Genomic DNA, 72,089 nt, shown 5'->3' with positions numbered 1-72,089 from the left:
TGTGGCTAAGTGTTGGGAATCAATTTAAGTCGCCGGCATGTGTGTTTTGTAGGAATGTTTCGATAAATGTATAAAATGCGCTATCGACGATTTAGCGACGATATATTGATTATGATAACATCTTGAGGAAAATACGAATCTCGTATTTAATTTCTGTTATCTCGTTGCGTCAGATGCTGATGCTTGGCAGATCTTGTTTTTGTCACAACAACAAAGCATGGGCAAAAGCTCCTAGAGATCTTTCATCGTGTATGGATGGTAAATTGCAGACTGACTAGAGGGAGAGCATGTATGACACAATGTAGTAAAAAATGCGACCATCTTCGTTCCTTTACTTGCATGCATACTGATACATTATAAAAAAATCGTTCTGAAGCCCTTGTCCTGAAGCAATGTTGTTGTTTCCTAAATTTGTACAAGCTAAACAATACAAGATGATAACATCGGATTGTATGTTTTTCATCGTTCTGGTACGTGGCAAAACATATTGTAAGATCAGTGGGTGGGGAGCCAATTTTATCAAATTCAGAAGGTTTCACAAATATTTTTAATGGCGAGCCAGTGGACTCGATGGATAGCTAAGGAACAGTTGTGATATTTTACAATGTACAAGGCCGCATCTCGGGTTATGCGCTAACGACGCACAGTCTCCTGCGGCTGCTGGTTCAAACCGACGTCTTCAGAAATCCACGGGATCAGGGTGCAGTAGAATGAAAGGAAGGTCGATCTCGGTAACACTAATGAGCAGCGGTGGTCCATGTGTCGTTCGTAGTCGTTGCTCTGCGGTATCGGGCTAGGGTTAACAAATTGAATTCGTACCATGGCGGAAACATAATATTACCATGATTACCAACTCTATCTAGATTTAGTCATAATTCTAGACAGTAAACTACATATGTAGATGTTTATCATCTTTGATAAAATCCGCTAGAATGGTTTATGGTGACGTACTTTACAGCCTTGAGCAAACTATTCATCGACGATTTTGCGACGTTTGGGGTTTTTGGTAAACAGTAAGATGATTGACGATACGACTAGTTCTCGGGACAAGTTCAATTTAAATCTAACTGTACACTATATATATAATACATTTTTGAACAAACAGTACTGCTCTGGTCAAGTGGCTATGTCAGGTCCTGCGTGTCGTGGAATTAGGCACAACAGTGTGTGCCTTGTGTTTTATCTAGGATTGAACGCTCAAAGGAAGTTTTGAGCAAATATATTCTGCAGAATATAAGAATGCAATTGAATGATCGAAAGGAATTGAAGGATTACTTCTGTGCAGACATTTGGTCATCTCACAAAATATCGATACGGACCCAGTCTGGCGTGATATGTTCCTTGAAATATTAATATACAGTTAGACGTTAAGACTGCCCGCACGACTGTGGAAATATCGTTCCGCACGGGTTATTCGGTCGAAGCAAGGTAAGGCGAACGAGTATAGAATGTGAATGAGAAGCAACGAAAGCTTTCGCGCGTACCCTTATTCGCGAAGCTTATCATTTTTGATGCGTATCGACATCGATCTTAATACACCCTAGAAAATGGCCCAAATCCAATCATTACCAAGTTTCTTGCAAGAGACATGCATGGCATAACCTAACTGTATTGTTATACAATGATAAGTTAGTATACGCAGGCTGTTGTATACGGAGTTAGATTGTGAGCCACGTTACAGTCCCTGTGTTTCTAAGTTGCTCAGTAATTCATTCATCCGGGAATAGGCTATTTTTATTGCCGGTGTGAGCGGTGATCTTCGACTGTGTAACATATCTGCTCTTATAACTTTTTGCTATTTCTTTCAAATACCAAAACTTGGAACTGTTCTCCGCTAAGTTGGCATTAACGCAAATGTATTTATGGGCTAGCATTTTCTAGCCTACGATCATGTCATGAACAGAGAACCTCTATATATACAATATTTTTTTTACATAGTAGATTTAGCAGTTTATGCGACAAACAACTGCTCGGATATCTTTCCACCGAGGATTCAACGTGGGTAAACATTTTTTAACAAATTAATGAACAGGGTCTCATAAGTGTCAGCATCAAACCAAAGCAGTAACACCTACTTAAGTTATTTTTGTATATAAGCTCATAAAAAACAAACGAATTACAAACGATTTCTTTCTCGAAGGATAGTGCGTGGAGATCGAATCTGGATGCCTTTTCTGAGAATGTGTTAAAACAACTAAAAAAACTTGGCTAGGAAATACATATAGCATACGTAGATAAGTGGAACACGTGGGCCCCGACCTTTATTAAAAATAAAACTGGTTTGCCATTTCGACGGCACATTAACCGTCCTGTTTTTCTTGGCAAGGGCTATTGTTTTTCTTATACTTTACACTTCACTGTCGAATATACACAAATACGAAACTTGCTATATGTGAGCCCGCGTCATGGTGTGGCCTTTTTTTGACTGCATCGCTATGGGGCTAGCGACGCAACGTGACATTCCAGTCAGTTTCTATCGCTATCGCATCAATTTATTTCACATGTAAGCTATGACGACCGTTTAAATTGTCTTATAAATGTTCGTGCAGGTTTGTTGACGTCTTCACAGTGTCGGTGGCAAACTACACTATACTCAACAAACTTAACGTTACTACCTGCCACCACTCTGCATATCCATCCACATATATGATAGCCTTTCCCACATGCAAAAGGATGACCTCCATTGGCTGTTCGCTGCATGACGGCCTTAACAACACGACGACGACGACGATGATGACGACGCCGCCGCCGCCGCCGCTGGACATATAGAAAAAATGGCGCAGCATGTCTGCGCACTCTGATTCGTTCTCACTATCGGTCGGTCGGGCGAACAAAAGAGTGCTTCTCCTAGAGCTGCCAGAGCAGTCACTGCGGTATCGTCTACGCCAACAAAGTTGGATGGCTCACCATTGCAATATTTTAGCCCGGCGAGAACAGGTGCTTCGTTCTCGATGGAACACCTCTCCAGGGGATTTCACCAAATAGCTTTGTCTGCGACTGCATTATAATGAGGCTATTTACGACCAACCAACAGTGCCTAAACCCTATTCACGAGTTCTCTACCGAAAGCCCTACTCTCATTCTATACTACCGTCAAGACTACTAACAGGTTAGGATTAACGCGAGCAAACAATCCTTCCTTAACCTGGCCGCCGCTTGGGTATACGCTGTGGCTGACCACTGGCCTGAAGAAATATAAAGCCTGTGTGAGGGTTGTGCGTTATTTCGTACAGTGGCTTGTACTCATTGACCTCCCTTCTGCCCTGTGCTTCATTTTATCAGCTCTAGCTCGCGCCATAACTGGAATGTATTGTAAATAACACGCGAGAAACCTCTAATGTACCAAATAAGATCGCTGCTTACTCTTTTGGGGCTAAACCCCGATTCCCCCCCCCCCCCCACAATTCGTTATTCAACATAGACGTTTTGGTAACATCAGTGCGCCTTGTTACCAGATTGATAGCCGTACGTGGCGTGTCCGTATGGCAGTTTGTGTACTTATGCTACCGAGTGCTATCCGCGTATTGATATATATTAATATTGCCAACCGACAAGCATAGCAACAACAATATATTCACGTGTCCGCCTTGCGTAGACACGAGAAACTGTGATGTTTTTTTTTTATATGTAAGGAAGTTTTTAAATGAAAGTTAGTGCTAAAAGTTACGTTTAAGCAGAATCTGGCAGCCCCCCCTGTCTATGTAGCTTCTGCGGTATTAGCATGAATTGTTGTGCATCTGATGTTTTTGCGGCCAACTTTTCAAGTGTCCATATCACGAACTTTTCGAGGTTTGTCGGTAGTAGTTCAATCCTATACTCGCTACGAGGTTATGCGTTATGTCCTTTCGACTGCGTATGCGTATGCGTATATTTACCGACAGTTAGATAGATTTATCGCAATACAAAATGGATATGCAGAGAGTAGGTTGTTATTATATCGAGCGGAGTTCGACAACTGCAAAGGAAAGAGACTTGACTAATGGCAATCCCGAGCAAAGCTTGTCCAAAGCTCATATTGTCGACGAGTTTATAGGGTGGTCATTGTAGAAAACACGCCTGCAGCTAAACTGTAATGATCCCGTTGTCTGGACCTCGTCTAGCAAACCGCCGCTCTGCTATTTATCAACAATGACAACAACAACAACAAAGAGGATACGTAGCAAAAATGTAGATAGCGCTTTTTTCAACGACACTATTGTTACACGTACGTGGGTCTGCCGCTGACGAAATGCTCTTTCTCTCACTGCGTTTTAATTTATATTGAGTTACAGAGCCAAATATGGGGGCCTGTAGTAAGAATCATTCTCAAGGTAACAACAAACAGCGACGACGATATAAGAGCGACCATATATTTTTTGTTACCGATAGTTGATCCGACACGGATGAACGGGACGAGCAACGTTTCTTGTGATCACATTAATTGTCAGTTTGTAAAAAAAAATTCTACTTTACAAATCGGTTGTTTGAGTGAACGAAAAAAATGTTTTTTTCATCATAGCTATCGCTACCGTTAGTAAGGAATGTTATCGAACGGTAGGTTTGTAAGAGGCAGCTCATTGTGTTTCGATTAACTAGCTATTATTATTATCAGTAAAAGTATAGATCGTATTGTAAAAATGATATACAATGTATCTGTACAGATTGAGTGTTTATAGAAAAGCTGTCCCACATCAATTCCCACGTCTTTTTCTTTTTTCTTTTTTTTTTTTTCAAAACGTGATTTATTAGGAGTAATATTAAAAGTAAGGAGGGCATTCTTGAATAGATAAAAACTATTCTGATAATTGCTCATATAAGTGTGAAACTATGTAGCAACACAGTGTCGCGAGGGCCAGCTACAATTAATGAAATATAAGATAAGTTATAGACCGTCTTAGGATATTCATAAACAACTTTACAAAAGATCAAAAAACATCAACAAGCTTTTCCAGCCAAAAAAGTCTAGTGGACTCCCTCACAATAAAACGCCCCAAAAATTAGTAAAATATTTTAGTCATCAAGTAAGAAGTTGTGAATGGAAAAGTTATATTCTAACAATGATATATTCTGTCAACGAAGATGACTCAGGCTGACAAGAACAATTGCACTTAAAAAATGGGGAATTTTTTGGTTCAACTCTATTAAGCTACATTAAAACTGAAACCGACCTAATCGCAGTTACTGTATTGAGCATCATCTGCTGCCCAGGAACATCTCAAACCCAACACTAATAGGCTCCTTCTTGTAAGGGTACCTTGTGCGCCAGAAAACATTGAAAGCAATCTAATAAAAAAAGGCTTCAGTATTAATATTAAATAGTTGTTGAAGTCTGCGAAGTATTATACCGCTACTCCCAATAGTGCACTGACAAGACCTATAGAGCATTTGTAATAGAAGCAAAACAGTCTCTTCGTCGGTGGTTAAACATTTTTTAGAAAAAATATGTATCCATATATATATGAAGTAATTGGTATTGTTAATATAAAATAGAGCGTCAAGTAGTTGGAAAGCTAAACAGCGAAATGTTGTCTTCTATTTGGCAGATAAGACAGTGAACAAGCGCTGTCTTTCATTTGTAACTATAAAAAGCTGCGAAAGGGACCGGAATATTTCCGCTATCGGTACTATCTGGAGGTATCTGCTCCATTCGATGGTTGTTCCTTCGTTCTCGGCTGTTGGGAGAGCCGAATACTCTCCTACGACTTTCCCTTTTGCTTTCGTCGGCACATTGCTTACCGTCAAGAACTTCTTAGTGGTTATTTGAATGGATGTGATTCGAATGATTTTATGGTTATACCCTGCTTTTTGTCTCCACAACAGCTTTACATTCATGATTGAAAACCTCGACATCATTTCTCGCCCTTGATCTCTCCTTTGGCAGATGGACAGCCTGGTCGTTGTAGGTCAATTCCTTGGCCTTACACCGACATCTATATCTTATGATACAAGCAGAGAGCGGCACTCCACAGTAGCGACCGTTGCTCGTGTTTTTTCAGCTGCTGTTACCGTCGTCGCGCATCACTGGCATTGTTTCCCTTTTTGTCAAATTTTTTTGCGCGTTCCAGGCCGCACTCCTGTAAACTCACTCGTTTGTCTCATCTTTTCCATTACCGCCCTTTGTCTGCTGCTCAGAACGCTTCTCGTCCAGTGTGGACTGCTGTCTGTTCGTTAAGGACTGCACATGACTGGCACGTACTGCGGTGACCATCCTAGCGGCGAATCGTCTCATTGGCCGCTGCATCGGCTAGCCGCCACGAACACCTTGCAGCTGTGCTTGGCTGGGGCCATTTGTGGCCATTCACTACGTAACATGTTATTCTACAACACTCGCATGACTCGCTCTTACTGGCTGCCGCTTGATGTCTGGGCGCCTCGAAACCCAGGCTGGAGCCGATCGCATAACATCGTCAGCTGGTCCATTTCACAATGACCAACTACTTTGCCTTCGCTGTCAGCAGAGCCACCTACTCGATCCTAGTCTATTCGGCCCTCTTGCCTACTTTGTGTATATCCTGTGTGTCAACTCTAGAGAGACAAGTAAATTCATTTCCCTATTAGCTTCCTCTTGCATTTTGTTGCTATTTTTCTTTGTAAGCAAACGATGCTTTTATTATCTGCAGACGGATGCCGTAATCACAATGTATTTAGATACAAATAACAACCACACTGAACGTTGGGAGCACAGGCATACTAAAAAAACTAACGATACATTTCAGCGGTTATTGAAGCGAACGCGATTCTTGGTTTCCAGCTATAATGCATAGCTCTCTAGAAACGGCAATGCTTGTTATCGGTTGGAAAGCTTCGATTTATATGTGCTCCAAGTGAAATGGGGGTAGAGGAATGTGACTACGTGTTGTGGGTGTACACGTCCAACGGTTAAATAGTAAGCTATGTCTATAAGAAGATTAGTCTTAGAATGCCGAAGTAGTCGGTTCTACTGATTCGAAGAGCGGAATTAATGAGAAACTATATCATACGATATATATCACTGCTGATTAAAAATGACCTTCTTAGGCTGGATTGAATTGCCTCAGTGCAGGTCAAATTAGGTGCAGCATGACACCCTCTTCAGCCTTAAGATAGCATACAAGTTAGATATTCTAGAATAATTTAGCGTTTCGATTATACACATTTGTAATGTCAAATGAGCTACGCACCAGCAAATATAACCCGTCGGAAGCAGACAATTATTATCATTCCTATCGTATTCTCAACGTTTATCCGTTCAAAATTCCTGATGTTGATCAGGAAAAGGAACTTCACCCACAATGGAATGCAATAAAAAAGCGACTTCTCAAAATCTATATATAGGCACCGCTCGTTTACTAGGTAATGCTATTCTACCTACTGCTGTGGGCTTACGAAGCTAAAACATTTCCTCTTGTGTCGTAACATCCGTATTAAGCCTAAGTAAGCTTAGTGTCGAGGAAATAAAAGGGCTTACAATTAATTCAACTACATTTGAGGGTTATCGGAAATGTAATGAAGGGTTGAAGAAGAAAAATCAATTTTTCGACCTGTGTATTGTTCGTCACTTGTCTGGATGTCAGGCCCGGCACAACGTCTAAGCAAAGATAACCCGCTATTTGTCCTTTGTGATAGAACTGGCCTGTTTAGTGTTGTACCATTGCCCCCGATGAATGCTGTGCTTATCAAGCCTCGTGTGTATATTTTCCACATTTGCGTTATAACAAGGAACGAGTGAGATTGTGGATATCGGAAACCTTAAAACAGCTAACGGCTGTGGAACTTTCGAGGAGAATGTCATGGTGAAAGATCATGCGGAATATAAAGAAAGGCACCGATCGCTTAGTAATCGTATGAAAACTTAGTTTGTTACTGCTTCATTCATTTGTCACCAATTGGACGCACTCTGAGCCAGAAATTAGCTAAATAATATTACCGATGGAATTATTTTATAGATCTTTACTAACCATAGAAAGAGGTATTTATGATTATCATCGTGATTTATGAATCTGTAATATTACTACACAAGCCCATAGTTTATCGATCAGACAGCAGACAGGGAACATGCTTAACGCTATAAACGCGTTTTGGATCAAGCCAGACTTTCCAGACAAGCCAGAGATCAAGCCGTTTTGGAGACTGATTAGCCGCTTCTGCGGGAATTTATTCTGAAGATATTGACAAATCCCTCTCCGACAAGCAGGCTTGCTTGGGACCTTGCGGGCCTAGTTGTGGAGCAATACATAGGCTCAGCTTTGACCAGAGCCGGATTTGAAGTCCAAGGAAAGCATTGTCCGATCCAAACCGGACATGCGCAGGGCTTTGCACACAAACAAATGCCAAGAGCTAATCGATTAATCCTGAGACCGAACTGAAAATTGAAAACAAACGGCAAATGTCGATCACCCTAATAATAATATACACTTAGATCATTCATTTCTTTCGTAATGCCCATGAGCAGTTCATTTTGAATATACACAATATCGAGAGGGACCGACGGACGCCTACGCTAAAACATTTGGTTAATCTCATTATCGACCCCTACCGTGACCTATCTGTTTTAAACATTTTGTCAAAAGCAGCCAGCGGCTCCCTGCTCGGGCATGTGGCACTATATTTCCGTCTTATGCCGTCCTTTTCCCGCACGTCTCGGAGCATTTAACAGCTAAAACAACTGCAGTCCGTTTGTTGAGGTACCACTTTATTGAGTGCTCTGCTTGCTCGTTAAAAAGATGACGCGCGAAAGCAATAGATGAAGAAACGATATGATAGCACCAGAAAGGTAATAGTAATCAGCAGTAAGCGGTAACTGTATTTTTATCTCTGATAATATATATATATATATATATATATATATATATATATATATGTATGGGATGCAGAGGAAAGAACAAGAAATAGCGAGGAATGCTTTGCTTGTTAGGAGCTTAACTTCCGGGTAATACCAGAACTGTCAAAAGTGGAAGTCCCCTGGTCTCTGAAGAAGGAAGGAAGCAAGAATATGCGGTCCCATCGAAAATCCTCTTTCAATTGAACGCTTCTGCAAATCTTATCTCAAAGCTGTTTTTCTAAGCTGTTCGCACGGACCGTCCAATTACACGTCCTGCCATTGCAGTCGCTCGCTTTGTTGGCTTGTATACAATTAGTGTGCTGTGGTTGTTAGCTTTCTCGAAACATCAACGGTTGTGGTAAATATGGGTTCACTTTATTTGTGGCAGACTATAAGTTCGGCCATTTCGGATACATATACATACGTACAAGCAACAGCCATACATTCATGCACAGGAAGATATGGATAGAAGCCAACACAACATTGCGTTAGTTAGCTGGCTTAGCGCGAATAACATTCGCTAGAAGTCTACTTCTGAGTTGTCAGGTGTTGCGGAGAAAACGAAAGTAGCTAGGCGGCATACGTTACAGTCAGAGAGGGCTTCGAGGAGCCAGTTTGCCCATTGGCAGCGTGGACTTCACAGCAACTGAAACGAAATGAAAGGGACTTTTGCGTTAAAAAGGCATTGTCAGAACAAAAACGAAATTGAAGGAAATAAGGAACCGGAGTAGAAGCACGTGATGATGCTGGAGACGACGCTGCTCGAGGTAAGTAATGGAAAGGGGGGCATAAGGACAAATAGCAGAAGACCTGGAAATGGGCCCTGCGGGCTTATGAAAAACCCGATGGGATTACAATGCATGCCTAGCACTAACGAGAAGACGTTGCGAGAGAAGGTCAAGTTCAGATCTGCCTCTCAGCTAATTCTTGTGGTCTTCTCGTCTTTCAAGACGCTTTCCGGCAGTGGCATCTTGCCGCCCCATCGCTTTACTCTCTCTCTAGTTCTAACGAGCGCCAGGACCCTCGGCTTGGTCATAAAACTTGAACAACGCGGCACCAACGTTCACATAGGCAGAGGTTAAGTGTAGCTAGATATAAATTATCAGCCATATCTTTGATTGATGGCAGGCTACGCCTCCAGCAGAAAAACTAGATAAACGGGTTAGCTAAACGACGAATTTACAAGTATCTCTAAAACTGTGATATTATATGTATGTTAGACTAAAGTAATTAATACTCTATGCAAGTGAATAAGTAGTCGGTACGGCTCAACTATAGAGTACATACAAATATAAAATATACATTAAGTTTTTATCGGTTGTATATAGTTCAAAGGATAAGAAGTAATAAACAGTTTTGCTTCAGCAGGCGGCAGGGTTGCTCCAAGAAGTGCCGTTAATGCCTTCTTCTGTTCATGTCAGATTTGCCATGGTTTTTATAGCGGGACCCAAACGCTTTGCAGAAGAAATTTCACAGATCTGCCACTACAGGAAACTACTGGTATCGGAAACCGGTAGGACACCAATTCGAGGTAGCAGCTTTCTCTTAAAGTCATCTCCTAGACGGTCAGCGCTAAGCATTCAGTCCAGCGTAAAGCAATTATATATTTAGTATTTCCATGACTAAACAAACGAAATATATAGCACAACGCAAGGCCTTTCGTCGTCTTTGTTTTCAAATGTTTGTTAACTGAAGATTGATTTTTAAGAGCCTTCGGCCTATTTAAGCAAGCACTGCGTTTGTTTTACCGCCTGCTTCTGCTGTCATCACTAATAGTGGTTTCTGGATGCCAAAGGAGATAATTAAAAAAAAAAGTTTCGCCAAAAGTTTCACGCGATAATTAATTACACTACCGACTAGTGCATGGTGTCGCTTGTTAGAGTCACCATGTGAACAGCCGACGCCGAGGTAGAGACAACAGCTGAGAACTTTTCGCTGGTCCTGGCCCTTGTCTGCTATCGAATAGCACTGAAGTTTAGAGAATAAGATCAAGGGGACGGTGTGATTGGGGGTAGAAAAGCAGACCTGGTTGCACGGTGCATGACTTTACGTGGTAAACACTAAACGATTGCGTGAAGTGCCTATGCTAGGCCCGGTCATTCATGTTGTAACTACGCCAAGAAGAATATCGCATATTCTCAGCATCTAGATATGTTTAGACTCAGCTATATAATAGACAAGGTACTGATCGTCCTAGTGATAACATTGACTGGGTTTCCATGCGTTAACTCGAAAGCCGGCGCTGTTTCGGCTGAAATATTATCGAAGGAATGAAAATAACCCATAGTCAAAATACCGCAATTTGTAATTTCTTTTCAAGTCCGATTGTTGTGCACAGCGGGTTTTGTGCGCCCGTTCTTGCGACGACGTACGAGTAACGTGTTTGTCTAATAAATACTTCGCGAGGTCTACACTCGAAAACAGAGACAGACACACATCGCTTCGGACTGTAGGACAGCCCTCGAACACAACACCTAAAATTAAAGGCCGGACATAGAAAGTTAAAACATTTATTTCTTTTTTTAAGGGGTCCGTTTATTTCAAAAAAAGGCCGCCAGATCATAGCTATGCCCTGCAGCTAGACAACAACTGCACAAAAACGTACTACCAATTACATTAAGAGCATTCACAAAACTATGTTTTGACTAATATCGAGTAGCTTCATATCTATGCGCGTTATCCTATCGTTTTCTGAAACAAGTGGACCCCTGGCGCATGATACAGTCTAGAGTGAACATTCGGGGGGGTACAAGCTTGTTGCATGCGATCGATCTCGGGCAACCTGTAAATTGCCATGATTCAAATAGGAATAGAAAGTGAGCTTGAGAAACCACTTTGAGTCGTTTCACACTGTCAACAAATAGGTGAAGAGTCTCTACTAGAACATAATAGGTTTTTTACTGCCCGTATCGTGCACCGTGTAACGAGCAACTCGAATATCCCGGCAAACTGCTAGGTTTAAGGGAGTTTAACATGATTAGGTCAAATTGATAACAACGACCTGATGGCTAAATTCTTTGCCAGTATGTTACGAAATTATACACCCGTATGCACAATCTAATACCGATCATCACCTGCTGCAGCAAAACATTTCAGGACGTTGAATGACGTCTCTGTAATGAATGACGTCGGACGCTGACGACTCTACTTAGCTGCATCCTGATTAGGCGCTGATCCTCATTAAATAGTTTGAGCCTGTTACAGCACGGCTTTTACATGCACAGTGACCGGGACCCAGTTTCTACGATGAGCCCTGACGCCTGTGATTACTTTGTCAATTGTGCAAGTTAATAGAAAGTATGTTTCTATATTGTCACTTGGTAATGAAGTAAAATAATCCATGAGTATGAAAAAAACGTTTGCTTCATCCGGCTGCCAGCGAACTACTAACTTGACAGGTTCACAATGGTACATAAAATAGTAACAATCATGAAATGATATAGGAATTTTCCCATTAAAGCTGTTCTAAATTTGATGTGCCTTTTCTTCTGGTAGTAGCTCTATTATTTTTGTTGGAGATGTCCCCAGAGGGTCAGGATGAAAAACGCTTTTATGGCATCAAATACCATACATCTAAATAGATCGTGGTCTCACTTTGAGTGTATATATAGCTTTCATTACATTTTTGAGCTTGAAGTTGGAGCCGTTCATATGGAAGTTCTATTGTTCTTCTACATATTCGAAACGTCCACCTATCGACAAATAGTATTAGTTTAAGTTGTTGAGCTACGTACCTATATAGCGCTTTCGGCTATATAATTGCAAGGGTGCTATGATGCTAAATAACACCGTATTTATTTTTTCTCCGAAATAGGTTTAATATGTCATCCAGCATTTTGGATTTGATTGATTCTCTGGAGAAATCGTTGTGATTCAGCAGTAAATAGACTCACCGAATACTTTTTTCTTCTTTTTGTCCTCATTTATCTTGTAATGAGCACGAAAAACCCCGCACATTATCAAATAGATATAGATCTAGCTATTCAATTTCGTTTACCCTATGATAAACTATGTTGCCACAAGCATACGTTACGAGGGCTGATATCTGTACGTTGTATGTACCGAAGACCTTCAATAGTACGCGACGTGTACATCTGAATGATGTCAGATCTTCCCAACAAATGATTTGATACAGGTGGTACATTTTAAACTTTATACGCCTGTGAGAGCATGTCTGGCGTATTGCGCTAGCATTGAGACTCGAATGAATTACATGACGAAACGTGGCCATGACCGTCTTCCATTGGCATTGTCCTACAAATGGAGTAAAGCAAGAACGAATGCTCCTGCAACGAGATTCCTGGGTAATGGAAACTCAATGCTATTGCGTGCGATGATTGCCTCATACACGCATCTAACTGCAGCGGTCAGGTACTCCTTTGGCTATCCTGAACACATAAAAAAAATGTCAGAGTATAACAACGTTAGAGATATTATTGCTTTACAAATAACCTACGTGATTTTTTTTTGCTACGGCTAAGCTAGATTAGAACTTAGATTTTGCCTAGGCATCATATGTTACCCTGTGATGCAAGTTTCAGCCGTATCAACTAGCGTTGTTGCACCTGCACCAATGATAGTTAATGAAGACAAAGCGTCTGTTAAAGCTTCAACAATATAGGGTATAAATGCTATATAAGTTGTAGCAGAAAAATGGTTGAGGCGGCGTAAATCTATATTCTACAATGGACGGATGAAGTGGATTATTTTTACTTGTACTCCCGTCTACGTGGAAACGGTTCGTTCATAAAATACTGCGTTCTTGATAGGCCGTCTGTTTTGATGCGATGTGAAAAGCAGTCTTTATTGATCACAGTCTCATCGATTTTGCTCTTCCAAGTTTTTACCCGCATAGAAGACAAATCAGGTATATTTCAACGAAATTGAAACAGCTAACCTGGATTTATTGGGATATAGCATTCAACGCGACCAATCTATGGTGTTTTCTGCATAGAGTAGGCAATTTTAGTTTTAAATAAGCGTAGTTCAGGGTAGGGGTTGGTTTTTATCTTTCTGCAACGGATACGTCTCATACGCAAGCTCTCTTGTAACGTTACGAGAGACGGCTGAAACCTCTGTCTGCTGCACTCCCGGGGATTAATTTAAGGAAATCACAAAATGGCATTTTAACGTTTGTGAAACTGTTTAGTACTCATGTCAGACAATGGCCGTTCTATGTCACATTAATGTAAATCCAATCATAGACGAAGTAAATAGCTTGATAAACATACTACTAAAAAAAACGTGCTGTTTACAGAAAATCTAATTATGACTAAACATTTATTTTTCATTTCGAAGGGTAGTTGTTGATGCCAATATGCTTACAAAATAGGTTCTATCTGCAGCAGGCTCAAATTGATCCTATTATAGGTACGGTGTGGAATGGCTTCGAAGCTCGCCAAACGTAGTTACATCTTAAATCGACATTAAGGGTCTAGACGAACTTTTTAGATCTTATTGTATTCCTCGCTTATGCGTACTATATTTGTCTATGTTTCTGAAGAACTTCAAGTTTAACTGTCATGAGCACACCAGACCTTAGATTAAAAAGTTCATTAAATTGGAGTAAGTTTTTCATACTTAGGTTGCTTGTACGAACACTTAATATGCGTTAGGCGATTCTGTGTAGCTGATTTTGCAGCTAAAACGTCCACTACAGGACTAAATTGGCCTAAATTTACAGGCCTACAGGACTAAATTTTTTTTTTCTAGCTCCTTTTAGATCAGAGGTAAATAGATCGAATTTTCGTATCGGGAATTTTTCGCATAATTAGCTATTTTGAGCAGTAAGGCATGCATCCACTTATGAATCGGAGTCCGTGGCATTAACTGATGCTTATGAAAGCTTGTTAAAAGCGAAATTAAAGAAAGTGAGGTTAGCTTTAAAATTTCTTAATATTGGATTCTTAATATGGCAAATATGGATTTTGTTTTATAAGAAGCCATTATTTTTAATGTAATGGAATAAACATAGTATGGCTCGATTTAGAAATCACAAGAAACAATTTAGACTGTTCAACCAGCGGAATTGTCTTTTTTGCTAACTTTGAATGGTCTCGGCTCATCGACATTATTAAAATGTATAAGTCAAAATTGGGCAGGAGTTGAGTTCTATTTTCAAACGCTATGAATAACATTGTTTCTTCAAGCTGAAGTAAAATTCCATAGGTTTTAGTCGACCTCTTGAAAAACATGAGTCAGTTTCCAGTGAACTTCAGTATATTAGGTTAGGTGCGGGAGCTGTAGATTGTGCTCAACTCGCTTTCTCGTTTCCCTTAGATAAAGGCAAAGCTAATACACGATTCGCAGAAGTCCAAAGGGTACCTGATGAAATCTGTTTTTGAGCACATACACTGAGATGCATGTATTACCTCAGATTTTTTACGTAAATGAAATTTTCAAATCTAATTCATAACAAATATCTGCTATGCTATAATTTTTTACATACTCGTGGCAAGATCAGAAATAAAGCACATCTGCCTTGGGCTTTGACAATAAACGTCTTTTAAATGCATGTGTAAACGGTCCGTTAAACTTTGCTTAACTAATGATGACTGACGTTTTCTTGAAAGAGCTAGGGGTCGCTTTCTGCCGTCGGCACTTGCTGCATTACAGATGTAGTACCGCTTAAAATTTGTCTGCACGCTGAATTCTATTAGATCCCCAGATCCAAAAAGCTTTTCGGGCGCTTCTTTCATGGACAAAATAACTGACCGAAGGGTCACTTCATCCAATTATCATAGAGATCACAGAATCGCTTGAGATTAACCTAGATCTTATTCGATTATCGTGAAGCTATTTATAGATCGCATCTGATTGGTCTCACTCTCCGCGCCAAATGTATCAATCATTGAGTGAGAGTTCAGACCCGTTTGCTTTAAATTCTTGCTGGTGCCTCTGCATATGCCAGTCAACGTCGAACTCAAGGTAAGTGAACGCCCTTTATACTCTCAACGACATTGGCTAGTTGCATGATTTAGTACGATTGCGGCCGACCACTATCCGTGGCACTAAGGTAAGCCCTTCTTGCACAAGATTCATAGGCTTCTCGTCATATCGAGGACGTGCGCTCGACACGTTCCGCATGTCTCGAAAAAAGGACGTATACTGCTCTCGGGATAGGTCCGAGGGGCCTCTTTCTTTGGAGCCTTGGGAAAAAGGAAAGGGTAAAAGTCCTTTTGTCGACCTCTCCTGCCCTCCCCCTCAAGGTGCGGTATGGACCCTCGCCTGTCGACTAAGCTAACTACACTTTACTCCCAATGGTCTAGGGAGCAACACCTCGAACTCAAGAAGCGATGACCTTAAACTCAACATCGAACTACTGACACGCAAGTGGACTAACTAGACGGGCCTTCCTACCCGGCCCACACAGATCGAAAAAGTGGCAGCAAAATAACAGCTCTTTGCTTGCCCGTCCGTTAGTCTCTTAGCAAGCTTTCGCCAATCTTTATCAGTGTGGCAAATGTGACGAAAGCCATAGTGCAGACATTGTATGGTAACACAGTAGCAACTAATAGCGGTCTTAATCGCTTCAACGCGCGGCGGTACTTGTGAACGCTGCGGCGTTGATGACGCAATAAGTTCAACGGTGGCAACTTGCTTTGTCCAAGATCGATCGGACCTAATCAGGCCAGCTTGAAATAGACCTGGCTGGCAGTTGATTGCTTCAGCAGCTGCGGCAGCAATAGTACTAGCTGCAAAAGCAGCAGTGGCCTGTTGATTGTCGGACTCGTTGACTCCTAAAGGACCCGTTGTCGTCCTCGGAAAGAGACGATAAGTCAATTCGTCAAACGCACCGAGTGTTGTTTACGATTGGTGATCAACTTAGCCCATCAATTCAAGCTTGTTCGAAGAATAACGAACACGCAGTTCTTCACTGACGAAAACTGACATTTGAGTTTCATATCGTGACGCCACAGACCGCGCTGTACACTTGACCGGCCCTCATTCGCGGTAATTCGGACTACCAATGCAGATGTCTTCTCTGTCCATTGTGCATTTATTTGTTGCATAACAAAAATGGAAAATTAAGCGGCAGCTACAACAGCAGCAGAAGATTTACGACGCTTAGATGTAATCTTGGCCTTCTGCGTGTCGTAGGAAGATCCAGCACAAGTTTTGCCATAAAGACACTAGTTATCAGACTCGCGGACAATCGAAAATTGCAACGACTGCTTGTTGGGGCAATATCTTTTTCGTCATCAATTTGAGAAGGGGAAAAAGCCAAGACGCGTCGAAGGCGTACGACTCGCATTATCGTAGATAGTAACAATGACAACATCAAAATAGCGCGTTAGCTGTTGAGTTTAGTCAAGTGGTGGCAAACTGCAGTAAATAGAATAGTCCTATCAGAATACATCATAGTGATGTGCAGCCGTTCATGTGAACCCGTAGGCAAAATACTATTACTGTTAATAGCTCGACGTAAAGATGTAATTATTTCAAAAAGGTAAAAAGAAAGGAGAACAGAACAAGAAGATAAAAATCATAATCGAGCACTTGCCTCCCCTGTAACGGTTATTAGCTGGATGACGAGTGCTCCAATGTGCCTTGCTCGGTACGTGTATTTTATCTCTTTATCTCAAACCTTTCCTTAACACTCGAGAAACGAGTTGGCTGCAGTTGACCGAAGTGGTGACGCCAGCCCTGATAACAATAGTACATACAGCGCTGCTGGTGAATGTATAGCAAATATGGATACAGAATTACTCAGCGATTCAGAGTTCTGCGATGCTTCGCAGGATTTCAATGGACCGTCGTCGCTGGGTAAGTAAGTATACGTGGTAGTAACAAAGCAGTATACTTTCAGTTTGCTCGTTCAGTTATTTGTCTAGTTTTACCAGCCTCGCTGGTAAGATAATGCACCGGCCGATGCCAAACGCAAGATGCATCGCAAGCAGATAGAACAGGAACATATCAATTGGCTTACTGAGATATCGATATTTCCCTATCATGACCACCTGGTAACTATGCATCGATTAGGCTCACTGCTTGCGCGCATCGAACCTGAACAGAACAAGCAAACACAATAATTTACACTGCTCTTACTGGCCCAGCTGCTGTTTCAAGCACCGGTATGAAATGACCGTCAAATACGAAGTATCATTTGTCAAACGTTGTGACAAACGTTTGAACGCTGCCTCGTCAAAGTGGTTTCTACGTTACAATATTGCTCGTAAGGTAAACCGCCATTATGCTATTAAAGGGTAGGAGAGCTAATTGTGCTTACTCCCGCGTAGACCTATGCTTTGTTTCGTGACCTAGGTCTAGTTTCCTTACAGCACATTTAGCTTCTATGCTTTCCTAGCTCTCAGCTGATTCGTGTTAGGCCGGGCGTGTTGTCGTGCCGGACCTTGCACTGGTCCTGCCTGCTTCTATCTAACCACAAATAGATGAGAAAGAGATGTGAACCCATAGATGCTTGTGAAAAGGAGGAAAAATGTTGTATCTCGATTACCGGTCTCTCCAGTTTGAGCATTGCGTCGGGTTTTTCCTCTGCACTCTGTTTTACTCAAGGAGGCAAACGGTGAAGGCCACTGAATGGCGGAAGGAACCTAATTAATTGCAATTGATAATCTTGTGATCGCATTTGATATGATAGCAATTGCAGTTTACCAGTCAGCCGGCCAGGAGTCCATTAGCTACGCAAGTTTCACAGTTTAACAAGAATACAGGAATTGCTGATTAGGTTAGGTCAAAGACTATGGGCCAGGCGATGCTTCTTCTCTCCGCGTCGAGTAGTCAGCTCATGTAAAAGGCACGGTTTAATAAGCATAAGCAAGCCATTATTGATGACGAAAAAAAAACGATTGTCTCTTACGCGTTCCACTTCTTTTCCCCGCCCGTCAATGCCCCAGAGAGTTTTAACGTATTGAAATGCTATAGAACAATTAAAGTGCCTTTTTGGTAAGTCCTGACCGTAATGGGTGTGTTATGTTAAGCATTGTTATTGAATATCTAACGCGATGTATTTAATACTCCACGAAAAACTCTACTGAACGAAATTCTATATTGCAAGCTAAAGTTAGCGTGATTATTGCTCATACTATTATAATTAGGTAAACAATAAGTATAGAGCTTATGACGGATTGTATTACGTTCCGAATACCTTAAAATTAAAAGAACTTCATTTGGCAATAGAAGGTGTAATAAAAAATGCAACCTATTTTGAACCTTTATCATCAGCCAGATACGTGTGTTTTTAAGTTAGTTTTAGCTAAAACAATAATTAGTTCCGTCTGTGTTAACCTTCGCAGGCCGTGGATATCTTTCTGCGCTAATGTTTTGTTTGTAACTAAGTACAACTTTTATGCTTGTTGAATAACAGTTTATTATAGGTTGCTATTTTTAGCACACCATGTAATAAACAAATCATCAGAACTCTTACTTCTCAGTTGAATGACAGTATCTGGCAATATTGCATTAATCTCGTACTCAACATTTTAGTGAGTCGCGGTCTAAAATCGTAGATTAAATTACGCAATAGCAATGATCATAGGAAATATACTGACTGATCTGTGTACGTCTTTTTCAAATCTCAAGACTCGGCCTTTAGTTTACAGCTGGACCAGGACCCAAACCTCGAAATGACGCTTGCGAAACACGAGGGCGCGCTTACTGAGTTACGTATTAAGCTCGATGGTATTGACCATAAAATCCATTGCCAAACGGACGACGCGTTTCTCCTGTGCTTTCTACGGCACAAAAAATTCGACGTAGACGCGGCCTTCGTCAGCGTACAAAAGTACTACAAGCTCCGTAAAGAGTTTCCGGATAAGATCTGGCCACGGGGAAAAGGTGTCAAGTGGATGGAAGATTATGTGGCATTAAACAACTGTACCGTGTTCCCGATCCGGAACAAAGTTGACGGCAGCTGGGTATTTGGTAAGCAGAAAACGCTGATTTTGCTTTTTCAAGTTTTGTGGAACAAGCTGGTTTCATAGACAAATTTGTATCCTTGTGTGCAGCAGGACGAAGAGGGTACGGGCAGTGCTACTACAAGCAAAGCGATTTGATTTTTTCCGACACACCTTAGAATACCTTAGATGCAAGTGTTATTTAAGGCCACTCAAGCGGCCTACATTTTTTTCCGGTGGTAAAAGGAACTTTCTACTTTTTCTATCTAAGCTCCCAGTGGCGCTAATCTCGTTTATTTAATTGTGACATTTATTTACTGAGGAGGTTATCAGCAGAGTAATAAATAATCTAAACAAATATTTCTAATCACAGAAATTTTGTCAACGCTGACCTTATTTTATTTCAGCATGGCGTAAAGGAGACTGGGTACCTGAGGAGGAGAAATATGTCTTAGCCGACTACCTTACATGGGGCCTCTACATGGCGGAATACTTCTTGTATAAAAAGGCTAAGTTGGACGCCGATGAGGGCTGGACGTTGATCATGGATTTATCAGGATTCGAGGCCCGTCACATCCCTTATTGCGATCTGCGTGTTGTTAGGGTAAATATCGCTAGCCCGCGGCGCAACGAGGAGAACAAAGAGCAGAAGTGACATAGACTCTTGTACATCATTTGCCCTACTCGCCACTACGTATTCTCCCTGTTTTTGCTATCCCTTACTCAATGCCGCCTTTGCTTGGCCCGTCGTTGCCCTGCGGCAAGCAATCTCCAATAGAGTTGAACGGCTCGCTCGGTCAAGGAAACCTCTATAAGATACCCGCCTATCACATTAGTGTCATCATATGAGGAGGCCGTTTTAATACCTCTTATATAATACCTTTACACACACATACAAGCTAAGAGAGTTTTGTTTTTCCTTAACTGGTTTGCACTGATCTACGAATACTTCCGCATTCCGAAAGACGTTCAGTTGTGGCGTATTGACAGCTCCTTTTATCTTCAAACGCTGATCTCTGTCTTCTTATCTACTTTTCCCTTTAACTTATTAGGCGTACACGTCGATTCTGAAAGGTGCACTGCCTGTCAAGATCAAGGCGATTCACTTCATCAATGTACCATCGGTGTTCCATTACGTGCTCTGTCTCATCAAGTTCCTCTTAACGGATAAACTCCGCAGCCGTTTCTTCGTGCACAAATGTGTTGCGGACTTGAGTAAGACGATCGATCCGGAATGCCTGCCAGAAGAATATAGCGGTTCCGGTACTAAGTTCAGCTCGCGATGGCTTTTCGATGAGATGGTACAATACGAGCAAGAGTTCGCTGAGAGGAGCTACTTTGGTTATAGACAATAGTGTGTGATGCGGTATGGTGTATCTCTTTAAGTTGTACGAATCGTTAGCTGCATAGATCAGATTCGCACAGGTGTAAATTTCATGGCCGACCAACTGGTAATGATCACAAGAGTGGACGTGCTATGGAGAAATAAAACAGTCGTTACCGACATAGAAATGTTCTAGTAGCTGAAAAGAGAAAATGACGAAGAGGAGCGACTAATAAAAAAAACAACAGAAGAAAAAATAGTATTCAATCAAGAGATTTATTATCGTGTTAACAAGGAAATATTGAAGAGTCAAATCATAGAAAGGGGCACGATGATTCCCGTGTGTACGCAAGAAAAACGTAGAAGGTAGAAAATGATGATGATGTTAGCAGGGGGAGAAAAGCTGTAGAGGGGTAGAGTTCTTGATTGCGATTGGTTGGGGCCAACTATAGTGATGTTATTCATCCCGCCGCCGCTGCTGCTATTGAAAGCCACCGTTCGCGAGATCTGTACAGACGGAAGGTCAAGTGTATAACGAACTACACAAAAGGAGAGGTTCAGCAGGATGAGTCAATTTTAATTTGCGCACAGCATACACGTGCATGTTCAATAGCGTCGGCAGGACCCAAGTCGAAGCGAGCCATATAGACGCGTTGCTATATAGTGTTAATTGCCAAAAAAAAAGAGCAATGTAATACGTCAGTTTCTGGGTCCTTTAGCCGACCCGGTTATTAGAGTTAAAAAATAGAACGTTTTAAAAGCAATGTAAAGATGTAAATACTACTTTAATAAAAATGTGTTGTATAGCCGAAAGAATGACAACTGATATTGCGTTGTCCCTTAGCAATCTTTTTTTTTCAAAAACTGAGTACACATGAGACATGCTGTGCGTGGCAAAAAAGGATATGTCTTAGTTAGATTATAGCGATGATCGAGGTTGAGATAGCCAACATGTTATGCCACGAGAGTTGCGGGAGAGGTGTGTGTGTGGTGAATAGACCTATGTAGCATGCAATGGTAAAGGTAAAATGACAAACGAGGTCGTCGTCGAGGACCGTCTTGTAAACACTACACATAAATCATTTCAACAAGGCACAATGAAGGGAAACGCGAAAAACTTAGGCCACCTGCCTTAGCAATGTTCTATCACTTGAGTCTACCGGAGTTAATGATAGTTTTTACAAAAAACGTACATTTCAGGCGTCGAACCGGATCGGTCAAAATATAATGAACACTTGTTACAGGTGGTACGTTGAAATCATAGTGATATTAAGCATGACACTGAATAAAGAGTAGATGCAAACGTGCAGTTAAAAGCTTTTACAGTCGGGTCCTCGACTGGACTCTAGAGGGAGATACCTGTGCTTTGTGTAATGGAATACGAGATCAACTACTTATAGTGTGCGTGCTCTTGAATGCTGGTTCAGCTGAGACCCCCGCTAGTTGAGATCCCTGCGTCGTCACAGAAAACTAAAATCTGGGAGCTTTATGTATTTTCAGCTTTATAGCTACACAACAAGGACTGCCAGTGTTCGATACCCTAATGGGGTCACGACTAGCTCGCTGATTGTCTGCTACATACGTTACGCCCGTTGACGTTGTGAAGGTATAGGAACAGTTGAATGCGTTTGTCAATGAAAGACAAAGAAGAACCAACTAACACGAAATACAATAGACACCGCTACATAACAACCTCTCCTAGTGCTTTCAACGTCAACGCTCAACGATGTCGATAAACTATAGTCCTAGATTTCCCTATAGCAACTGTAGGGCGACAACAACAGATGTCTAATAAATTTATAGTATCAGCGAATAGGTCACAGGGTGCAGCGACTCCATCGAAGTCTGTTCGGTCAGAGTACCACACACGTAGTGTTGGTGGGAGGATCGTAATATACAGAAAATCATCCTTCTAAAGAAACATCCCTCTAAAACAGGTAACGAATGTGGCGTTAAAATTTTTACAGCGGGCAATCCGTCCACATCACAAGTAGCAGGACGATAAGATTTTACTAAACGAATTTTTTACGTAACACAAGATGATCGAACAGATATACAAAATATGAAAGCCATCTATGCGGGTTACGTGGTTAGCAATTCACTCGATTTTTATAACGATTTCCTGACTGCAATGAGGAAACGGCAAGAGTTTAAGGCATGATTGGAAACATAACAGCATGTCCACAAAATTTGGTTGCACCGTTGTAGTTAAAAATGCCGGAGGAATAGATGTAAAGATAATTCCGGTATGGGCGTGATTGCTAAACAGAAGGGCATCAAGATGAAGCGCAATGACAGGATAAACACCTCAGCGTCTGTGAGTGCAGTCGGACAACGGCGATAGGTAAACTATTTTGATCGTCATTCAGCGACTGTGTCGGCCTGTTCTGATAGTCCGGACGCTGTCCTGAGCCATTGAGGCAATTGTAGCATTAGCATCAAACGGCATGCTTTTGTTCAGTCGGATCAAATCTTACCTTGATTAAGATATGAGGCCTTTACGGATCATATTCCGAGGAAACGGTATCTCCGTAATCGTTTTACCCGTGAACTCGGTGACGCCTTATATGCAGCGATATCGATTGAATGCGTTCAGAGGCCAGGTGGGCACCTATTACGCGTTAACCCTTTATGTAAATACACACGTTTTATGTCACATTGCCATGGTAGTCTAATTCTATCGTATTAGATTAACATATTCTTCGTGCCGTTCAGCCTTGGCAGTAGGTACGTTCAGAGAGCCCTTTCTCGACGTACGGTTTAGCATGAATATAAATGACCATGGCGCGCTAAACACAAGACGACACGGCGTTGTCAGTCTCTGCAATACATAATAGCAGTTATTGGGAAATCGGTCTACGATTACATCGAAGGGATGGTCACCTAGCTAACCATTAGGTCTTAGTTCTAGCTAGTTAGGTATGTCCTTTTTAATGATTACCCGTTCTCTTTTGATTCGACTCTAATCAGTCGTAGCGTGCCGTCGTTATTTAACAGCCGTACCACTGGCCTGTTGCTCGATGAACTCCGTACGCCGATGAGAACGTTGAGTAGGACGAAAATGTTTATGTCAGGACCAAAATACGAGCCGCGTCGCAAGTGCTCTGCACGGCCTTCACTGCTATGAAAATCCTCAATAACGGCGGCTAATAATGGCGTCATACAGCCAATTTAGATTGACAGTCCTTTCGATCCTAAACTATTTCTGGTAACATAGGAATCTAAATGGTGAACCCTCTCAGGTCACTAAAGTCATTACTATATCACAAGTAGCGAAATTGTGTGAATACTTAAGTGTCCACGTCCGTTAGACGCACAGTTAAGAGCTGCGAACCACGGACACTTAACGGTAGGATTAATGAAAGACCGGATCATTTTTATTGTGTCGTTATGTACTAGCGATATCCTTTTAACTGTCGAAATAAGCCTAAAACGACCCCATCACCATAGACTCTATTGCAGGGTGGCAAAAATAGGGTATTTTTCATATTAAGGTAGACGCGCCATTGCTAATACAAGCCTTCAGTCGTATCATTTTCGATCACTCTGCCCTACTAAGTAATTCTGGTTCTTAAAATAACCAACATATTGCTCCCTCTATGCGATATATTCAAGCCAGAGGGTTTGTGTAACTTAAGGTAACGTTTAAGATAATCTCTGGATACAGATTGAGGGGCACCCCAAAGGTAGGCGATTATCGCAAACAGTACTTACAGTAATATGCACTCTCATGCTACGTACTTTAAAAAATAATATAAATATAACGCAAAGACATACATAAATACAGTCTTTCCACAATCGACACATAGAATTAATGAGTTGTTTGCCCGCGTATCAGCAATTTGTAGAAATAATTTAGATGTTCTGTATTTTTTATTATATCTTCATTTGTAAGCTTGTTTATAAAAAAAAAAAAAAAAAAAAAAAGAAGATGGATCGCCTGTGAATGTACACACAAGAAATGCTTCAAGTCGTTCTTCTGCTTCTATATATAGATAGGGGTATTCCTTTTGTTCTCAACTACAAAAAGAGATCGGCTTGCCTATTTTGGGTCTTCAACTGCTTCAATTCTCTAATTTCAGTACGGTCACAGGTAAGCGACAACGATGGCCAGCCATTGTTTGTTGGTTGTCCAAACAACAGGAGTCAGCGAACGTGTCGTGCCGGCTTCCATATAGTCAGAGAAGGTGGCGCCCTCAGTGGCGGACTGGCAGAACTCATCCAGGACGACAGGCCCGTACTACCCTAGAGACGAATGAGGGCGTTAGTGTCCTCAGGAAACAAAGGAGATCATAAAAAAACATACGAGTGTAACCTTGAAGGGGATGGAGGTGGGAAGGGCGGTTCTGCTACGGTCAAACGGCGGCTCCAGTCAAACGAAATCTTGAAATGAACAATGAATATCTGTTACTTCTACTGCGGCGTACGCACACTAAATAGAAAGGCAGAATTAGGACAGCTCTTCAGGAACAGAATCACAGCCCTGCGCAGCTTGAATTACTAAATGGAAAACGAAGACTATTTCATTTTCCTCTATTTTAGAAACAAACAAAAAAAAACGAATAGACCAGTCTGTCTGTTTCGTGATTAGTCGCGACGTTAGATCTGTGGAGAATGTCTTTAATAAGAACAGCCATAGTAAACTAGGTCAACGAGTAGGTTTTAAGTGAATTTCAAAGTGCACTTCTTCACGAGATAACGTTTGTTAGAAAAGATGTCGCCATTTGTTATTTGCATTATATTGCATGGTTTCCACTGGTGTTAACGTGTAGTTCAAGGTAACAGATGCACTGAGTAAGCTATAGAGCCTGGCTGCATAGTACGTAACATGGTAACCTGGTGTTCTGATGTAATAGTGCTTTTATTAAAATGATTTAAACTTAAAGGGGTAGTTGTTCTTGATCTATGCTTACCGTTAGCCAATTTTAGCGCTATTGTCAAAAGCTCTTACTATATTTTGTGCACTGTCTGTTGTACGGTAGTCGTCGTAACCAGTCCCGCAGAGTATAGAGCGGCCACTTAGGCCTCAACCGTGAGCCCATACGCACAATGACCGATTGGACAAACGACCATCTGTTCTATCGTATCTCAACTGTCAACCACACCGATAGCTGATAGGCGAACGCATGTTTGCTGATCTTCCTACGTAAGCCTTCGGCAGTTAGGCCTTGGGTCTACTTGTTCGTTGCGTGGAAATGGAATGTAATGATTTGTATAAGCTTGATTTAATTTATTTTTTTTGTTGTTGCTCCTCCAACCTTTCCTGTCGGCCACCCCGCCCTTCCAACGCCATTCAGTTGTCGCGAAACGATCAAGACCAGGAGTAACTGTTAGCGCGACTACTTTCACCGTTGGTAGCATTTTTTGCGCGGCACAGTCCAGTGGCTTGTTTTATTAAGTGCAGCTGACTCAGATGAGGGGACATAGCTGAACTGGACATAGTCTGGCAATACAGGTTAAAACCCCTTTGTTGAGCCTGTACTTTCTCTTCCTGTGTCGGCTTTTAAGGTTGCATCGTACAAAATACAAATAGTAGCATGCTCAGAAAGCATATCGGTCGGGAAATGATTACGACGGTCGTGGTAGGGTATTATACAAGGTCGATACGATTAGCCTTTTTAATTTTTGCAAATTGCACGCCTCGTAGTGATGTTGTGACGGAAGCTGGAATCATGCAGGAATGCCTAAAAAAATATTAATGGCTCTGCGTTTTTTTTTCAATTTGAAACAAACAACGTTAGCGTCGCATCTTGACAAGGGGTTATTCTTAGATGTTGTCTTCACTCAACTATGAGGTCTTGTAGGAGCAAAGATATCGACTCTATGGTTGCATTCAACCGGCAAACGAAAGTTCGCAGCCGCTAACCAGTTACGCCGTAACCTTGACAACATTAACAGGACGATATGACAGCGTGATAAGAGAATTCGAACAGCGTGTAGCCAGGTTTCTGGGCGGCGCTCTACTGCCGTTCTACAGATCGCCGTTAAGGCGCTGTATCCTACGCCAGACTGCTATGCAACAGAAAACTAACTATCGTCGTATATTGTGGCGGTGATGTGCAGGTTGAATGTGCATTGCTGGGTGATTACTTGTTTACCAGCAGTAACAATGGTGAATCACTGGCTGGCGTTGTACTGGATTCTCAAGCAGCTCTGACAACGGATCAGACAGCGATGATGATGATACGTGTACAATGCAGGGGCTCTGAAGCGCCTCGATGTTCCATATCTTTCCTTCAACGGTCTCCCGTGTAATTTTCGTGGAAATGGCTGGGTCGCGTACCTAGAACATGCATACGTACATCGTACTTAAATTTTCCCCATTCAACGATTATTAAGGCAAGTCGCATTTCAAAATTGCAAAACTTGGTCCGTTGGTACTAGCTTAGCTAGGTCTCCTGGCGGGAAGAGTGCAAAGAAACGCTATTATGTTCAACTCCTTATATTGGCTGAAAATGACTCGTGGTGAACGTTGTTGCTATACATAGCCATGACTAAAAAAACATATATATATATATATATATATATATACTTCTTAATATCTGACCTAAAAACTGTCCTTTAGGGAGACTGACGCGCAATGGATCTACTGCTGAAAAACTAGGACAATCATCAATGAAAATAGACAACAAACAAAGCGATGATGTTGGATTGTAATTCTTTCCATGCTATGGTATCGTAGCGATAAGTTTGGAACTCTAATTATCGAATGAAATATAAAATAAAACAATATAAGGATTGTGTTAACCAACTGCAATGTACTCCAACAGGCTATCTATAGTCTTTAGAGCTTAGTTCAGCTTAGCTCTGTGATCTTGTTCGCCCCGCGCTATTGGCCAGCATTGACAATATTGATGCCTAAAATGATTACAATCCGATGTTTCCGCATACAGGCCCGCTTTAAGATCAGATAGGGCCTATATGAATTACTTTATTTTTTTAGGGAATGCCGGTTTTAAGAATTAACACTGTCAAATTTTAATATCTCTTAGATACATAGAGAAACTACGAGAATGCGGCCAAATTGGCTTTGGAGAGCGGTGCACACATATTACTGTTCCTTCATACTGCTCGAACAAAGTGAAATGTATCGGTATGTAGAGCATTTAAAATCCGACTTCACACTTCCCAATAAAACTTCAAATACAATAGGTAGAGTAGACAAATGAGGATCGTAGATCTGCCTAGCTCGCAGCCTTTCATAGGAAGAGAAGCATATTTTTTTAGCCTTATCGATTAGCTGATTTCTTTTCATAGCACATATCATTAGTGGCCCATACCTTTGGCTTATAAAAGGATTTCCATCCTGTAAGACTATATGGGGCAATCATATAGATGTATTCAATTAATATTTTCTGGCAAATTAATTAATTCTATTAAACCAGTTTCTGCTGCATGGTAGACGAGTCTTTGGTGCACACATTAGTATAATTTTCCCGCTCCCGTAGAACCGAATGTTTTCAAACGTAGCGTTAAGCAAATCTTGGCCCTTAAGGCATAAACCTTTTCTGCTATTAGAGAGCGTGACATCTAGACCAAAGATAATTGAAGATGGCGACTAAAGAATTCGTATGTATACACTAGATCAGTGGAATAATATTTAGAAAGGCAATGAATAAATAGCACCTATTTTCTTTTTTTTTTATATATCATTAGTGTATTTTTATATTTTACATACCGTTGTTATGAGTCAGCTTCTGCTTGGTATTCGTCTTAATCATCTAAGGTCTTCTTCTCAGCAACATCCGTTCATGCCACTCGGCCTCGTAGCTTATCACTGTTAACTTTCCTCTTTGCTTGTTCATTATGACTCATGTTCCCTGTTCCGCTCGGTGTACACAAGCAAGCATCGCTATTGGCTATTGGCTGTAATTGTTTTCCGTAACTATCTCTCAGTTCGTGAATAGATACGTAGTTAAACTTGTGGAAAAAACCTATTCGACAAATGAGCGACCATTTAACCTTTCTGTTCTTCGTCCTTCCGGCGCGAGCTAATAGCGGCCTAGGCACGATGACAACCGGATTTATCGGCGTTCGACTGGCGTTTCTCTGTCAACTTTTATTCCTCTCTTTCTTACAGGTACAACCTGTGTCTTTTGCCACTGCCGGCCAGCTATTTACTTTCAATCTAGGATCTCTGCATGCCTTTTTCTTTCTTGTTCTCGCTTGTTGCGTCCGTTGTAATTCTTGAACAGAACACAGCACGACCCACACCCACACACACACACACACACACACAGTCTGCCGTTCTATAGGTCTTAACGCAACTGCGGCTGTCCATCCATGCTCGTCCAAGCACGCCAGATTACATCCCCACCGGTCCGAACGGAATACCCGTCGCCGGCCGATAATCGCCGCAGACGTTGTTTTCCCTCAACTGATTTGTTCTGCGTCGAAAGCGGGTGTAGGCGCATGGATTAATTGTTCTTACTCGGTCGGAATCATCGGGTTCGTATCGGCTATGAGGCGGTAATACGATATAAACGCTATGTATTGGGGGTGCCGGGGTGCGGGATGACTATAAACGTGTTTAGGCGTCGCTATGGGGTTCATCCGGTCCGCACGTCCACTGCTACGCGATCACAAAAACGAACAACATGAAGAAGGTGAATATTCTGTATCAATGTCAGCAGATGCTGACTGAGGAAGCGGAAGTGATGTGGGGACTCCAATGGGGGCCAAGTAGAAGACAGGTTGTAACGAGTCACTTCCGATAAAATCGCGATTACGGCGGACGGGGGTGACGGCCGAAAAATGACGCACGTATTCAAAATAGAAAGTAGGTCTTAAGCAGACACTGAACGGCGGCAACATGGCCGAACCTTCTACCAAATTTTTGTTTTTCCCTTTAGCTTGGTACGGTATTATTATAAACATATCTTACAAATGCAGCTGACGAACAAAGACGGGTGGTACAGTGGATGATTTAATAAATCCTTTTGAATCATGCGTTAATATCAACTGACAAAGTGTCTAGGGGCAACTTTTCTGATTTGGCTATGCCACGTTACCCTTGAAGTTGTAACTGAGACGTTAGATGTTGTGCACGGCATTACCTTTTCGTTGTCCGGTGTGTGTTAGTACAGGTAAACCAGAAAGCATCCCTTATTCTAGCATAACTTTTGCAATAGAAGTAGCCCCGATTGACTAGAGCTCCAGGTAGCGTGCGAAACACTGTGAGATTCTTGAAAACGATTTCCTTTAAATTTGGGTGTGACTTTAAGAGCATTTCATATAGACTGTATTTTATCTATGCAACTGTGTGGGACCTATTGGTTTAGTCCTTTGCTGAAACACACAATAGGCAAGTTCAACTGAACCTAATGGATTTTAAAATATACGCGTTGTTTTTGATCGTTCAGAATATAAAATGCACGATAGATGAGCTGCTCTCGCTGCATGAACTACAACTGTAAGCGAAATAGAGAATATGCAGGTCTGCACGCTTCTATTGTTGCCTCTATCGAGTTGGAGTCGATGCGAAGCACCAGACTATGCCGGCTTTACGACGCTGTACTAACAAAAAGAGTCATAAACCATCAAAATTGAAGAGGATAGGCTGTAAAGGGTATTGACGAATCAGGTCTACAAACTCGGCGCAACAGTATAGAGGAAACAAGGTTGTTATTTTTCTATAAAGTCACAATTTCGCTATGGATCATGCTTATTCTAATTAGGTACTGGAAATTAGTCGAAGCTGGGTAGCGTTGATCTGATGGGACTGGGACGCGTTACTTGCTGTTGAAGTGTCGCCCTTCAGATGAAGACGAATGGTTATTATAGTATATAATGTTTTTCTTCTCAGAAAGCAATGAATGTTGTGTGCACTTTAGTACGTATCAATTCAGCATCACAAAGATGAGCAAAATGACCATAACAAATAACGAAAAACCAATAAATTTGATAGGCCAACTAAATACTGTTGCATAGGGTGCGTGTGTCAATGCCAAATAACGCTTGAGCAAATAACCCGTGTACGCCTCGGAAAGTCGCACGGGAGGTGGGGTCAGTTGAGTGACAAGCTTGGTTTTTGCCTATAGAACATAGTAATTTGCCTAGCCATCAATCGGAGTTAACGACCTTTTTGTCATTGTTTAAGCTCGAGAATGACGCCGCCCGACCGTTCACAAGTATCGAGACGGCCAGTAGCATCGTGTACATTTTAACAAATCAGCAAATTTTAAAATATATGTTTTTGTGACAATTGTATTGCATAAATAAGTATGTGCACGATAAGTTATCTCTAAACAATATCTGTTACTAATAGAGAAGAGAACTGGACGTCATCTCTATTTCAATTTATAGTAATAATACTTTTATACAGGCAGAAATGAAGTGCGCTTAATAGCGTCTCGTGTATATAAAACTAAAATATTAAAACGCACAGCATAAAATAAAGTCCGCGCGATTACGGTGCACTGAAGTGCAAACGAAAACTCATATTAATGTTGATGATGATGATGCGAAGCTGTGATGTGAAGCGACAACGGCTGAATTCGGTGAGCTTCAAAGAGATAGAGTTAAGGTCGTTCTGTAGACATACAAACACAATAAAACTCAAGGCTTAGCCAATTCTTGTGTCTCGAGGTGTGTGTGTCAATGGGCTGTAATGCTCTCTGGTCATATACGCACCTCAGTCCATAAGGCGGTGGTAAACGTGGCTCCTTTTTAGGTTGTGTGGTACGCAGAAGATGGGGGTCCCACTTACAGGATTACACCAATACAGGGCTCCCAAGCGAAACTCACTCTCAAAAATTCTATCGGAGATTAGTGTGCAAAAACGCGATATTCTTACCGAAACCCTATCCCTGATGTAAAAAGAATCTGTACCTATAATTCGAAACGTAATTTTTGTTTGAAGTCTTTAAGGAAAGCAAAAGCTTTTCCGTAAGACTATTTCTTTTTCTATAATATATATATACATAAGTGTATATAGTGGAATACAGTTCGATAAATTATAGTAGCCATATGAAAATGCCACCTGTATGTTGAAGTTTAATTATCTTGTCCACTTAGAACCATATTATTCTCGGATTTGGGTCACAGTGAGGCCACAATCAGCTGTTCGGTATGATGAACTGAAATGCAACCCAAATTTAATATATGAATAAATTGTTCCTCTTCTCTACAAAACATGTTCTACTGAAGGGTTATATATTACGCTAGGCTGGTAAATATCTGACCACAGGATCTATTCTATAAGGTAGCGGTTGATTTGTGTGAACGGTGGTATTCTAAATGCAGTGCAAAAAAAAAGTTGTGTTCTAAATGCACCGCGATAACTTTTCCAAAAGTTCTCATGATGAAATTAAAATAATAAAAAAATGATAATCGAACAATACGCAGTTTCATGGGCGGCTCAGTTTAAGCACTGGACATTCTCAGAAGCCATCCTGCTCAGGAGTCCTATTCTGTGAAGAAGAAGAAGAAGAAGAAGAAGAAGAAGCAACTCTTCTTGGCAACGTGCCTGCTGTTCAAGTTGCTATATGATTTGTCGTGCCCTCCTTTGCTCGTGCAAGTTTTTTTCCATGCACGAAAACAAGCCTTGTCATCCGTGAAGCGTGCGCAATCAAATTCAGAAGCTGAAACTGTTTTCTCAGAATTTCATAAACGAGTCCATAAGTACACAAAATAAATTTAACACAATATTAGTTTAATTGCTTACTTTTTCTTTAAATGTCCTTTATATATATATATGGTTTTATATATATATGACAGATTTTTTGCTTTCAGTATGTTGTCATGCACATATACTGTAACTTTTCGTTGCGAATTGTAATGGGACGTATGTCTCGCTAAGCCTTTAAATTACGGACGCATCTAATAAATAAAAAAACATGCTAATAGTATCATCACGCACGTTGGACACCTCTAGATATGGGATCCAAGATGTCCGTGAACGTTTAATAACATGTACAAAGCTTTTGGTAATCCGAATAATCTCAGAACAATTCTAATGTGTAATGGTCAAACAGAGTGATGAGTAAAACTTGTCCCACAGACTTATTTTACGGATTCGTTGACTTGGTAATTTCCTTTCTTAAAGTACGCCATCTTCTGATAGTGGAGCTTGCCCAATTACTGTTGAGATGTTTTTTTACTATTTTTTTTGGCAATAAAATATCATTAACTATACCAAAGAGCAAAGGTTTCTTATTAGCTAATTAGATCTTATTAGCAAAGTTACCGTTTCTGCGCTTAGAATGCTTAACGTTGATTCATCTTGTAGTATTATAGTAGTATAGCAGGTAGTATAGAAAAGCTACCAATGAGTAAAAATTAAAAATATTACTCAGTAACCAGATTTTGACAAGTTTCAACTTCATTCTAAGTTCCTTAACTTGTTTTAGTTTAGTGTTTAAGATGTTTAATGTTAAAAAAAAACTTCCACCCTATATTTGGAGATAGATTTAAAAGCTATTTTTTGAAAAGTTTATTACAACAAGCGGTTGGCAACATCATCACGTATTTCTGTTTTCTGTTCGGTTTTAAATTTCTGCTTGAAAAGATTGGTCTGTCCCCTTAGACGTGTCAGTAGACTAAAGACTGCTTTTATTAACCATGAACAACTAGGTAAAATACATGGCCGTTCCTTTAGTGCTAGAACGAACTATATATATATATATATATATGTAACCTGGAGACTATAAGCACCATAGCGAACCAACAAGTAGGCGTGATCTCGTGCGTGGATCACAGAGAGCATTTGCCGAAAAATCCGGCCGACTTCAGATCGGTACCAGTTGCTGGAGCGATATTAGCGTTGGGTTTTTTCCACGTATTACCCAAACTAATGCATCAGATCGACGCGCTGATACGCCAATAACCCTGAAAAGAGTACGTCAGTAATCATTTCAGCACGTCAAGCAGTCGCTGACGTCGACAACGAGGTTCTCGTGAATTTTTTTTCTTACGACGTTCTGTGCCTGGTTCAGCCAGAAAAATTACCTGTTAAGAGAGGCTTTCCTAGCTGACCACCGACTTGGTTAGAGGTGTGATATGCTTAATGTGATCGAAAGTTCTTTGTGCGTTTGTCAGCATTTCATCCTACGCACCATCTCGAAGTCTCATAGATTCTGAAGCAAGAAAATGTTCACTCCTCGCTCGCCATTACCACACTTTTTTCAAAAGGTTATTTGAACCTCAGCAGTCAACGCACCTAAGATAGGAAGACAATTTAAAGCACAAATAATACCCTCATTATGTCACCTAATTCATTTAGATGAACGTAAGCAATCAAACATTTCTTTCTCGCTGTTTCATGCTGCATCGCGATACTGTCATTTGCGCAAGTCTTTCGCTTTGTTTTTTTTTTATCGATTTCTCCGGTTTAGCCTGAGCTTCGTTCGAACAAGCCTTTACAGTTTCATTCCTATTATTCTACTGTTTCTTCACTCATATACTAGGTTCTTCGTAAACGTGCGTTTTAGATACCCGACTTGTTACCGTATTATGTCAAATTTACCTCTTGGTATATATATATATATTTGCAAGTACGCAGATCCCCTGATACATACTTTAACGGATTCAGACAATTAGTCAATTGTCTCTTCCTGCAACTTTCTCTCTAGGTAAGTTTACTCGTACCATACCGTTAACACACGAGAGAAAACTGAAACAGCGTCCTTGCCCTTTGTGCCATAGCTACCAGTGCCAATAACGGCCGCCGACCTCCGACCGCCGTTACGCTCGTCGAGGACCAAGGCCGCCAACAGCCACAGCGCTCGCCTCTTGTTTTAGCAGGTTGGTCCGATCTTCTCCCCGCCTTCCTCCCCTCAGCCATCTTTTTAGTCCCGTTTTGCCTATCTTTCGCCCTGACTTCTCTGCCTAGCCGAATTTTTCCACGCTCTTCCATCTCTTACCCCTATCCTTGACTACTTTCTCTATGGTCGACTCTATTCAAACCAACAATATCTGATTATCGTAGTGCCCTCAAAAGTTTGTACAGTCCCATGCAACATTCGTAGGGGAGTAAAGCATTGTAGCCGTGGCAGCGCCACAACCGTTGAGGCATCTGCCGACCCCGCCGGTGCCACCCTGTAATACCAACGCCGCTATCCCTATTTCTGCTTCCTCGGCCTCTCTGACGATTGCCGGGGCCCAGGCACTGCAACAGACGTTACGAAGGAGAGAACTGCAGAAGACTGCGTTCGCTGCGAGCAAAGCAGCGAATAAAACCAGCTACGACAGCCGACGATCAGTGGCCCAAGCAAATTGCCTTCGAAGAGAAGATGTGCGGCGAAGAGGAACTGCCACCTCTGATTCTAATAATAATAATAATAATGACTGGAACAGCGATGGCAGCAAAAACAACAACGATCGTATGGAGAAAGGAAAGAGAGCTTTAAAGCAACATGACGAAATAACGAACAGATCAACTATCCAGAAAGGAGAAGCTTGCCAGTGACTTTGGCCTCATGGCCCTGTTGGTTTATCTACATATTAGGCAGACGCCTCTGGTCGAGCCATTAGGTCACGAGCTATTTGCCATCGACCTAACGAATGACCCTTTTTACCTCGCTCATTGTATCAATAGCAACCGGTCCGCTGGCTGTACATAGAAACCTGCTCTTTACAGCCCAGCTCTGTGGGGTGACGGTTGACGACGCCAAAGGACACGTTGGTGTGCTAACAAAAAAAGTATGGCATTTGCTGAATGTTCTCATTCTAACCAAATCATATTATATATTCGCATACGACTCTGTTATCGTAAACATAAAATCGCTCACTTTCAAAGGGCCCTGTACTACTTTAGTATTGCACACATTTGATAGACATGCAGGCAATTCCTGCTAACAGTCGGTCCATTTACGGCGTAAAGGGGCAGCTACAAGTTAACTAGTGTACGATCATATCAAAGAAATTTTAGGATTAACGCCCCATGATGATAAACCAAATCTCCAGCAACTAATTTTTTTTTAGCAATAATATCTTTCGAAATCAAGCCAGAGGGCTGGTTTTGTTCGATAATTTTACGTTTGCGGTATTAGCACAATAGGAAATTATTATGGTTCATGTCAGACTAGGTAAGGTAAGGTAAGGGGTACCGTTTGGATCTCGCAGTTTATACTAGACATATTACCAAGGAATTAGCTTTGTAAAATATTACATTTACCTCTTGTTGCTCTGCTCATAAATATATAGTAAATAAATCGGTATATAATAGCAAGGTACATTAATACCATACATATAATAAGGCTATTGAGAAGAATGGGATTGCTGGATCAAACTTCCTCATACAAAAATCTCTCACGTAATTTCCAGCATCTTGTAACGTGATGCAGGTTTCAAAGGTAAGCCTGTTCTACAGTAGCTCCGTGTACGCCTAACGATATAGCGTATTAAATTGAACAGGTTATGTACAGCAACGACATCATTTCTATAAGCACTCATTAATCTGATCTACTCTCAAGTAAATACGTGATTTATCTGCTTATGTAATTAATTTCGCCTATACCACGGGTGAAGCTATTTACCTAAAACGATATCACTGCGAGAACTAGACATCAGACGGTGGTTCGCGGAAAGTAATGTACCTTGAATTCAAGCATTGTACATTAATACTCACTGTTTTTAGATAATAGCAACTATTCAAAGATGGGGGGAAAAAAGAAGGAAAAAAGAAAAGTTGCTCTTCTTTGTGTGTGCAAAGAAAGAGATAGGCTGGTCGACTGTTTGGAGAGTCTCCTTTCCGCGTGACGGCGGAGCAGCCAAAAGTCAACAGAGCACACGACTGTCCTGATGATGTTTACGGTCCAGTCGTCCTCCTAAAACAGGTTACTTGAAATTTACATAACTGGCAGCAGCGATCACACTTTCCCTTAAGCTACTGATCTGCTTAGAACTTCCGTTTATGCACAAACTCTTCGCTCCTTTTATCGCGTCCCATAGCTACTTACGTCATTCAGCGGTGCTGCAACAGCCACTAGAGGTGACAACACAGAAAACGAAGAAGAAACACTCTAAAGAAAGGCTATAGACTCGAGTGATATATCAAGCCATGATGCCTGTGATGGTTTCTATCGTTTTTACGAAAACATCGATTTGCCTATACAACAAATAAAAAAAGGGGGCTCTGCCTCAGCTGTTAACCTATTTCAAACGTATCATTACTGACTGATAAATTTCTTCATTCCTAACTGTCAAACTCCCTTCGACTCGTACCATATGATACATATATGTATCTCACTATGATAAAATTATATCCGTCATGTAGATCTCTTATGCCTAGATGGGTCATTACACTATTGATGTGGTACGCATGTATGTCACAATCTACTTTTTTGCTCGGTCTGACGGATTTTACATTTTGTATTCCCGCCTCGTCCCAGAGGACGGTTCGGGATGCTTTGAATATCTAAACTGTCAAAGGTGCGGGAAACGCAGCTCTACCAGAGGTCGGCGGGAGTTTAGACGACAAGTTCAAACTGGAAGAACTCGAAGCGCGCGAACCCTCTAAAGTCGACGCAATCCTCATTTCCTGCATTTCGCCAGCGATGCTTGCGTGGAGAATAAAGAGGAAGACCAGTTCAGGTCTTGAATCAACGACCAGTCGAATTCGCGGCATGATTGTAAAATGATGTTCTTGACAGCTTTGGCTACTAGTGTCGTTTCAATATCTGCAAATCGTTCTCCTTCATCTTATCATTACCATATAATGCACACAACGATGGAATGAAGTGCAGTATAGTGATAGTACTTAGATAGTCTGTGTTGAGTAACGATCATTTGGCAGTTTTGTCATCGTTCTTAAAGAACGGGCCCAGGGTGTCACGACGGGAATGATCGCTCCGGTCGTTCGCCATCGCCTCCTCTCCTGGCCGCTGCTGTCGCCGTCGTCAGCTTTCCAAGGCAGAGCTATGTTTAGAGCTGATGGCGCATGTATGAGCCGAAACGACGAGAAACATGAGAAACTGAAAGGCGACGAAAAGCCGGAAAAAAGAGAGAGAAATCTGAGACACGAGACGGCGGTAGCGGAGACGGCGAACATTTGCTCGTTAATTCGTTCGATCCGTCGGTTAGATAGATAGTCAGAGAGTTAGACCGGCGGTGAGGCAACCGGATAATGGTGACGGGCTCCTCGCTTTTCGCTTCTCTACCCTCGTTCCCGTCGCCCTTTTTCATTGCCGTTATCGCTATTCTTGCTGCTAAACGAGAAGAAGCCGATGCAGTAACAGGAACGTAACGTGCATCCGGGGTTGAGACCGAGCAGCCAAAAATGGCACGAAGAATCGTTGCACGTTGTCCAGCGGTTGTTGCAAGCACCAGCATCACTCAGTTTCTTCGAACAGCTGGATGATTCAGAGGCAGACCAAGGCAGGAGCAGACCGGATTTCGCTTTGCTTCTGTCGATACCGGCAATCTTTCCTCATTTTAATGCCGCCCCGAGAACGGAAGATCCGTCTTCCTCTTTTTAAAAGCCCCGTACAGGCGCGAACATGTGGTATTGTACAGCTACGAATTCATGGCACGTTGCCACTTCTTGGCTAGCAAGTAAGGTAGACAGGCGGTAGTGCGGCACAACAGGCGAATTGGAAACCTTGGAAATGGCGGCTGCTACTACTACCAGTACAGGTTTTACTCCCTTTTTACTCAGATAAACGAAGCTGTGCTGAAAAGTTATTGACCGTTAGAGGGGAAAAAGTATTGAACCAAAACGATAAAGGGCCAGTACAAGGAGAAGTTAGGTGCTATGGGTGGCGCGACGTATTTCCTCAAACACCTACACGCGCATTGTCTCCAGAAGCAACGAAATTATGTTTGGCACTTCCAGAAAAGCGGCAGGAAAAGGCAGTACCAGCGACGAAGTCAGTGTTCAAAGAAATCACGCTTTCGACCTTGAAGCGGCCTGCGGCCTTCACGGATGTTCGCTGGTGTCGACTCCAATAGGTTTTGATTGAGTTTGAAAGCGACGACCGACTGAAGTGATACCTTCAAGAATAGACGCAGCGAGGCTTTCAGTACAGCTTCAGCCAGAGTCGTGAACCTCTTTGCTCAACTATAGTTTGACCATTTGGAACGTGTTTGCAGTAAATGTGCTGTTAGACGCCACTTTATCGCTTCGCTTACGAGCTGGACTAACTGCTAATGCCCCTAATATTTCTTTATGGACCCCAGGAGCTTTTTCGAAAGGATCGATTTCTATGGAAATCGACAAGAATTAAATACTCAGAAGAACCAGCGCTAAAAAGAAAAGTCCCTTGAAGGATATTTGACAACATTCCGCAATAGTTGCTTAATAATTTAACACTTTTTACAATATTTTTCTACTCAGTTTTTCTCTTAGCTAAAAAGCAAGCAACATCCAGCAAACCGATGAGTCCTACAAATTATTTCATTAAAATAGTACCGTTTCCCGTACCGTGGGATTTTTACTTCCTTAGTAAATCCCGATTAAAACGACACTTTAAAAAAATGAGAAAAAATTGACTGGCTTGCAACTTTGTTGTGCAATCTTTACTCGAATTTGTTCAATTAGTGTTAAGTGAGAAAATAAAACATTAAGAAAGGTTCTATAGTAAACAGATTTATTATCACTACTATAAGAGATATTGACGTTTGATTGAGCTGTGGACCTCAAAACGTTGTTATCTGTTATCACGATAATTATATAGGGGGTGAGCTAGGCAGACGCTCATCTCGTTCTAACTCTAAATGTCATTTTACTGATTCTACTAATTTTGTAGAAGTGGAGAATTATTGGTGATGTCTTTGTATATTTTTAGCGCAAGTTTCCTATTCATGCCTCCCCGCTAGCATTTGTTCTTCCAATTATTCCTTTCTACATAACTGTTAGTGAATTTTTTCCAGTTTGTTTCGTCGAGAAACGATGTACTTACTAGACGAATATATAGCGTAAGCTGTTTATTCTAAACTTTTACTAAAATAACTCATCTACTAAACTCAGCTCGTTTAACTTCCCGTGCTGTTCCAGCCTTCCAGCCGTTATCAGCCGTCGCTAGCATACATCCTCTTCCCATGACCGTTCACGTCTTCTACAGCCAAGCGTGGAGATGACGAAAGCGTTTAATACGATTTCTAATGGCAGCCAAATCCGTTAGCCTTAGGTATGACGCTAGCAGCTTCCTGAGCTAATTAGCATTAGCGATATAATACTGGAAGTACAATTCCTGTAGGCTCCCGTGGCACAGCTAGCTGGAAACTAAATCGGACTAGTTTGACCTGCCGTGTGCCGCTGATGGCTCTCAAACGAGAAAAGTCGATAGAAAATGTATAAAAAGTATCAGCCACCGCATGTCTAACAGCGCTGCCACCTACTCGACCACCTGTAGCGAGTACCATTGTACGTGTACTCATTGTAGTGCCCGGCTACTTCCGTTAGTCTTTAACCTAACATGACTAGCACCCTGACAAAATGTTGCACGTACGCAACTTCTATGCTGCTCTCGCGTGACCTCTATCGTGTCCGCATAATTGTTCTAGGACCGTTTCCACAATATGGATTTCGAAAGCTCATTGGTCTTTTTCAGCACAAGAAGGATAGCACATAGACGTCTTCTCACTTTCTCAAGGGATTCGTTGGACTCTTCTTCGAGGACCGGGTTGTGGAGGTGAAGGCAAAAGCGGTGTCATTAAATATTGTTTTCTAACGATCCAGTAAAAGCCACCATCAAAAAGAATGCTCACTTACTCAAGCATTCTTCTTCCTAAGGCTGAGGCCGCTAATAGTGGAACGAGGCGCGTCGATCTCCACCCGTTAGAGTAAAGTATAGCTCTCAGGGCGGAACGACTTTAGGCCAAGAGAAGGTAAGTAGACTAACGAATCGACCGCCCAGATAATATGGCCTTTTAACCTGACCCTTAACCGTCTTCTATACACATATACATATATGTCTATATATATATATATATTTCTGTTTTTCTACGCTTCATCGAAACCAGGTGGAAAATTAATAATATTTGTTGAATAACGAAAAATAGGTCCAAATCGCAACGAGCAGATCAGTTAGAGAATACTGTGCAGTTCCATTTTGGTCCTAAGTGATATATGACAAGTTAGCATTTGCCTATATACTAACATTTTCCATAAAAAAACTACGGGTACCAAAGCAATCGAAATTTTAGAGGCGAATCTTTTATTTCACATTTTGTTTGTTCTTATCAACAAATTGGCAGCGGTGTAATTACCAGCAGGCTGATTACTCATAGTGGTCATTCTAGCGTTTATTGCGCACTCATACCTGCGTGAACGTGCTATAATTAAATACGTATGGTTTAGCGTACCTGTGGGAAGAGGAACATAAACAGTCTGGTATTTTTTTTTGAGAGAAATCCAGTCTTTTTCTCCTGCGCCTTTTACTCTTCGCCTACTGAATACAGTAGTCTCACGCTGTAGTGACAAAAAACCTTCTGTCAAGATGCTAACCAACAAAATAAAAGCAGTAACTTTAACTTGTTCAGGATCCCTATTTTAAAATGATACTTGTCATCGGCCGCCGACTAACTTACATATGTTCGATAGCAGTAATCCTGTTGTCCTTCGTTTGCTGTTCTCTCACGGTGTAGTTGCTAAAAAACACCAAACTCGAATTCGACCAGCAAATACAAACAGGATTACGCCCACTACCCAAAATCGTTCGACCCAAATGAAGCAGAAGTACGTTCAATAAGTGGCAGTGGTACGGTGTAAACACACTGCTGTAGTACACTTTGCAGTACACCTCTTCTAGCGGTTTCGAGTGCCCTTCTTTCCTTCTCTTGTACTTTTTTTCTTCCGTTAGTCTCTTCTGCTTTGTGACGCGTTCCTTCTCCATCCTTTCCAACCCTCGCCCTTACCTGAGGACTAGGAACGCGATGGACAGTGTGCTCACTACTTGAACGCAGGGACCCTCATGTTCTGCATTGCCTGTCTCACCACCAGAATGGAATGGTTTAGGATGGGGAAGAGGCAGACAGTGAAGGCGATGACTGCAACTGATGAACATACAACGATCGAAAGTCGCTGGATGAGGGTGCCGCAGCCGATCGCAGTGCATCCCTTTACGAAGGCCCTATGAGTCCCCATGGGCCCGGCTTTAGGTGCTCGTCAGTAGGATCACATACGACGCAAACATACCCACCAGGCAGAAATAAAAGAATATTGGCTTCACTTGCTGTACTTTCATCGCTCAATGATTGTTAGAGAGCGTGTTGCACTGAACATCGTTTGATTTGCCATGCTGTTAGGTTAGATGGGCCCCAGCTTCGACGGCTTATTCACCGACTATAGTCGTCCTAATCATTGGGCCTACGTAGATCACAGTTTGACAGTCGTAGTGATGCTATAACTGCTCAAGCGGTGTATGTTCTATAGTAATGGGTAGTGAAATGGACACCGATCGCATAACCAAAACGGCTCTAGTCTCGTCAGCCTGCTGAGCCAACCTTGTTCGTTATGCTGCAGCTGTGCACTCGGCGATAGCGTTAGGTCGTTATGACGCTATTCGAGCCAGCGCTCTTGCAGACTCGGGGGCCAAATGACCATGCCGCTCTGCTGACGTTGAGCTATACAGAGCGATGGCGTGAGCGACCGGGACAGTGAGAGATGGAGAGAAATAGCAAAAAAACGACGTTGTTTGCATCGCTGAATATTCGATGCACGTCAACGCAGCACGCGGAGCGACATAAGAAAGCCGAAACCGCCATAGTAGGTCACATTGTCGATTGAGAGCACGGAGCAGTTACCTGTGTATGAGGTAAGGGCCTGCTGGTGAGTAGGGTCCGGGCGGTTCTCGGTGAACGGGAGAACTCAGTAGAGAAGAGAGAAAATGGAATAAAGCGTATTGTGAGGTTGTGGAATTGAAAATGAGCTGCTAAAGACAAAAATTTGGTAAAAACGGTAACGGCCGGGTAGGATATCTGACCGTTACCGTTGCTTTATCTATCTCTATGTCTCCTAAAGAAAAGGAGACATAAGGATAGCCAAGGCAAAGCAAAACGAGCTGTGGAAGAGAAGGAAAAGGAACGAACACCATCCGTAACTGGACAGCTTCATATCAATGGTACCTATGTTATTTAAATGCACTCCTCTGCCCTATAGTTGCTGGGCAATAGCAGAACGCCATCCGTCGATATTGCTGCCCTGCTTTATATTGCCGGGCTGCTATTACCGGTGTTTCTAATTATGTTGTTTGCAACGTGCACCATCTTGCTCCTAGCACGCAGCTCGCAGACAGCGAGCCCGACAACTGCGACAACTAAGCGCTTACCGCAAAGTATGTGAGTTTCGTCTAGAGAATTTGTTGTTTATGTGTCACATAGCATGTGTATTAAGCATAAGGGCGAGAGCGATGTGTTTGGTTTAATTTCGGAGTGAAACTAAGGAGGGCCAGAGTTTTGAGGGGAAAATAGCTGTTAGTGCTACGACTGGATGTTTAATCGTTTTAAAACCGGCGGCGAACGCCAAGGACAGATGCGCTGTCCTATGTGCACGTTGTACGTTTGTTGGGCCTCGTCGTGCCTCAAAGCCATTAGAGCAGCGCTTTTGAACAAACCGAATGCTAGGCCAATAAGCGTCTTCCGGTCGCCTTTGCATTAACCTATGTTGTGGGATGGCGTGTTTGATATAGGCTACATTGTGAATTTACCATGTTTCTTTATAACTTGAACTATGTGGTCACTGGGACAGATGGGAACACGACCCAATTGGTCAAGCCGTTAGGGGAAGTTACTGTCAACGAGGGTAGCTTTATTTCGTCGTCATTTAACCTAGTCGCTGCTTACATGTTACTTGTTTTCTATTTGTTTTTATTGAAAAGCTGATGACTTGCGCATATGCTATACCCTGTCTAATGGCATCAAACTAATTTATTAAAGTAGGGCTATATTTAGAATAGCATATCACTGCGCTATGATATAACAAAAAGTGTAATAATAATTTGAAATTTTTTCGTCATTTATAACTCTGTTAGAAGTCTAACAACGTATACTTCTGGTATTACCGTCACGTACAGGTGACGCGGATGTTCATCTTTGCCCCAGCCGCCGCACGACTGCTTGTGATTTCTGTCAAAGATATCAAATATGGAAGAAATTTCTTTAAATGAAGCCATACGGTAACGCAAAAGGGGAACTTATGTTATATTGATCTCAGAGCTATGTACAAATAGTTGCTATTATGTGAGACAAATTTTCAGCTGTATCACTGCACCAAACCCTAGACAGGCTGTAAATGCAACCTACACGCCTGATTTTATGGTTCAGAGCTCATCGATATCAAATGATTAATCAAGCGCGGTCACCGCCTTCACTCGCACAAGTGCGAATGATTCGCAGATGCCGTGACCTCAAGAAAGTCTGCAAAAGCGCAGATAAAGCCTAGAGCTGTACCAGAGGATTCATGTTGCTGTGCCATAATATGAGAACCTAGACAATTAAGCTTCGCTTAGGCAGTGAGTTATTGGATTGCACAGGGGCCTAGACTAGGGGAGGTAGAAAGAGACAAGGTCATATAGACAGGGCAGTCGATGCCGGCAAAAAGCTGACTTGTGAAGTGTATGACATGCCATAGGAAATGATGATCAACAAGCAATCAAAATCAAGATACCACATAATCGTACTGCAAGTAACGTTTATATTCCAATAATGAACTAGAACTATTTTCTCGGATATTCATCTATATAAAGGTGAACTATTTATCAGTATATTCACTTCTTTATTAGTTAAAGGCTAACTATCTCATAGATCAAATTAATTAGATTAATTACTTTTCAAACTCTATTAAATTATTATAATTTTCGGATCATAACCGATCAGTGTATCAGAGATATATCTATACACATATTGCATATTGTTTACCAGATTTCTAGGTAGTGAATATTGAAGGGTGTTTGAACGAAGATTTAGATTATTTCTTGCCTCAGAATTGTTTATTGTGACGACGCTCGAGAGACAGGTTCAAAAAAATTGGACATCTTCAACGTGGAGGCTTTTCATTGTAGGCTACAAATGTCGTCGATCTCGGCCTGCTCAGATCGTAGACTTATTTATTACCATTTACTATGTCGTCTCATTTAATAACCAGGAGACGCGTATAAGATTCGTCTCGATTGATTCACGTATTTATGATAAAATAAGTACATCATGGCAGATTTCCTTACACTATAACACAAAAGCCTCCAAAAAGGTTTTCGCCAGTTTATTATTTTTTTATTCACTGCAATTACTTCCAGCGGAAATTTTGCACACTGCATCGTAATCATATTAATTCCCTTATGGAATTCAAAGGCAGAAAGCCAACCTAAAATGTTATCGACAGGCTTATGTAAGTTGATAAATAAAACCCTGACAATGATTGTATAGCGATTAACAGTTCCTAAAAATTCACACCTTTGAGGGAGTGTGCGAAAAGCAGGAACGATGCTCCGGCGCGCTAAATAATCTTAGAACAACTAATTACTACGATTTACTAGCCATCAAGCTAGTATCGTATCTTTCACTCGCCTTTGCGACGCCTCACAAAGCTGTCAGACCACTGCTACATCGTACCGAATTATCTACCGATGATCAAATAAGTAGCTTATTTGACCTTTTTAATCAAAATACAAATAACGACACCTGTTTGCGCATCCAGATGTCCAAGCGATCTTTGGTAAGGAGAACACCTATAACCATAGGCTCCTTGCAAGGCAAAAATTCTTCATGAAATGTTTGACTCGGGTCGGCAAATAACTCTGGCCTCTTGTCTGGCAAACGGCAATACGGATAAACAAAAAACGGTAATGCGAAATCGAGGTACTCTTACTAGGCGCCACCCGGCGAAATATTTACAACCAACAATAAAATGAATCATATTCTATATTGGGACCAAACGTACTCAGTATGGTTCTTGGTCATATACAATATAGGAAAAGTACGAGATATAGTAATGTAATAATTATTGCTCCGTTTAGCATATTACTAGATAAAAACTGTGCAAACGTAGGTAGGATAAATTAGCGGACAAAATTATTTTTATATCGAGGCAGTTGCGGAAAAATAATATCGTCCAACAGCACAAAACAGGTATAATACTGCGATTAATCGTTCACTGTTAGCTCGAAGTCGTTTCCTAGTTACTAAATATTGTAATAGTACAATATGACTTTATTCCCTGCTGGAACACGTCCGCATTAACCTCTTCCATTACCCCTCGGCGCCGCCAAAAGCCCTCGGACAAAAATAGACACTTAATGCGGCTTGATTTACCGACGACATCCATAATTCGGCCTTATGCGAGAGAACATTCTTCGCTCTAAACTAGTATTTCTCTTCAATCAAGGATTTCAGGATCAGCTATGCGCTAGACTGTAGCTGCAAACACTCGCAATCGATTTAGGTATGCGTAATACAGATGAAAGCCAGAAACGTCATACTTCATTACAGGTTTGTAGAAAAACGGTCCGACGTACAAAAGGCCAGAGCTCGGCGGAACCATTATGCGGTGGTTGGATATGCAGCTGCTGGCCCTTGAAGATTAACGGTACTTTTGTGTTTTCGAACCATGTTCAGGCATACTTTCCCAGTTGACCTTGGAAAAATAGGGCAGTAATGTTTGCGCGAGTCTACGCATATTCGCGTAGCGACCCAGTAGCCACAGAACAAATTCTCCGCCTGCTTGAGGGTCAACTCTGCTAGCATCTGCCGAAAACGAAATCAATGGACGGAGAACGAGATGAGGAAGCAAAAAGCGAAGTGAAATCCGTCTTTGGCCACGACGGTGGCGACCAGGGCTGCTAGGATGAGCTCTGGAGCTCGAAAACTGCCTTATCTGAAGACGATTTCCTTACCTCGTCCTCGCTTGGCCCCTAGCAATCTAGTAGCGGTTTTTATTCTGCTACGTTTACTGTCGTTATTAGCTTTGCTGTTATCGTTATAGTCATTTCAATATCTGTATGATGCTGGGTGTAACTCATTTAAAAGTTCGTCGTCTGCTCGGTGGAAACCGCTCCGGTGTCCAATAAGGGGTGCCTATTCAACGATTTTCCATAGGCTGCTATAACGAAAAAAGCAACGATTTCGAATGAATCGATTATAACAATAGCAGTAGCACATCAAATAGCAGGGCACTGGGCTGTTAGAATTTGCACATACACAGGCAAAGAGAGAACTGGCAGCTAATACAGGTCTCAACTCCGATAGAGGTAATACTTTATGTGACACCAAGTAGGAAACACTTTTAGGGAATCCTGCCTTAGAAAACTTCGCTTTCATAAATGATACGCGTCTTTTTAGAGATATTGCGTCAAAAACACTACAACAACATGACAAGGGTTTAAGCCCTTCCCGACGAAGGTTTTGGTCAGAGTACTGGTCCATGAGCATAAATATCTGACAAATGGTACACTTTCGTTTATATGACATAGGTAATTGCATGAGATCTGTCGATATAAAACGATCGACAAATCATTATACGATGGAATATACTTTAATGTATACTGTAAGCGATCCTAAGTGCCATTTATTCGAAGTTACTTCTTTGAAGAAGCGCATCTGAAACTTCTCTGTAGGATTAACATATACGACATCGAACCTTAAGGGTTTTTGAACTTCTACTACGTAGTTGAGTTTCACTGTATAGTGCTGTCTGCACGTTTTTTATTTAATGCACCCGTTTATTAATGTACTTTATTTTCACTATTGTTATCGGTTAATTCAATGTGCCACGAGGCCGGCTGCGTACGAATGAAAAATCTAGAAACGAAACAACGAATAATTTTCGCACAGTCATTGGTGCTTTACCTATAATATCTTAATCTGGTTCACGTATTTAGCGTACACAGGATAAGTTAGGGTATTCATTCATCCGTTGACACGGTAAATAAGTGCCCTAATAAAAAGGTAAAAAAAAGATAAAGTGCGCAAGCAGCGTTGCAGTGCTCAACGCCACAGCTTTTCAAGCTTCAGCGGCATAATTAGAAATTGTGATAATGTCAACGAACAGGGAATAGCCAAAATGTGCATCTTGATTTTCTACAGGATTAAAATTAATGCGCTACTTCAATAAAAAGTCCTGCCCGACTATCTAGCTCATCGTAAACCGGAGGTGCGGATTTCCCTCCTACTCGTGGGACGTTCCGATTGCTAGGTCATTCTCTGACGTAGCTTTGCCACTGTGATCTATTGATGAGCATCAAATAACTCCTTTATCTGGTACCATTCAAGTTTATACGAAATTATACTAACTCTATGTCTAAAGTTCACAACGACGTCACACTCGTATATATGCTCTCCTAGCAACGAAAGAAAACATCTATTCACTCTTTGCGTGCAAAAACAGTCTAGCAATAATCCCAGAGTTTGTGCTACATTTATGCCATGATGGTGTACCTAAAATTATTCTTGTAGTCTTACTTCGCATGCTCGTAGCGTCCACTTGACCAAAATTGTCTTAGGTATCAGGCCTGCTCGTCGATAGCCGTGGCAGTAGATCCTTCTTGTTTCGCCACGAAACACTTCTCCGTCGACAACCACACGCGAGATCTACCCGTCGGCCGGGCCTTGTCCTTCAGGTACATATAAGGTGTTCCGGCGACAGCGACAAACAGACGGAAGAGTTTTCGCTCGCTCTTGGAAAATCAAAATGATGGATGACGAAAAAAAGTGACAAACTGTTGATGGAGAGGAAAGGATGGAGAGAAAGGGTGATTTCCAGCCGTTGATTCATCTTTGCCATAACAGGTTTATACTGGCAACGTAAACGGAGTTGCTAGAATATCCATTGCACAGCACTGTCGTTCCCCAGTCTCCAATGGGCGTTATCCTGGGCGTTTGCGAAAAGTCCGCCTCACGGCTCTATACTGGCCGTCTACGATGAATGAACGGAACGGGACGGGCTGGATGCAGTGTCCTACGCCAGGCGGAAATAGTAGTATCCAGGTTAGTCAAAGTAAATGAAAGTGGTAGCAAGCAGTGACAAGCGATATCTAGCAAACGTTATGGACTGAAGTATCACAAAGCGCAATTATTTCACGAGCGGGCAGATGATACCTTATATTTCCTTTTGTCCCCGACCAAGAACAAGGTAGTTTGTTTAACTTGCTGAGCAAGCTACCCATTTCCACGGCAAATAATGATAAATCTTTCGAGCGAGCAACGCTCGGCGTGCCGAGACTGTGAGACTGGTGGGTGTAACTGACTGACTTCAGCGGTACAACTAGACTATCTATGGTTAGGTTTGTTGAGGTATATTCTTGCCGTTGCCTAATTCCCTGTTATTTCTTAGTCTAAAAAACCTCGTGTGTTACGTCCGGTATCGCCGTTAGACACCCCATCAGGCGACTAGCTTGCAGCACAAAATGAATTGTATCTATGCCTAAAAAGCCCAGCCAAACAAATTCTTATTCGGTTAGGAAGTAGGCAACTATCAACCTGCTCCAAATAGACGGCGACAAAGACATGTACAGCATACATTTGGCAGCCGATTGTACGCAGTCATGGCACTTCGTGGATCTCCAATCCATACTGCAGGAGGCTTCTTTCCTCAGCGTAATCAAATAAGGCCCATCTACTTTTCGTACTACTATATGTAGCATAATACTTCTAGTAGTGGTACTAAGAATTCTTTATAAGAATGTGATTATGTGTAGTAATAGAGGTCTCTAGTATCTGTTTACGGTGTAACGTTCCTAGCAGTTCGAGCGCCATGACAAGGCGTAATAGGAACTCTTTCATGAACCTCTTAGCCTTATAAGGCTCAGCAATAGTATTTCGGCCAATATTGGCAACAGTCAAGAATGAAAAATAGCTAACGCAAAGGCCGAAGCAGCGGCTGCATTCAAATCGGTAATGTTTGGAGACATCTCGTTTTTTCGTTACAAACAACAATAAAAGGAAACTAAACCATCGTTTTGGTGGCTGCTGTTCTCCAGGAGTAGAAGAAGTAGTGTTGATGTGGCGCTGCCAGAAACTAATGTTTCGTTGGAAATCCTTAGAGGAGTTTCCCTCTTGATCAATACTTCTACGAAGAAAGCACCGTTTCTACTGCTGCTTCCGCTGCTGGAAAATCGGTGAGTCGTCGAGTCAAAAAGAAACCGGTAAACCGCTTGTAAACGAGATTGTCGACGAGTAGGCGGCAGGCCCAGACTAGAAAAGTAGATTCCAACATAAAGCGCAAGCGGACAACAGAAAAGAGAGCTCTGACCAGGACAGGGAAAAACCAGCAGCCGGCTGACTTAAATCGGCCTCAGTAAACTGAATATTCAGTGCCCCTTAAACTGAAGCTGAGCTCTTCTGTCGCTTCATACTCTTCAACTACAGTGAAATGCTTGTGTGCGGGTTGGACAGTCAGCTGATTTCCATTGTCACCGTGGCCACTGTTGCCGACGTAAAAGAATAACGTCCTTAGTTGTGGCTGCTATCGCTGACTTTCAGCTTCACTGCTTCTTGGCCATACTTCCTAGCTGTTGCTGCTGCTGTCGCTGTGATTACGGCTGAGGCGGTGGCCGTTCATCGTGGTGCTATCTCGTCTTCATGGACGTCTCGTACACTCGCATCTGTACAGCGGGAACAGACAAAGCTGCAAGACTCAGTACGAATCCGACTGAATCGGTCGGCTAGTTAGCTGTTCATCCCTTAGTCCCGCCCGCCATTGTGTTGGCTTGGTGGCTAGCTCATTCAGCCTGGCGTTGCTCTGCTTTCATCAGTGTAGTCTTTCGTTAGTACATAGTACAGTAGCAGACCCGTTTCACCCCCTCCGCCCATTTGAACAGTTAGACCGACACTCCACTACCTTGGTGGACAGATGCCCCAATAACACATACTTCCATTGCCGTTATGCTGTACTGCTGCACAATGCTGCCCTCCTCCACGGCCGCTCTCGCGCCCCTTCAACCGCGTGGCTGCTCCCCCTTTGCGGAGGTCTCGGTCTCCCACCACAACCACCGTCACCGCTGCAACCGGGCTACCGAACAGAGAGGCGTTCTGTTAGACTACAAATGCCACTATATCGGAGACATGGAATGAGCACCTAGCTATTGATGAGTGTGCTGATTTTACCAAGATTCTTCAGGCCGGAAAACGACAACGTCCGTCGCCACTTGGAGATGCTGCCGGTCACTGATAGACGGTGGCGGTCATTCGACGTTATACCAGCAAAAAGCAGGCAAAAGGCAAGATGCTAGTCAACGTCTTGCCATTAGTGGCACCGCATAGCTAGCTACCATCACTGGTTGCTAGTGTTGACGTGAGTTGTGAATTGAGGTCGGTGATCGAAACGTCCAGGCCTGTGTGAGCACTGAGTTAGTGGTATTTCACGAAGCTGCTGAGGGCCATAGATTGCCCCTTCCACTCGTATGGTGCCTACACTCTTGAGGAATTACATTTAGTAGTGTCGTTGCCAATTACGTTTGCATGGACGTTTTGTTGTTGTGTTTTCTACAGACATTCAACGTACAAGAACCGCCAGTGTAGGAGGCCCAAAAGGATGCAAACGTTCTTTGACGGTGTGCCCTTAAACGATATTCCACAACACACACAGAATATAGAAATAGGTATTTGATCTTTTCACCATGTGTTATTTAGTATGAGCTGTGACATTTGACTATGCGGCCGATCAAGGCAAAGGTGGTTAGCCATGAGAGCTACTATGTATGGCAACACTAGCCAGTGAGCGAAGCTCTAAGTGCAGTGAGAACGCGCAAGGTCTATACACCCAGCCACTACCTCATTGGATTCGTCACTCATTCCATTTCATAGCTTATCTACGCATTACTCCCAAGTGGGACACAGGCCCACTCACACTTCTGTACTACTCAGGTTGAAGGTTGGCAAAATGATGTCACGGTCGTAATTTTTGTTACAGTTTATAGCTACGGTAGCTAACTTTGGACGTGACGTTAAAGTAACGGAATCGTAGTAGTCGGAGTAGTAGCGAAATTGGGAAAATTCCTCAGAAAAAATCGGCTCCAGGTGATCAAAGAGACAAGCAACAACTCCCTACAAGTACTAGTTAGGAATAAACCTATTCAATTAGAAAAACTCTAAAGTAACATGCGTTAGTGTAACCAATAGATAAAACTATTCAATCCGTACCTAAACTATCTAATATTCAATTAAGATGTATTAACTAGTAGTGTTACAAAAAAGAGAAAAGTATAGGATATGAGTTAAGAGAACATTTTTCTCTTAAAGGAGAAGAAATATCCTAGCTGAAATGGTTGATAGCTATGTACCGCTGTAAACGTTTTTTAAAAAAAAAAAGACGTTTTTCGAGGCAATTAGTTTTGATTAGAGTTTATGAGAAATTGCTGGTCTGGGTCTTGACGCAGCAGTTAGCAACAGGGTTTGCATTTGAGGCATGTGGGCGGTGTCAGCACTTGTCAGAATAGGCCGATTGGGCATATCGTGGTGATTTGACAAAAAAAAGGATTCTGATTTGTAAGTGAAAAAAAGAAACTTCATGAAACTCGGATATATTAAAGAAGTATGAAGAAGGCGGCGAAAAGACCAGGAAATTTCGGAATTTGTACATGTGACGTAGTTTTGCCGAATTCAAAAGTCACTTAGTTTCCAAGCTGTGACCAATGTTCTACGATAAGTAAAAAGAGGTATGAACAGGAAAAAAAATATAAGCTTAAGTATTTATAAATACATATTTAGGCTTCAGAGAAATGAACCAGAAATGTAGGCTGAAACGAAAATAAACATTTTACATAGATATTTAGGTCGACGACTAATATAGGGTTGTGTACCGTTGCCTGAACAAAAATGCGGGGCAGTTAGAAGTGATCGAAGATGTCTAAGCAGAATCGCTACTCTTTTAGTAATACTAACTTCAAATCTAAGAGAGTGGTAAAGAAAACTGATTAGCCAAAGTGGCATCATTTGCAACAGGCCGCTTTCTAATTTTCGGCTGCACTGACACGTTTTCTGAGAGACTCTGTATATAAATGCAGCGAAAATAAAGCAGTCTTTATTTTCCATAAATAAAAAAAGGTCCGCATAACATAGACAACAATAAGAACAAAAAGTTCTGAGAGGTTGTAAAGCGGCAGATGAGTCTCTGAAATGTTCACTCAGATGAACCCTTACGTCATAAATTAGTCATAAACATATCCTCGGAGCATTGCAGACAGGATATCAGCTGTATCAAAACTTTACGCACATTGAGAAATACCCAACCATCACAGTGACGCTGACAATGTACATTTTGAGCACTGCTCCAGAAAGCAAGTAACATCCGAATCAAGTAACTTTTGCCAAACTCAAAAGAACAGGAAGATAAGAGTAGAATTCAAGACGAAGTTGAAGAACTGGACTGTTTTTTTGGAAATTTAGCCTTGTCCTTCTGAAAATATCAACAATCTACAGACGAAAAGGAAAAAATTACGAGTGATATTTTTGGGAACTATGAGAAAATACACGGTGAATTTAATGACTTTTAGGTAGAGAGTTAAATTACATCAGCTGCCTTAGTTGTTCCTTCGGGATCGAGTTTACAGCTGCCACGAAGTAACACAATTAGGACTAGACCTATGTATAAAAGGACAAAGGGGTGAGATAGCCGGAAGGTAAGTATAAGGGTTGGGGGTTGCGTTAGGATCTACGGGATTTGCATCACTTAGCAAGCGGAAGACAGTAAGCAAACGAAATACGAACCAATGTTAGTAAATTGTCTAAGGCGGCGCTAGGTATCTCATTTATAAAAAAACGGAGTGTATTATTATCTATTTTTAAGTGTCTTACTTAACTAATCGATGCGGACAACGAAAGAAAGGTCGTCGAAAAAAAGTTGCGGAGGGATTAATTTCCAATCAATATCATTTGTCCGGTACGGTTATGCGGCTAACAACGTTTAAACCCAACGACAATACACCGCTATAGGGCGGCATTACCTAGGAGTATCGGGTCGTGTACATTCCACTGACTCTATTATAAATATAAAGTACGCTCGAAATGACTCTTACCATTTTTCATAAGGCTAACCCGTGCCCGATACGATTTTATAGTATGAAACACATCAAATCTTGCCCTGTGACCGCGATGTGCTCGAACTTGCGCTATATAATTGCTCGAAAGAAGTCATACGGTTTGGATAGCGAAAGAATTGTGAAAATGCTAACTCACTTTAACCACCCCCCATATGTTAATGAGCAGCCCTGCTGTATCTTCGGTCCACTAAATCTGGCCATCAAGGAAGTCTACGCCATAGAAGCTACTGCGACGTCGCTCTCCTTCGTCCAGCTGGATAAGCAATTCAGCGATGTTCGTTTGCGAGGACGACCGGTTACTCACCATACCCATAGTGAACGTTGTATAACTCTTTGGTATAGACAACATTGTAACCGAATATACGGTATACGTCTACCAGCCAAGAGCATTACAACTTCCCGTCAACAGGCAGCAGCAATAGCAATAAAGCTCCCTCTTTTTAACCGCTAAAGCTCTGTCACACTTCTGCTGTACGCTTTTAATAATACACTTCCACAACTCCTAGCTTGGTAAACGATTCATGGCTTTCTTACAATGTAAGATCCCTTTGTCGAATCAGTTCGGAGAGGAAATATGATTGGACGCGTGGCATTGTAGCATAGCTGGAGCCGAATTTCGTATGTCGAATATTGTCCTGACCCATACCTCGCGCTAAATCTCTTGCCCTTACGGGATTGACAAATAGCAAGATTAGAGAGCATCCCAGTTCAGTGTATTTGTACAATTTTACCAAAATCTTGACCGTTTTTCAAGCAGAGTGCCATTGGCAATCTGGCCGATGGTAACCATTGCAGGATAATGTTGTTAGCCTTATTTTTACTTGACTGTAGTACACACCCTAGACAGACTTGCTTACCAAGAGATTTTTCGAGAGAAGAGAAGTTTCCAGCTACATATATGGGTAACAGAACGGGTTACACTAACTATATCCCTGAGTATATCTAATCCAGCTTGGGCCAGTAAATTGAACTAAAATGGTCGTGACAAGGCATAATACATATGTAAGGCAAATAACTCATCCATCGTGGCAGTAACGCGCTTCTCAGATTTTCCCACGATGGCCGACGAAGCCGAGAACCATCTCAGACCAACACGCACCGTTCTCCTCGCTAATTGAAAATCTGCCAAAAATTGGTGTCAATCATGCATCAGTGTATGCATTGGATTGTTCCGTCGGATGCAACAGCAATATATTATCACTACGCTTCCCAGGAGCAAATGCCCATCCATGCGTTCTACAGGAAGTGTAGCAAAAATGTTGTTATCGTATCTGTAGTTTTCATGTGCCGCAGTCTCTTTGAGCTTGGATGAATCCAAGGCTTACTACATGATACGAAACGGTCTGATATCGTTCCGTGTCTCACTTACATCCATGGCGGTACTCATACCACAAGACTTTTATTTCTGCTACTGACCGAAGTACGTCTACCTACGAAGGCAGTGTGATCGTTTGGCTTTCGTAAAGTACAATTTCGTCAGTTAAACTTTCCGGAACACGCTTTGCGGACTACGTCAAATATAACGTGACAAGTGGATTTGACAGCGGTCATAGCGTATTTAAAGCAGCTTCTCAACATGCGTCTTCTTAACCCGTAGCTCTCCTTCCTTCCTTGTCGCCGTGTTCTGTTCCCTCCTGCGTATGTGCCTAACGGGCGAGTGATATTTGCTTCAGCGATTTTCAGTCATAGCTATCCACTGAGCTAGATATACGCGTCAGTGCCTATGCGCGTGCACCTATAGTAACAACTATATGATTAAAGTGCATACAGACATACGTGTGCGGATACAAACATCACCGCAAACAAGAGACCGAGCACCTTTAGTCATCGCATAAATAAGTAGTTGCACTAATCGAGACTGGGTAGATACCAATAGAATTATCTTACCGGGTTAGCACGCTCACAGCAACTAATTGTCCTTTAATCCAAGTGAGTAGTGGATCCTTACAAAATGGTCCGTGCGTTACACGTGATACAGAACAAATCGACGAAATGACGCTAGAACTTGCTGCGCCACTATAAACTGTTATTGCTCAATGCACCAGCGTACAGAAGTACTGACGGCAAGATATTGACCTATCTCGTGCGCCTCACTTCCTTTCTTCCCCCACTCATTGGTTCTTCACTCTCTCTCTATATATATATAAAAAAAAAAAAAAAGCAACACAGCATCATCAGCGAGTGATGGTATCACCTTTGTGACATTTTATCAGAAGAGTAACCTCAGATGATAGTCGTGGCCTACAATAGAGCAATTAGGTCATCCCGACTAAGCTTGCTCAGGCTGCTGATGGCAAAAAGTGGCGCCGTCACTTTTGAGCACTACGTTTCTGACACTTCCCAGTTGTAGGTAACGTGTGCAAACGTTGTGTTCCCTTAATTAGTACCTAGCCCAGCCAAGCGATAACACTCAATATATCCAACCGGCTTGCTTGCTGCTAGAAATCCCCTGCTGCTGGCGTCACTCATGCCCCTTGACGAAGATGGTTCGGGGCTCGCCCCCAGATGATGGACATCGACTTATCGGCCTTGACTTTTCTTCACGCTCTGTTCACAGCTGTCGTTTACGTAACTAGCTCACGTAGAGCCATTTTTACACGGGAAATGAAGGTAGACTCTTTGTGGCTAATGGGAAGGTGGGTCGCTGCCGCCACCATCGTCGTGGATGTTGTCCGACTCAAGCTCATCTGTATCACCTACTTCGTTTTCTAAAGGACACCTTGGAAATCAATTAACAAGCCACTGCTATAAAGAAAAATACATTCCGAGACCTGTGCAGTCCAACTCTCTGTTTTTCTCTCATACAGACACATGGTACAGAAAAAGCCCTCACGTCTCCAGAAAAACAGGAAAGACGAATAAATTGGTAGCGTTCCCTACAACTGCTAACTACTTAGTTGCAGTTTGCCGAGATCTAAATTAGCTTATAGCAGCTAAGTATGAGTACATATGTTTTATGTAAGAAATTCAATTCATCCAATTTCGCGCTCGAGTATTCGACCACGAAAATAACCAGGTTGAGTATTGGCTTAGTCTGTAACTATTTTACCCAATCTATAGAAATGTAGGTTCAAACTATCCAACAGATTTTATTCGACCGTTTCGTGTAAAGTATAGATTAATAATTAACATTCAGGCAGACGTAACCATATTCTATGTAAATACATGCTTTTCCAGAATCCTCTGATCTCCACTCATTCACTTGTCACTTTCTTGTAACTCGCGCCTCTGTCCTGTTAGTAGGTGCTTTGCGACATCGTCGGATGCGGCCACGACAGACATCCATGGGTCTTATGACGAGGGTCGTTAGGACTAACTTGTTTGAAACGTGCTCAAACGAACGTGCGCCTGACCTTTTGCGTCTACTGGAATATTTATCACACGCAGCTAGACACGGCAGGAAAGTGGCTGATAATAGAAAAAGAATCGAGGTGGAATCATGTTGTTTAGTATACGTGGGGGAGCATCCTGCTGGCCTTGCCGTCGTCGTTTTCGTCTGAGAACAAGGACTAAAATTTTTCGCTACTCGAGGTATCTGAAGACGCTTTGTTCTAGGCTGATAATAGCAAGAGGTGACTTTCGGTTATTGGCGCACACCAACACACATGCGCATAAAAACAGATAGATACGCACGCTTACGGGTACTGTTCGTCGCTAGCTGACAGGCAGTCTTAGTCAGTCAGTTCATCTCTGCATCTTTGAATCTGCGATCCTTGATGGTCTCTGACATTTGAGTTTTTCGGCAGCAGAGAGCTCATAACAGCACTAGTATCTATCGTATGTAAATGATGGCAAATGTTGCATTCAAACTGTACACAAGAGTGCCGCCGCACTGACGAAGTAACTTGTCGAGTAAATTTATGACTATTGAGACGACGTTGGCCTCTCGCTCGTACTCTATTTTTGAGCCACAACCTTTTCTAGCCTATTTGCTGCTCGCTGCGTGCTGCGCAAATCGTAATAAGCTGACCGATACAAAAAAGTTTCGACTTTTACGTCCGATACTGCTGTTTAATTACTTGGCCATTCTATTCGGTTGCAGCGAGTTTGCAGAGCGCCGAGTTTGTTTAACACTAGGTCACGGAATGTCTCCGTGTACTCAGTACCGATTCAATGGCAGTCTACTATGGCGGCATGGAGCGACGAAGGCTTGCGTGTTGGATCGAGAACGCCGCTGGCGCTATGGCTGCTACATAAGCCACTCGGCGAATGTCGAAACTCGACGGACGACGCTCCGAGAGCGGCTTTGCTATCGTCGAGAGCGTTATTACAGCTGCCACATACAAGGCGGTACCTTTAGGCAAAAGTCTTCACCGTTAAATATTAAGAAAACACTTTCTCCCCTTTTTATTTTGACGTCCTTTCGAATTAGGCTAGAGGTACGCCTAGCCTCTGCCGTCGGTTGTTTTATCAATGGTAAACGTGTGTCCCTGAATGATGGAGAAGCCTCATCAGCGTGTGGGACTATATGGTGGTTAATAACGCTAGTATTTACGTACATTTTGTCCAAAAGTATCAAATGATAACAGAAACAGTGTTATAGGTTATTTGTATCTGCCTATATCATGATGCGTACACAAGCGATGCGGCAATTAGAACGATATGCGAACGTCCGGCCTCTAACAGCAGTTTGATTTCTGTCTCTGTGCTATCTTTGTTTTAATGCCTGTGGTGCGTTATTGTATTTTCGTGGTGCATTTTCTGCGTCGAATATGTAGAACCGGACATTTTGCCGTCTTAGCAGGACTGGATTGTAGGTGACGAGGGCCACCTGGATCGGATCGGCATCGCACGGCCTATTCTCTCAACTGCTTTGATTTTTAAAGCGGTCTCAATCCCCAGGGGGTGACAGCGCTAAGCATAGCCAAGATGGGTTCCTGCACACGGCAGCTGGATTTCCGCACGGACTGTATTCTTACGCCTAACTCGAAGCGCTGCGAGTCCCGTCGAAAGCTCAGCGTGCTGTCTCGTCTATCGATGCTTCATTCGAAGAAGCAGGTGGCCAATGCAGTAGCTTGTCTCGGCTTCGTCTGTCTTATGCTCTATATTGTGCAGGTGGGTACTGCGATATGCGACACATTTGTGTCCGGTCATTGGTAGGACTGAGGTGATACGAATCGGATGGGAAAGGCTAGTTATCACCATTTTTTTCTTATTATTATCTTTGGTTTGCTCAAGACAGCAAGGGAATCGCGTTGCTACCGGCGTTGCAGTGGCAAAGCCGGACCCAGGAACGAACAATGTATTGTATAATCACGTGTTTCTGCTTCGTTTGCCATATATTATTGTATTATATAGCAGCAAACTGTGACTACACGACACATAATTTCCTTCCGTCCCCACTATTAGATTTAATGGGCAGAGAATTACATAAACACTAGCCAATATTCTAACCATTAAACCAGTCGACCGTAGCTAATAGCTAATAGGGCTAAGTTGTACACGGTCAAAAAAGGTTATATTCCTCCTGGTAGGGGCGCTCTCATAGTCTCGCTGAGTGAAAATTCCTTTCATATTCCCCCATCACGAAGGAGTATGTATACGTATCATACGCATCCCGCTTGCCTCGCTCCCCATCCATTCTATTGCTCAGCCATTGCAACAGAACGAGCGCTTATATCTATTTAGTTGATCTAGTGCAATGTTAGTTGATGCTTATGGAGCTCCTACGCATCGCGTAGAGGAGGGCAAGCGGCAAACATACCGCACGAAAATTGCCCAGCTTGGCTTGTAGACGGTAAGTACCTCTGTCAACTGGACGCCCAATAGACTGCTCGCCTAATTCTTTTGTCTACTGTCCTAGCATACAGTTTCTATACAGCAGCAGTGATAGGTAGGAGTAGATACCCAGAATAAGCGTTTCCAACAGGTGAATCTATTTTTGCGGTCGCCCATATCTAATGCGGCTGCTGTTGCTGCTCTCGTCGGCGTCTCCTCTGCCGTCACGTATACCTGTTTTTATACCACACTCTCTCTCATGTTTGTTTCTGTCTCTACCTCTTTGTCGCTCTCTGTCCTTGTGTGTTTCTATGGCCCTCTTTCCAACACAGGTAGTCATCTCGTTTGTGAAGCACTCATCGGGGACCAGCATGGCCGCGTTGGCCAGTACGCTCACTCTGTCAGTGCTGTTTCTGCCTGAGGATCCATTCTATCCGCCGCTAAAGTACGGCTGGCGGCTGTTTACCGGGTTAGTCATCTTCTGCAATCTGTGTAACTTATACGCCCTCCTTTTCATCCACGACGTTGACACGTACTCACGGACCGTGCGAAGTGTGTTTCCACAGAGCAATCAAGCGGTCAGCTTACGAACCGAGTACGGGGTCAACTGTGACCCCGTTACCTGGCAAAAAATCTACACTCACCTCGACATCTTTGCCGTCGCTCATCTCGTCGGATGCGCCTTTAAAGCGATCATCTTTCGCCAATACGAAATCTTATGGATATACAGCATCGTGTGGGAGATGACCGAGTACTGCTTCGTGCATCTGCTTCCGAATTTCGCAGAGTGCTGGTGGGATCGTATCCTTTTAGATGTTGTCATCTGTAATGGGTTAGGCTATTATATCGGCATGCAATTCTGCAAAATGAATAATTTACATATGTTCGACTGGCACTCGGAAAGGATCAGCCGAAGACTGATAACCTTCTGCTGTGTATCTGGTCAGCGACGTAAGTCGCCAGATGCTATTTTCTACGATAAGGACGATCGAGGCAAGCGAAGAGATCGGATAGAGTATGAATGCCACAAAGCTAAAAAACCATCCAGAGACCTAACATGTCTTATAAGCTCCACGTCCTCGAAGCACATTGGCGTAAGTCCAGCAGCGAACGCAGCTTCGGTGGAGGAGACGGGATCTGCCGGAAGACCAAGCATGGATCTTGCGCTAGCAATCTTTCTCAGCTTATTCGTCGGTCAAATATCAGAGCTAAACACATTCCTGTATAAGCACTTCTTCAATATCTCGCCGCACGCCCACCTAATGGCGGCGAGGACAACGTTGTGCGCTGTGATTCCCATCCCTCTCATCGCCAACCTGTTTGCCATGACGCGGGGTACGCAGACGCTTTTAACGCACTCAAAGTTCGTGTTATTATTGAGTATCACGGATACATTATTCTCAATAAAATTTGGCCTGATGACGTTTCCGTTTTTAGACTTCTTCATGGTTTCGTTATGGGTCTCAGCCATGATCATTTTGACATTCATATGTATCGTTGCCCGCAGCGTTCGAGCAGTGTTCTGTCGCGAAGATTGCAGCTTGTCTGCGAAACAGTCAACAGCGGTTATGTACAAAGTCAAGTAACCGAGTTGTTTTTGATTAGTTTAATAATAATAATAATGGAATAAGTATAAATAAAATAATAATACTATTAATATTACTAGATAAATGAATATAACTGTCGCTGCTATCACTGTTTATCAGGCACCGAGCAGAAAACTGATTAACGACGATATTCTGTAATTCTAGCAATGCCCTTATTACTACTCTAATGAATATATATATATGGATAGAAACCACTAACTTATGGCCGATGAGGCGTGGTCTTCCAAAAGCGACGAACTGGAAGATAAACTGTTGTTTCACTTTACCTGATTCAGTCTAGAAGTATTTGAAGTTATACAGTTTCGGCAACAATATCTAGTCTTGATGAAAAGTCTAAATCGAAAAGTTACGGGTTATCTGCTACCCGACTGTCGCAGTTCCGTGTAATATGGCGCTCCTCTAAATAAAGGTACCTGTATGAAGGATTCGTTGTCGTTCGTCGCCGCTGGACATGGACGTCCCATCGATCCGATCCACGCATCACATAACTACAACTAGAAAAACAATAATAACAACCAATACGGTAATATTCTTGTATTATTGTTGTACGCTTGTAAATATTGCTCTCCGAGAGAGATCCGACTTTAGCAATGATAGTATTCATTTAACGGCATCTTCATTCAACGAAGAAAGGAAGAAAACAAACGAGATGCCGACGAGAACGCGCTCGAGAGATATAAATAGTGAGAAGCGAAACATAAAAGTTTATGAACATAGAAGTAAGAAATACACTATTTTCATCGACCCGCTTCAGAATGTCTAGACTGCTTATGCTAGATAATAACGACAATGCCTATGAAACGACGATACATGAACGATGATGGCGATGGTATAATAATAGAAATAATTATAATTAGCGACACACTGTTTCGCTCAATGAACACGAAAAAAAAATTACCAACAATTTATGGAGAAAACAGATAGAGGTCAGAGCAAATGTGGTATGTCGTTGGGGCAGCAGCCGCACTAGTCCGCGGCGATAATAGGAAAAATGTGCTAATAATAAAAGAAAAACAGAGCAGGCTAACGTTCGTATATGTACGTAAATACTCGTAAATAATTCATAAATATCCATGAAAAACCTGACCCATAAAAGAAGGAACAGAAACGCCTGCGGGGTGGTTACCTATTCTCGCAGGAATCTATCGAAATTGGGGTTAGAAACAAAGGTTGTTGTTATCATTATTATTGTAAAGATACGGCTGGTATTACGATACAAGGACAAGATATGTGAAGTTAGGGCAAATATTGGAACAGCGCATAACAAGAGTAGAACCTGAATCGCCGCCTGTATTGTAATTGTATTAGAAAAACATCGGGAGATGCAACTGGATTTACAGTATACGATCTGCCACGCGTCACTAATGGAAATACCGGCGGCAAATCGAAAAGGAGATGTCATCAAAGTCGCCAAAAATATGTACCCCATTACACAACACCGCCATGAAGAGAAGCGGCGAGAGAGAAAAAAAAAAAAGTTGAATAATAAATGCGACGAATATTTCAAGCCAGCTATACGAGACACTTATTTATAATGCAGCATCAATAATAATACAAAAAGGCTATTAAAAGCTGCGCAGAAATTTAGTAGGACAAGCTTCTAGGTTGTTCTAACGATCAGGAATCATAAAAATGTTGATAATAGAATTGATAGAAACTAAACCCTGAATTGATCCGTGCATTCCAAAAGAGCACGACGTGACTGTCGACGTGGATGGCATTGTTGTTGATGATGATCCGGTTCCGTCGTATACATACAACGACAATATGAGAAAACTTCAACGGCAAGTTCCACATCTAACCTCCCCTAAAACTACAACAAACCCTCTTCGCCTAACCTGATCCCCGCCGACAACGTTGCGTCATATACTGTTTCCATTATTGGCCCCACAATGAACAAAACTGGCAACATGAGCCGAAAAATAGACAGGGAAAACAATTTTTAAAAGCGGAACGGAGTGGTAGTCAAGGTGAGCAGACGACTCAAGGTGCCGCATCTCACAAAAGAGAATCGTTTGCTGCAGTTCAACGACGATATATATATGTAGCAGTGATATAGTATTCGCAGTACTTCTGTAAAGAAAACTGATGAATCAAATCCCTTAAATTTCTTCAGTGTGCCATCTTTCTTGAACATTATCGTATTCGGTTTCAAAGGCAACGTTTAGAATACGGATAGAAGGTCAAGGTATTCATAATTACTATTAACGACAGCTCATAAAACCTATTCAACTTGAGTTTCTCTTTTGCAAACATCGCTTTTTTTTCGCGCTGATGGTTACCCATTGGAGTAGTTGACCCGGGATTGCTATACCTGGACTAGTCCGACAAGCTAGCAGAGCCCAACATCTGGTGCGCGTAGGTGCACGTAAATCGGGTACGGCATAAACATTGGCTCTCCTAATGATCGGAACATCAATTTAGCTATTTTGGCTACGTATGCATTCAGTATACCAGTTAATGGGCGGGAAATAGTCACAGATTAATTTAACCAAATCGTTTAAAGCAAATGTGTCTTGTTATTTCATTTTCTCTTCAATGGCTATATGGTTGCTGAGCGAATTGCTATTCAGTGAAGTAAAACAGGCACTTCAAATAGATTGTAAAAGTTAAGTCAGAGCAAACCTTATTTGTCTGATGTATCAGACAAAGTCGACCTTCTCATTACGTGTCCTGACAACACGAATTATTCGTCAGAATAATAATGGATTACATAGAATAGTGATACATGGTTGACTGGCTTGCGTGCACTGACACCTTGGGATAGACTCTTGTAATATGCCATACTGGATTAGTAAATACACACGGTCAAGCAATGTTGTTGTCCGGAACGTTGTTGAAACACTCAAGATCCTAGTGAGAGGCAATTAGTTACCTGTAGCACGGCTTCTTCTTGCCTTTGTCATGCGCTTCTCGCCTCACAGGGTCTTAGGTCGTCGAAAATCATCAAACAGAAAATACAAAGTATATAGTGTTTATAAATCGTTATTAGAACAGCGCCTAGAATAGTTACATTCTTTTGCAAGGTTAATTTCTTTTAAAAACGACGATGCTGTGTAACTTCATCGATGCCTTCTAACTAGAGCACAATTTGGTTTGGACTACGTCGACCCTTTGAAAGACCCTTCTGGCTTGAAACCAGTGTTCATTTAAGTGCATGATTCTAGCCTAAAAATAGTGGATATCTAACAACATGTTATAAAGTAACGTTCTGCAAGGACGCCATCATTTTTTTAATTTTCGTCTCTCAACTAGTTTTGTGATGATGACAATACGTGATGTTAGCGCGCATTCGCTTTGTTTCTACTGAACTTCAGGGAGTAGGCCCACAACTGAGTGTACTCCATGAGGCAAGATTACCACCAGCAGGCTTCATTTATACCAGTCCTGTACCCAAGGAATTCTGTACTATCGCGTAGGTTTAAGCTGTTAAAATTAATCCAGGTTACCGGATTGATTCAAATTGGACGTGCTAACTGTTCGAAAAGCTACAGCTAATGGAAGATCCATAATTGTCGCCCGTATGTATATCGGGGTTGAGTTTAAGTCTAGCGTAAGCAAGCTTACTCTTTCATGCCACCACGATAACTATAAAAAAATGGACACGTAATTCACCAGTACTTGACTCGCTTTTTTTTTTTCTTATAATTTCAACACCAGGACAAACTTGGCCTTACAAACATTTTTTTAGTATGCAAACATTCTTCAACCTGTCCGACGCTTAAAAAAGTTTTACCAGGTTAATCAAAAAATTATTAGCTGTTTTTGTTTATGGTTTTTTCGCTCCCTCTATTTTTGTTTTGCTGTTTTTATGTTGTTGAAGGTTGCGAAGTTCTATGAAGTCACTGTAGCCTTTGTCAAAATGCGACAATTTCAACATGTGATAAAAAATAAAATAGAAACGGTATTTAAAAACAGATTAAATGATTGTAAATAACAAACAGAAAAAGTAGTTTACCGAAAAAATTGCATAACTTAAACTTTATTATTAGTAAGGAAATTAAAGACAATAAACGCAAGGGGAAATATAGAACATCATAAGCTGACGGTACACAGAAGATACCAAAATAATATCCACTATTATTTTTAGTCACTTTTTCATTTTTTGCTTTTCGGTCAACTTTTTAACATTTTCTAATTAGTTTTGATCGGCTATTGTATATTGTCACTGTTTCTTTTTGAAAACAATATTTATGTGAGACGAAATTTTAAAGCGATTACACTTTAAAACAGAGTTTCTCTACTTCAAATTTCGCAGTACAAAAAAGACGAGTGTGACAGGTTTGAAAACCTTAGAAGAAAGCATCTAATCCACCATTGGTCTTGATGATATAACGCTATGGCTACTAACAAACGAAAGACTAAAACATAAAAGCACTAAACAGACACCACTATGACCTAAGCTAACACCTTCCAGCTTAACCATTTATACCTATCTGCATGGAACGTCGGCGACTAGAAGCAAAGATCGGTCGATTGCAAACGGTTTCGGCTTAATGGTACCTATTTCATTTGAACCTTAAGTCAAATAACGATATGAACTCTAATTGTCTATGACTGAGCAGATTTTGCCGCTCTCAGAAGGAAACTTGTCAAACTCCACCACAGTCTTCCTTTCCTGCTACAAAAAGTCCTATCTTGCTCATGTACCTGACTCGCTGACGTTATTCTAGGGGTGTCGTCTAGCCACCACCATGCATTAGTCAATAGCGTATGAAAATGGCTCTTAACAAATAAAAAGGAGATAAGAATGGCAACATCGTCTATGTTCGGTCGCAAACCTCTGCGTACTTCCCTAGAACTTATTCGACAGAAACTTCTGTATTTTTATATTAATACAGCGAAACTCTCTTCAATAACTGACTAGAGAAATACAAATGGACAGTAAATAATGGCGGTTAGCAGCTACGGCGAATTCAGCCAGACGGACCTTCACACCGTCATTGCCTTACATAAGCCACGACAAGGGCTTATCTACAATAGTTATCGTGGTTCGCTAACGCGACAAAAAATTACTCCTAAACGCTCGAAAATACCATGTACACATATACATATGTGTACCATTTTTAAATATATGCTACAAACACTTGAAGTTCCTGATTCGTTCCGCCGACTTGGGGTAGCAGTGCTCGTTGCAAAAGCTCAGCAATCCAGAGCAAATTCAACGTAACTGGGCCATCTACATCTGTACGTCGTACACAATACTCTCCGCTGCCATTTTATATTAAGAGTTGGGGATACACAGCTATCAGAAACCTGTAGCCGGTGATTGAGAGACAAGGCTATAGCAACAAAGAGGGCATTGTACCGAAATCGAAGATTACCGGAAGTTCGCAAGCCAATAATTAGCTACTTAAGCGGATTTAGGGTTTCCTAGATAACGTTTGGGCTGAAACTACGATCTGACTGTTTCCAGATATAAGGGCCGTCTCTATAAAATGTGTATCTGACTGTCTGTATGCTAATGATTATACGTATTACTAATACCACTATTGCGAGATCTGAAAAGTTTGACTTTTTACCGGATAGATTTTTAAGTTGAGTTAAGTGCACCTATTTTTATTGTATGCCATAGCAATGTCCAGTGCGTTTACTGTATTCACTCGATGTGGCCTATGACGGCTACCACTAAAATCAAGTCTTCAATGAATCATGTAAAGAAAAGCCGTATTCCCATTTCTTAGACCAAATCTCCAGATTTACTCTATTGGTAACTAACATTCGGAGTATATTAATCAAGCAACTTTTCGATTCAGACAGCTTTCAACGCCCAGCGGCGGTACCGGCCATAAAACGCTGTCTTTTTATTTAAACTGAGGTTGTTTTTATTTTTTATGAGAAAAATCATACTGGAACTGGCGCAAAGCCAGCCAAGAAACTGGCAATTTTTGCCCAAATCAAATTTTTAACTTTCCTATTGAGTATACTTTAGTTCCTAGTGTAAGATATATAAGGTACTACTATAATGATTTTAGTTACGAAAGCTCTGATCAATAACAGTTCTTGTGGCTGGCTGGCTGGCTGGCTGGCTGGCATTGCTGATGGCAGCTCATTGAACACAAAATTTCGAAAAGCAAAAGCCTTTCCGCCGAATCTGTACGGTAGCGAGGGCTGACTGTGAGCTGCTGAGGTCGTGAAAAGTCTATGTGCTGCCTGTATAACGTGGAGTTTCAAAGAAACCGTAAAATACTTAATAATTATATTACTCTCCCTACCCAAATGTGTGAATCGATACAAACTACTATAATTTCTGCAGGTTGGCTAACCGATCGTTGGAGACCGAAATCATAGTCGTGTTCGATTTCACCTCAGCCAAACAACATCGACGATACCAATGCGCAAACACCCTATACACGTATTTGCATGTACCTAAAACCTTAGATTCCAACCATGAGAGCTGACGGCCTTATACCGATGCCGTTTCCAAGCCTGAAGTAGAACATGAAGACAGTGTTAGCGCTGGTCGTATGCTGACCGAGTCGACAGCAACATTTGTCATAAGGGAATGACACCCCGACTCACAGTAGGATATGTGTAGCGACACATGTCGCTTCGGTACAGGCTGGCCTCATTATCTTCGTTGCGGTAGCTTTGTCCGTATTTGGCCTGCCCGACTCCAAAGTCGTCGTGGGTGTAGCCTACATCGGGCCATCCATTCATTCCTTTTTAGATCACGTTTCATTAGCGAACAGGGGGAGAGAAAAAAAATGAGGAGATATTTTTCTCTTTTTCAATGTCTGTATCCAGCTCGATGGCCAATGTTTCAAATGCTGATATGGGTCAGTGTTTGATGCACTTCAAAGCAGCATGCCTGCGGAAGGGTTGTCCGCGATCGTCACTGCTAATAGAGACGCCGGCTATTGTGAACAGCGGCCAACAGGGTGCGAGAAATATGCTACCCGCAATAGCGAGCCTTTCTGCAAGGAGACGACTTCGTGGCCAATCAAAGTATCGATCGCTGACTGGTCGGCGGTGATCGGCGATCACCCCCGTCGTGATTGTTGGATTGAAGCGAGGCTCGAGCCATCTCAGTGCCGATAATCAATGGCAACAAGCGAATTTTCACCTCAAAGCTACTTTGGTGAATCTAAGGCAAAATGATGTCCGAGCAACAACCATCGCTACTGCCACCTCATTCCTCATCTTGAGGTGACTCTGAGGGTCATTCCTGTTTGTCCCGGTTGTTTCGAGGACTCGGTTTATTAGCGATACAGCAATAGAAACAGTGGGCGCGAATAGTAGATCACATATCATCTGTCCATGAACAATATGATGAGTCTGCTTGCGAGCAAAAAGTGGCCAACTACGCCTTCCGCGAATTTCATCCGATTCACATACCGGCAAACAACCCCCTTGGGACAATGAAAAGCGAGTAAACGCGTTTTGATATATGGCACGCTGAAACGTACCGTGTCCCCTTTGTGCACTACTTTGAGCCGTTAGCATTCAGCGTTTTGACGGTTCAGTAATAGTTAAATGCTTGTAACACGAAAGGGTTAGGTGTTCCAGTTAAACTACGTATACGTTTCGGGATTAACATAGCATGACATTTTTGGTCCTAATGGATACGTATAACTTGCTTCAAGTTAGTTTCGTTGACCTAATAGCTACCATCCTATATGAATGGTTAGTATTATCGAACAGGGTAAAGTACAGCCACAAAACGAAGAGGAGTCTGCTCGATGAAACTAGTCAGACGCGCGTCTCGATTATTACTGTTAATAGGGTGATCTACTCCTATGCGTACTCTCAAATATTTGTCCAGTGCCGCTCCGTGTCTAGAGAGAAAAAGTAGTAAAAGAGAGATTTTAATGGTAAAAACTAGCCGTGGCTCTAACCGTAGGCTAGGACATATAGATAGAGGGCCTATGAGAAAATGTCGGTAAACGTATGAACCTTACTTGCTGCATCAAGTGTCTTGGGATAGCATTTTGAGGACGCATATGGCCTGGTTTTGTACTGGTTCATTACGTGTGACGTCGAAGGTGTTGTCCTGAACTAGGCATTTGCCCCGTCAGTCAACCGCTGCTGGCGGAACGCGAGCAAGACGACTCTGTAATCCGACACACATCTGAGCGGATGTTACTTAATAACGACACAGAAGTTCAAGGTGGTTGCCATTGTTAGCATTAGACCATCAATTTATTCAAATCGCAATCCAGCTGTTGTCGCTAAGATATATAATACATACACAGAACCGGAAGTATAAACAGCAGTAACTTGGCGGCTATAGTATTTGGACGATGTACTATGTACAATAGACGTTCGAAGATACGTTGCTCCAGGTGGATAGATATATAGCATTGTGCCAGTTCGGGCCTTAGAACTATTGCTCGTGTTGTTCGAATAACAACCATTATTATTATTACTACGACGTTTATTAATGCGAGTATTATTAGAACAAACATGTGCTCTATTTGATGGGTTCTGGGTTAGTTAATAATAACTATTTAGATTTTTTATTGCGCGATGCAAATACTATGCATTATGCAATAATCCAATGCAGATCTACGTGTATATATATAGAAAATAAATAATCTACCTATAATCGTATCGCGGGTTGTATTACTACGGGACATCGAGTTCGCTCGTGACCGTTTGATGAGGGGCACACACTTCATAGATTTATATACAGTCCATAGACAGCAGATTTCACGCATGGCAAAATAACACTGAGCTCTTTTCTGACAGAGGCTAAGCGAATCGTTCAAGCAAGACTACCCATTAATAGTTGTCATATTGGGCACCTTTGCTATTATATTTTCAGCATTAACGAATAGCAGGCCAAATGGCAAATACAGTTAGTGTTTTTGTAGAAGTTGAGCCAGTTCATGGATGTAACTTTGAGCAACTTGGAGTGTCTCGTACTTTGATAGTTGACGGTCACTGACCGACGGGACGACCTCGCGGAGCCTGTCAAAGGCGACATTGAGCTTGTGCATCCTTCGACGTTCTCGTGCGTTTGCTGCCATCCTGCCATATTGAGTCATTGGAGACTTCTTCTTTTTCTTGCGTTTCTTTTTTGGCCCTGCGAGATCAGGGACCGTATGCTCGTCTGACCAGGAAAAGTCCAGTCGTTTATAATTGCGGTCATGGTTACCTCGCGTTAGCCAGTCCTCGGGAGGAATGTCCTTCAATGGTGAACTAAGACGATCGTCAAGAAAATCGGCTTGATCGAAATCCTCCGAACTGTCATCAAGCGAGTACGATCTGACGACGTCACCTCTCATTTTCTTTGGCGTTGAGTTCGCTTGTAGCGTTGTTGTTAAGGGTGGAGATTCTAGATCCACTGACATGTTGTTCTACCGTTGCAGGACTTTACCACACCAGACACGAATTTGATAGGGCAATTAGATTGTATAACCAGATTAGTTACAGCATTAGCTCGATGGACGCACGCTATTCGGTTTTTAGCACAGGTTAACTAGGTATGGATTAAATAAATATAGTTTACCACGAACGAATTTGCGAAGACCACACGAGACTCACTATGAGCCACGAACTTCTGTTGGTGTTGTAGTGAAAAACACACGTCACGCACTGCTTACTACTGTTGCTGCTCCTGAGTGTTAACGATAGCTCCCCCAGTTTCTCAGGGTGGATGGCCTGGCCGCCTCAAGATTGTGTATTGCAGTGGCTATGGCCAAAGCCGATGGCCGGTCAAGTGTAAGTGTTCCTTCGGTCCATCTTGACACCGTCATCGTGGCACTGAGCGACTGCTACGGGAGTTGAAGAGTCGGGGGTGGACCTCTGGAGCGCCGCCCCCATTGACGTTGTTTTGGCGCATTGCTTTTGCTGTCGTTTTCGGTTTTCATCATCGGCAACTCCAGCAGCAGGCCTGCCTGCCTGTCCGTCCGTCCGCCCGCCCGCCTCCATCTCTTTGGGGTGAGGGAGGCAGAGCGTCACGCTTGGTGTGCTGGTGACACATCATGCGGTCACCGCACCGATCTGCACCGGCCACAGCAGCTGACAGCCATACGTCGAGCAGTAATGCCGACCACGTTAGCAGAAGCTACAGCAGCAACAGAAAAAGCATCAACAGTTGCTGGGGCTGATGTTGAAGTATCAGCAGCAGAACCGAATTTTGGCTTTCTGCCTAACCCACAGAAGCAAACAGTGAATAGCAAACTCTCGCAACGAGTAAGAAAAAAAAATACGAGCGAAAAACGACAGGAATAACGAGAGAAACATCGACGACGACGACGACGACGACGACAAAATTCTGAACGCATAAATCGAAACAACAATCTAGACAAGAGCCGTATTTATGCTTCGAGAACAGGAGTATTTGGTGTACGTCCGTTTCTCTACGGATTTGATCAAGAACCGCGATGCTCACGCAGCCTGTGTTTCAAACAAGCCACGAGTTCAGTCCGCGCGTGCTTCACCAGCAGCTACCTTACTATCGTCCTTCTGGTGGCTACCTGGTCGTACCCGGCTGGCTCGTGAGCAGCGCAGCTAATTTGGGGCCTCTTCATTAAGTGGGGGAGTTGGTAGAAAAGAAAGCGAAAATGTGAAGGGGATCTTAAGTCTCAACGTTCGAAAGTGGCTTTACTCGATACGGGGGTGTAAGAAGAGTTACATAGCCTGAGAAAATGCGTTGCCACATGTAGACGGATTTTGGTATCAAAAACTGAAGAAGCGCAGTTGTAAGCAGTGAATAAGTAAAACAGATCCGAACATATAAACTAATATAAACCTGGCCCAATTCAGTAAGCTACAACGGTGAGCCTCTTGGACATGTAAAATTGTTACCGAACGACCGAACCGACGAGCTTGGATATACCAAAACCTTTGAATACACTCCAAGGGGCGGATATGACCTGAGCCTTAAGTATTCAATTTTATAAGTGGAATTTTCTAAGGTCCTAATGGCAGTGTTTAACTGACTATAAAGAT

General features: G+C 42.1%; 3 protein-coding genes and 2 long non-coding RNA genes across 9 annotated transcripts; 3 read left to right on the top strand and 2 right to left on the bottom strand.

The window, feature by feature from the left end:
- Positions 1-16,761: 16,761 nt before the first annotated feature.
- On the top strand, positions 16,762-21,781 carry LOC111261057 (alpha-tocopherol transfer protein-like). 2 transcript variants are annotated; one of them, XM_022834279.2, is made up of 4 exons: positions 16,762-17,545; positions 19,322-19,663; positions 20,043-20,239; positions 20,688-21,781. In XM_022834279.2, exons 1-4 carry the CDS (start codon positions 17,473-17,475, stop codon positions 20,988-20,990), a joined length of 915 nt encoding a protein of 304 aa, XP_022690014.1. In that variant the 5' UTR covers positions 16,762-17,472; the 3' UTR covers positions 20,991-21,781. The 2 variants fall into 2 exon arrangements, with proteins under 2 accessions (XP_022690014.1, XP_022690017.1); XM_022834282.2 differs by lacking the exon at positions 16,762-17,545 and adding an exon at positions 18,135-18,685.
- Positions 21,782-24,237: 2,456 nt separating this feature from the next.
- LOC147753407 (uncharacterized) lies at positions 24,238-25,986 on the bottom strand. Its single transcript, XR_015311335.1, has 2 exons — positions 25,911-25,986; positions 24,238-25,204 (listed from the first exon to the last, which is right to left on the bottom strand). It is a non-coding gene; the product is annotated as an uncharacterized LOC147753407 (long non-coding RNA).
- LOC147753406 (uncharacterized) lies at positions 25,922-27,716 on the top strand. Its single transcript, XR_015311334.1, has 2 exons — positions 25,922-27,298; positions 27,525-27,716. It is a non-coding gene; the product is annotated as an uncharacterized LOC147753406 (long non-coding RNA).
- Positions 27,717-50,827: 23,111 nt separating this feature from the next.
- On the top strand, positions 50,828-62,705 carry LOC111261055 (phosphatidylserine synthase 1). Of its 4 annotated transcripts, none has more exons than XM_022834273.2 (3): positions 50,828-51,378; positions 58,584-58,920; positions 59,916-62,705. In XM_022834273.2, exons 2-3 carry the CDS (start codon positions 58,735-58,737, stop codon positions 61,167-61,169), a joined length of 1,440 nt encoding a protein of 479 aa, XP_022690008.1. In that variant the 5' UTR covers positions 50,828-51,378; positions 58,584-58,734; the 3' UTR covers positions 61,170-62,705. The 4 variants fall into 4 exon arrangements, with proteins under 4 accessions (XP_022690008.1, XP_022690006.1, XP_022690007.1 ...); XM_022834271.2 differs by having other exon boundaries at positions 57,106-58,920; XM_022834272.2 differs by having other exon boundaries at positions 50,828-51,426.
- Positions 62,706-69,311: 6,606 nt separating this feature from the next.
- Positions 69,312-70,925, bottom strand: LOC111261061 (protein atonal-like). The gene has a single exon (XM_022834284.2). The coding sequence runs from the start codon at positions 70,484-70,486 to the stop codon at positions 69,992-69,994; it is 495 nt and encodes a 164-aa protein (XP_022690019.1). The 5' UTR covers positions 70,487-70,925; the 3' UTR covers positions 69,312-69,991.
- Between the last annotated feature and the right edge of the window lie 1,164 nt (positions 70,926-72,089).

This window comes from Varroa jacobsoni, unplaced genomic scaffold, assembly GCF_002532875.2.
Source record: "Varroa jacobsoni isolate VJ856 unplaced genomic scaffold, vjacob_1.0 scaffold_516, whole genome shotgun sequence".
NCBI classification, from domain to species: Eukaryota; Metazoa; Arthropoda; class Arachnida; order Mesostigmata; family Varroidae; genus Varroa; species Varroa jacobsoni.
This window is presented reverse-complemented; position numbering and strand designations above follow the sequence as displayed.

Coding starts and splice junctions, on each gene's coding strand:
- LOC111261057 (XM_022834279.2), top strand. CDS start 17,473: ATGGATACAGAATTACTCAGCGATTCAGAGTTCTGCGATGCTTCGCAG. Junction 17,546..19,321: donor CAATGGACCGTCGTCGCTGG/GTAAGTAAGTAT, acceptor TCAAATCTCAAG/ACTCGGCCTTTAGTTTACAG. Junction 20,240..20,687: donor GCGATCTGCGTGTTGTTAGG/GTAAATATCGCT, acceptor TTAACTTATTAG/GCGTACACGTCGATTCTGAA.
- LOC111261055 (XM_022834273.2), top strand. CDS start 58,735: ATGGGTTCCTGCACACGGCAGCTGGATTTCCGCACGGACTGTATTCTT. Junction 58,921..59,915: donor TTATGCTCTATATTGTGCAG/GTGGGTACTGCG, acceptor TTTCCAACACAG/GTAGTCATCTCGTTTGTGAA.
- LOC111261061 (XM_022834284.2), bottom strand. CDS start 70,486: ATGTCAGTGGATCTAGAATCTCCACCCTTAACAACAACGCTACAAGCG.